The sequence below is a fragment of the Elaeis guineensis genome, chromosome 3 (genome assembly GCF_000442705.2).
Source record: "Elaeis guineensis isolate ETL-2024a chromosome 3, EG11, whole genome shotgun sequence".
Classification (NCBI taxonomy): domain Eukaryota; kingdom Viridiplantae; phylum Streptophyta; class Magnoliopsida; order Arecales; family Arecaceae; genus Elaeis; species Elaeis guineensis.
In genome coordinates, this window is record NC_025995.2 from 55,762,202 (window position 1) to 55,834,290 (window position 72,089).

General features: G+C 37.4%; 1 protein-coding gene across 1 annotated transcript; it reads left to right on the forward strand.

Moving 5' to 3' along the window:
* The first annotated feature begins 15,656 nt into the window (after nt 1–15,656).
* LOC105034704 (aspartyl protease APCB1) lies at nt 15,657–46,387 on the forward strand. The gene is made up of 9 exons (XM_010909958.4): nt 15,657–16,331; nt 16,891–17,008; nt 17,392–17,621; nt 17,727–17,963; nt 44,961–45,114; nt 45,201–45,283; nt 45,586–45,700; nt 45,825–45,897; nt 46,027–46,387. Exons 1-9 carry the CDS (start codon nt 15,784–15,786, stop codon nt 46,140–46,142), a joined length of 1,674 nt encoding a protein of 557 aa, XP_010908260.1. The 5' UTR covers nt 15,657–15,783; the 3' UTR covers nt 46,143–46,387.
* The last annotated feature ends 25,702 nt before the right edge of the window (nt 46,388–72,089 follow it).

Sequence of the window (72,089 nt, forward strand, 5' to 3'; positions counted from 1 at the left end):
GGTACATCATCATTGAACGTGACCAACTCCAAAGCATTTTGCTATCGAGAATGTCTCTGATGGGATATAGGTATAATTATCCCTTAGACCTGAGATTGCCTCAGTGACTTGCAAGCAACTCACTGTGCTTGGGTACTAGACTAACTAAATTTTTAATTCAGTAATGGAAGGTTTCTGGGCATAGTCAAGTACTTGCGAAGTCAGAGTGTGATCGAGATGGGATTGACCACTCCAAGAGTTGGAGAAGAATGAGTCGCTGTATTTCAATTTAGCAAAATTTTGATCAGGATAATCCATCAGATAGATTTGATACTTTAAAATACAATGTAGACAACCTGATCAGAATTGATAGTTGAACTCTGAGGTATCTTATAATCATTTTGATCAAGGGGATGAATTATATAAAAACTATATCCGTATGGGTTCTAAGGTTGTTGTTCTACACATTCGTCCTATCCGACCGTCGGGTACCATTGCTAGAGGTCATTTTGATTGGTATAAAAATTTATTTCTATACTACTAGCTTAGGTTTGAATCTATGAGGTCACACATATCAGAGTTCATGATCTAATCACATGGTTGATCAACGATTAAGAATCATTCTAGGGTTAAATGATCAATACGATTGACATTTAACCTAGTGCAAATGTTGTAGAAGGATCGATTAGCAATTTGATTGCTAATTGACTTAATTTGATTAAGCCAAAGGACTGAGATTAAATCTAATTAAATATGATTTAATTAAATTTAATTTGAGCTTGATTGGATCAAGTCCAATTGGTTTATTGGATAAACCAAGTGCAAGAAAAAATTAGTCCTAGTTCAATTAGAATTTGGATCAACCTAATTTCTAATTTGATTAGAATATTAAAATAGATTTAAATCTAATTTAATCTGATTAAATTAGATTCTTAATTGGGTTAAAATCTAGTTTAATTGAGTTGATCTAATTTTAGTTTGATTTGATTTGAGAAACCAAATTAAAATAAGTCATAAGATAAAATCCTAGTAAGACCAGGATTCTACCTTGCACCACATACGCCCCCCATGCCCTCTCTCTTATTTCACACCAATTTCCTCTTATTTTGTGCAAAAAAAATCCTCTCCTAGGTCTTCACCACAACCAAAAGATTTTCTCTCTTTTTTCTTACATGGAAGATGGTTGTGGATCAAATCAAAGTAGGAATAAGTTTGGATTTCAAATTCTATGAGATAGAGTTTTAGAAATCCAAAACTCTTTCCTTTTTGTCCCAATTTTATCCAAATTTTTTTTGAGATTTTTATGGCTTTTATGGAACTTGATAGGTACCCTTTGCTATTGGTCCATGCAATAAAAGAAGGAGGGGGCATCCAAGAGTTGGGTGCCCCTTGTCTTGCCATGTTTGGATAAACCTTGACTAGGTATTTGACCTAGACAAAGACTCTATCATATCTCTCTGTATAAAATGAATTTCTTTATGAAATTTTCATATAAAATAGATCAAAGAGAGACCTTTGGGGTGTAGAACAATTAGAGAAAAACAAGGTTGGGGCATAGAGATATAATTGACATAAGATAGGATGTCTAGAGAGAGCAAAGAGAAGAAGAAGAGGATCTTCTTCTAGGGTTGTTGTATTCATCTCTTTCCTTCTCCATCTTGAGTTTTCTGAGAGTATCTCAGATTTGAAACTCCTCCTCCTACTTCTCATCTTTGAAAGAGTCCAAATCAAGAAGAAGGAGGTACCTGATTAACCATCGAAGAAGGATCAGCGTAGTACTAGCATACTGTGCTGAGTTCCTGGAGCAGGACTTCTGATCGAGATTCGTGGGCTTGTGTGGATGACTCCTAGAGATCAGATGTATGTGCAGCTCGTAACATCATCCTCAAGCTCAGATCAGTAAGGTTAGAACATCTAACTTGCAAAGTAATAGATCTGATCTATTATTTATTACATACATTAGATGTAGCATAGAAACATGTTGATATGATCAACATGTAGTTCATTCTCTATATATTTTAATTTTTGATTTAATACCATATAATAATCATGTAATAAGATCTTAGATCTAGAGATTTTCTAATTTTATAAAATAAATTTTGATTTATTTTAGTCTTTCGCTGTATGATCTTGAAAAAGTTTCAAGATCTAACCTTGAAACTCTAGATCTGGTCCCTACATCCACAAGTCAAGATTGATGTCTAGCAATGTGTCATGACTATCCGAAAGATTTAAAATTTGATAGAAATATCAAAATTATCCTTTCATGATGAGTTACTATGCAATTCAATCCTTCGATCACACAATATTCCGGAAAGGCCATGGGTATAAAAATATGTCAAACCCAAATATCTATCCATATGTATCTTGATCTGATGATGATGACTCGATTGATGAACCAGTAGAAATCTTTTCTACTATTCATCCCTGCTCTGGTCAGAGACTCTCAGAGTCATCATCTTACATAGGATGTTCTCTCCTCCTACAAGGAGTGACTAATTCCTTGTTGACCACTCACAACCTCCATACACACTTTGCCATACCTAAAATATCCTACACATATCTCAAAGTGATGTGCTAGGGAATAAACTAAAGTAAGAGTCCATATACACAAGATACCATGATGATCTCAGGTCAAAGGATCACATACACCACTCCTACTGAAGAACCATCTGTTGATATGCTGTAAGGCTCCATCAGATATTCTTCCTGCAGGTCAGTTCAGTGAACTCATTCTCTAATGAGCATCTATATTCTTGTATTAGTGTCACCACACAAGTGATTGTGAGATCAACCATCCTCTCCATTGAGCATACATAGGATGTACCAGTTTTACCGGTATCATCGATCCCTAACTCGATGATTCAATGACTGAAAATATTTTAGATTGGAGCTATCAAGATTTTAGGTCTCACTGGCATGATCTCATCATGACCCTAAAATTATTATCCTAATCTATGGGGTTTATCATAATCATAAAAAATATGATACAGCAAATGATAAAATACAATACCTCATAAATAAAAATAATTAATGCCATGCAAATGAGTAGAAAAAGGATAAAGAAAAGTCCCTTCGTATCCCTATGCAATTGGCTTATAGGGCACTATTTTTTCAATCTCCCACTTGCACTAAAGTCAATTGCCGCTGTACTTGATGCCCATGCTATTAGGATGACGATTACACTGCTGCTGTGTAAGGTTTAGGAAACTGGTCCTATTAAACTGTTATTTATATGAACTTATTTTATGATCAAATCATGAATGAGGTGAAAGTGCCTAGGATGTGCGTGGGTACCTAGTGAGATTACACCCAACTCAATGGTGAACCTTTCATCAGGCAACTTTCCTTAGCAATCTTTACTAATAACATTTAACTAAGATAAATACAGTTTACTATTTGAAATTTTTTCAAATCACTGCTCCTCTAGTACTTCTCAAGTACTTTGAGAATGCTTTTCATAGTTTTCAAAAGGTCTTATCACGGATCTGCCTGAAATCAATGATTATGCATAGAACATAATTCATATCAGGCTTGGTACATTAAATTTATGGATAAGTAAACTCCTTTACACCCATTCATGTTGAACCCTTTCAACATAAATTCCATGTACCTAGACTGGGACAAGCCTAACATCCACTTACATCTATCTCTATAGATGCCAAGTATATTGGATGCTTAACCCAAGTCTTTTTCATGAAAATATTTATGATAAGCATGCCATTGATCGAGTGCAATATCGGGACTACCTTTCCAATATGTTGTATGTCACCCACATACATAACCAAGAAGTTAGTGAGACTTCCACCTATCTTCTTGCACACACATATGGTTCATCTATATTTAATAAAATTAAATATTTTGACTATCTTATCAAATATAGAAGTACCTATTCCTCAATACCTGCTTGAATCCATAAATGTATTTGCCCTCCCACTAGAGACAAACTCTTTAGATGGTATGTGGCAATAGCAAAAATCCAAATTGATATTCTTGTTAGCAATATGTTGGGTCATTCCCATAGGTGCTACAATCATAGTCCATACTTGGTTGATGTATAGGGAGTTCATTTCAGATGTCATGGTTTCAAGTCATCTATCAGAGTCTCTACTCATGACAATTTCTGAATAGGTCAAAAAAAATATTATTCACAATAATGTATGGTGTATCGTCATTCTCAATGACAAACCTATATTTGAGTGGTACATTACACACTCAGAATGACCTTCGATGAAGAGGGTGTATCATAGTAGTGCCTCATCAATGAATACATCTAATCGAGAATCAACTTGTGGACACTCCATAGGTTATGATAGGATAGCTCATAGGTCTTAAACTTCTCAAGTTCAATTATCCTCTCACTGTCCCCTTTCTTAGAAAAATTTCTTTTCCTAAAAGATGGCATACCTACTAACAAAATACCTTTTGTCCAGTAAGATGGTAGAAATAGTATCTTATTCTATTCTTTACGACAATCTATATGCTTAAATGAACCTATTTTAGTACAAACTTATGTACATCAACTCTTTTTACATAAGCTGGCAACCTACCTTTTGTCATTTCCATATCTTATATAGAGTGCTTGTTATAGATTTTATTGATATCTAATATATACAGTAATTTTTAGGATATTTACCAAAATGAGATAATAAGATTTGTGAAGTATTTTAGAGAATACATCATATCACATATGAAGTGTCAATCTTTGGGTTGAGATATTATTAGTCTTCGAACGTCCATATATTCAGGACCTAATACCTTGCTTGCTCTGAGATATGTGATCATCATATATTTATTTCTTGTTCTCATCAATATAAAGAACAACATCATTGGGTAATAGAAACGTGAGACCATAGTCTTAAAATTTATCGAAAGGAGAGCAACTTTTACTCTCAACATTAATTTCAAAACTATACTACAATAGCAAAAGATTTGAAATAACGTCTCTAATAAGTTCAGGCACATAACAATGATCTACTAGTTTCTAAACCTTGCTAGAAAATTATATAGGTTTCTATAGTCTCAGCATGAATGAACTATCCATTAGTGCCAAAAGGTAAGTAGTAACCATACTTCAGCTTTATAGGTCCAGCAACACTATGCATAAGTAGAACCTATATAAGGTATCACATACCAAATATTTTAAAACTGAAACACTCAATGATAATTAATTTATATCACATATAAATTATTAGTAAATGCAACTTTTGTATCTTGCTTCTACTTCACATTTGCAAGACAACTCTTGCAATTTAATTCTAATGTTCATTATTGCTGTAATAAAATTAGATATCCTAAGTGAAGACATTCTTCACCTTCATTTCTTCAACCATTGCATGAAATTCGATCAATATTTTTTTTATTTAAAAATATCCTATGCAGTGATAGTGAAGATGCAAATGTGTATATAAGAATATTCAAGGACTACTTATGATGACATGCACAATTTAGATGGAGTTTTTTATCTAATTATATCTCTCACTATTTTAATAAATTTTATAGCCCTCAAAAATAAAATCAAAAAATCTTATCATGAAGTTTTTTAGTAGGGTTGAGATTTTAATTTCTCATAAAAAGTCTTATGGATAGCACAATAAACTCCTATGAGTTCAAGGGTAAGTAACTCTTTACTAATTATATCTTATGCAACTCTCAACATAACTTTTACTTCTAAAATATTTATAGCCTTGCAGATAGTACAACAAACTATAGTATTTTAGTTAAATCATATCCTTCAATCCTATATGGTCATACCTGAATAATACTATCTTTGTGGACAGCACAATAAGGCAGCACTACCAGAATATGCCATAAGTATTACTAAGTCAACATCATACCAATCACTATAGCAAGCCTTGTGGATAGCACAACAAACTCACTATAATTTTTGACATACTCTATTGACCTAGTATGAGCTAAATATAATTAGCTTCATTATGCACCAAGACAGTATCAAATCAATCCCCACAGCAAGTCTTGTAGATAGCATAACAAGCCTACTATGGTTCTTGACATAATACAGGCTTAGCATGAAGGAAGGCATGGGTAGTATTTTTAACACTTCGCCATTATGACTTAATATAATTTATATAAGGGACTTAGGTCTTATGCACATCTTAAACACATACATACATCATATGCAATTTAAATTAACTATAATTATAACTACCAGCATGTAAGAGCATATATAAAGGAAGATAAATAGTTATGGTCTTTTTGAAAAATCATCCGAGCCACAGGATGATCTAAGGGTCTAACCCTAGGTGCATCATAGATTGAACCATCTCATAGTCAATCTTAGTGTGCCTCTGCTCTCCAATTGCCTGGTAGTCTAGTCTTCATCTCTATAAAGTCTACCATGAATGCTTGATCTTTATTTGAAAATAGAAAGAAATAATTTCTATCTATTTTCAAATAATTTTTTTCTATTATTTTACATCAACATGTAAAAAATTTCAATCAACAGTTGGAAATATAGAAAAGAAGGATTCAGTTGATAATACAATACATCAAGGACACCCAGCTCCTATTGTAACTCTTGCAGATGCATTAATATAATTAACTAGCATGAAAGCATTCATGTATACATCCATCACATGGATGTACCATAGTCCATAACTACTCAATATACATTTTATAACAATTGTAAAATATCATAACAAACAACTCATATTTTTTTAATTGTGATATCATTCATACACATGTCAATGGAGATGTTTAAATATATGGGCATAGGATCCATCTAGAGTTTTCGATTCGGATTCAACACTTGACCCAATATTAATTTCAAATCAATCATTTGTCATCCATTTGAGTTAAGTTGACCAATTCTTAGGTTAACCCTAATTCAATTAGATTAACATAGATTCGATCAATCATGTCTCAAATCCTAATCCAATTAGGTAAATGACAATTTGATTACCCCAAATTAAGTATGATTTCTAATCAAAATAGAACTATAAATTTGATTTAATCTATAATCATTAATTTTAAATACTTTAGATTAATGAAATATAGTTAAACAAATCCACCAGCAAAAATCCTAATCTATGTCCGATGCATCCTTTCTATGACCAAAAATTTTTCGACTTCTCACATACCTCGGGCAACAACTAAGATGGTCAACCTACAATGGTAAGTGGGCAATAACTTGGTGGTTGGTGTTTGAATCTTAGATAAGTACATCAAATGCAAAAACTCTAAGTCTTGGCAATGTACATCCATATGTAGCATTCCAAGGTTCCATGCATCACATACACTGGATTTAAATTTCATCGAAAAAATTAGATCATGGGATCTAACTTAAACTTGTCACACAAGTCTAAAAACTATAGAATTTCATATCCAAGGTTTGATCATAGATTGATAACACTTTATCATAAACAAAAATACATCAAGAACATCATTTAAACATCAATAAAAAAATCTGATTTTAACGTAGTTTGAATTGGATCTAGTCCATATCACAAAATAATATGAAATTTGATTGAATCAATCAAGGATGGCTCTAGTACCACTATTGAAATTCGATGACATAGCAAAATATAGATTTTAAAAATTTTTAATATGCATTCAATAATTGAAAATAAAGTTTAACAATTAAACAAGAGCACCAAAACACAAAAGCTCTAGGAACACCTTGATGATTACAATCAAACAATCAAAAATATACATATCAAAAAAAGATCAAAAGTCATATACCAATGAGAAAATCATGATCTGATAATTTTGAGATTCCCATGAGACTCCAAAATAGAAGTCCTCCAACGATGATCCACATGGGATTGATTAGGGCCCTTCTGGATCCTTTCCCATGGCGTCCGGGCAGTGGAAGTTCCTCCTGGTGGCAATTGACTACTTCACCAAATGGGTCGAAGCTGAACCTTTGGTAAAAATCACAGAAGCTAAAGTGCAGGATTTCGTCTGGAAGTCAATCGTTTGTAGGTTCGGCTTACCCAGAACTCTCATTACTGATAATGGGCGATAATTTGCTGGAGCAAGATTTGCTGAATTTTGTGAGGACTTAAACATCTCCTATAACTTCACATCAGTAGCCCATCCGCAGGCAAACGGTGAAGCCGAAGTGACCAACAGGACTCTGTTGCAAGGAATCAAGGCGAGACTTGAAAAAGCAAAGGGAACTTAGGCAGACGAGCATGTGTTATGGGCATACCGAACTACCCAAAGACTGTCCACGGGAGAGACCCCCTTTGCCTTAGCCTTCGAAACAGAAGTCGTTATCCCGATTGAACTCAAGCTTTCGTCAGCGCGAGTCATGGCATTCGACGAGCAGTGCAACTCACAGGATCTCAAGGCCAATCTCGACTTGTTAGAAGAAAAGCGAGAGACTGCTCAAGTTCGGATGACAGCCTACAAGCAGAAAGCAGCCCGCTACTACAACTCCCGGGTCAAGAGCAGAGCCTTCAGAGTGGGAGACTTAGTACTTCGATGAGCCGCTGTTTCACAACCTCAGAACCAAAGAAAATTTGTCCCAAACTGGGAAGGCCCGTATGAGGTCAGGGAGGTCCAGCCCGGAACATACTATCTAAAAGAGCTTGGAGGAGTGGACCTTCCACGATCATGGAATTCGAAAAATTTATGAATGTATTACCGATAATTTTGCTTTAGATAAAAATTTCATATTTACATATCTTTTCTTTTGGCATGAGCTTATAACGATAGGGAGTAGCTCCTTCAGACAATCGAAACTAAGCATGTCAAAAATAAGAGGAGAACCTCATCCCGACACGAACGAAGGTCCGATTATTAAGAGATCGGATTGGGGGAGAGGCCCTCGCAACGGCCCTTATGCACCCCCACAGTCATGTTAGGAACAGGAGGAGAACCTCATCCTAACATGAGCAAAGACGAAGGTCCGATTATTAAGAGACCGGATGGGGGGAGAGGCCCTCGCAACGGCCCTTATGTGCCCCCACAGTCATGTTAGGAACAGGAGGAGAATCTCGTCCTAACATGAGCAAAGTCGAAGGTCCAGTTATTAAGAGACCGGATGGGGGGAGAGGCCCTCGCAACGGCCCTTATGCATCCCCACAGTCATATTAGGAACAGGAGGAGAACCTCATCCTAACATGAGAAAAGTCGAAGGTCCAATTATTAAGAGACCGAATGGAGAGAGAGGCCCTCGCAATGGCCCTTATGCTTCCCCACAGCCATGTTAGGAACATGAGGAGAACCTCATCCTAATATGAGCAAAGTTGAAGATCCGGTTATTAAGAGATCGGATGGGAGGAGAGACCCTCACGACGGCCCTTATGTGCCCATAGAGAGAAAAAGGGAAAGCGACGAGCTACACCAGAGATAAGGAAAAAATGAACTACATCTAAGACACAAGGGACCTCATCTCAACAAGGAAGAAAACTTTTGTCAAAAATCCTCAGTCTCTAAGGGGGGCAACTTCGGCTGTGAAAATTTCTCTGTACTTACTTCATTCGAAATTCGAACTCGAAAGTAGGGGGACTAGTGTTGGGTATAAAATAATTCCAGCCGAAGTTCGTAAGAGGCCAACCCTCCCAGGACTCTTCTGACTTTCGACCTTGTGCGGCGTCTTTCTGAACTCCCCCGGCTGTCCGAGCTTCCACATTACCATCCAGACTCCTCCAGCAGTCGACCTTCCACAGTGTCCTTCAGATTCTTCCAACGAACGAACTCCAATCGTACCCTCTGGACTTCTCCAATAATGAGCTCCTTCAGTCGTCTATCGGACTGCTCCAAATGCTCTTTGGACTTCACTATCAGTCGATTTTCTACAGAAATCGACTACTCTCCGAATCTCTTCCAGACTTCCTCCCGTCACGATCGACTTTACTCTGAGCTTCTTCCGAACTTCGTCAATGTCCGGGCTTCTCTAGCAGCAGGACTTCTACAGTAATCAGACTCCATCCAAGTTTCTACAGTGGTCCACCGCCTTTCGAATTTCATCCGAGCTTCTACAGTAACCGAATTCCGTCCGAACTTCTATTGCAAGCGGACTTCAGTCGAGCTTCTACAATAAGCGATCTCCATCTGGGCTTCCATGGCAACCGATCTCCATCCGAGCTTCTACAGTAAGTGGCCTCCTTCCGGACTTTTGTAAGAACCAGACTCCGTCCGAACTTCTACAGCGGATGGATTTCAGATGAACTTCTACAACCAACAGAGCTCCAGCAGTCGGATTTCTACAGTGACCGACTGTCTCCGATGTCTTTCGTACCTCTTCAGCTATCAACCTTCAACAGCGCCAACCGGACTTCAACAGTGCTAACCAGACCCCTCCAATGAACAAATCCCCTCCGGACCCCTCCAGCGGTCGACCTTCCACAGTGTCCTCCAGACTCCTCTAGCGGATGAACTTCCACAACACCTTCCAAACTCTTCTATCGGTCAACCTTCTATAGCACCTTCTGAATTCCGCTATCGATCGACCTTCTGTCGGATTCCTCATGCAACCGGACCTCTCCAACGGATAGTCTTCAGACAAGCTTCTACATTAGATAAATTTCAGACAGACTTCTCTAGCAATCGGACTTCGATCGGATTTCTCCAACAGAGAGTTTCCGTCCGGGCTTCTATAGCAGATGACTTTCGTCTGCAACATCAACACCTAAAGCACCCAACAACAGTTAACCCGTCAGTAATCTCGAAAACATTCGAGCTTCTCTTAGATTACTGAGACAGAGAGCTATTCCGCTCCACCAAATGTTCCAACCGAGCTTCAGCCGTCCGGTCCGAACTCCCCGACAAGTCGCGACAACGGACACCACTCCACTGTCTGTAACAAACTCCACGTGGCCTCGAACGGCCTACTACCAGACAGTTACGGACATCGCTTTCAATCGGTTACGCTCTCCCATCTATAAAAGAGACCCCCCAGATATGTTCTCCTCTAAGCTCTAAGCACTATCTCTAAACTCTGCTAAAATCCCATTCGAGTGCTCCATTTTTGTTGAAGCAGAGTATTGACTTGAGCGTCGGAGGGTCTTGCTAGAGCACCCCCAACTCTGATTTAGACTTTTCTTGCAGGTCCCGACGGTAGCCGTAATCCCCTCAACTCTAGCTTTTCCGGCATCGATGGAATTCTGCACCAACAGGCATGAAGAAGTGGGACGCCCAAGGGTGGGGTGTGTGGACGTCCAAGGGGAGGAGAAGAGAGGGCGTGGGGGCACTCTAAAAGGGGGCATTGGCTGTTAGTTGTGATGCCTAGGGACTTTAGGGGAGGTCCTTTAAATAGACATAAAGATTGAATCCTATTTAATTTTATAATATAAGTCCTACTTGTATTAGGTTTCCTTATAATTTAAGTTATACAACTTCCTTTAGGAAATTTATTAGGTGCCAACTCTTGGAGCCCTTGCACCCATAAAATCACATCCCAAAATGTATCCAAGAGATGCCCTAATAAGGATCTATAAGCACTCTAAAGGTGGAAAATGCTCAACTTGATCAAATCAAGTGGCACCCCCATCTAAACTATCAAGAAAATAAATTAAGGACTCGCACCCTTAATTCATTTGATCCAAAACCTTAGACACCCAACAATTGAAGTTCAATAAATCTAATTTATTTAGATTATTAGTAATAATTAAATTTGAATTATCTTATCAAATAAAAAATTCAAATATAAAAAAAAAATTGGATCTAACTATGTGCTAGCAAGATTATCTTGAACCCAATTGAATTTTTCTAAATCCAATTGACACTTCATAAGTCCAATTGCTTATTACAGATCTAATTCCTTTATTGTATGACCTCATAGGTTCAATTCTATCTGGTAGTGAGATATACAATGATCTTTATTAAAGTATCATTGAAACTCTTTTCAATGAGTCGAAATAATTTCACTCTAATTTATCAAGGATTGTCGATCCTGAACAATCCTAGTGAGCTCCACAATCCATCAGTGATATCTAGTAGTATGTAGTGACAATCTAGTAGAACTGAAAAGAACCTCTAGATGTAGTTAACGTATGATTCAATCCCTCTATCGTAAGTCCCGACTAGATGGCAGATCATGGATAACTCGTCAAATCTCAACATCAGTCATATGATTGATTTGATCAGCTCAAGTCTAATTGTGATTTCTATAAAAATTTCTTTCCATTAATTACACTGCTATCGCTATAGACTCTCGGACTTAGTCTCTTAAATTTTGTAAGATTACTCCTCTCTATCAAGGTCGATAGATCCCATCTTGATGCGCATCCTACTCTTACAGTGGATCAACTATCGCCAACATCTACTACAAAGACTCATTGAGACTCATGTTTATGTGTCAGTCAAACTCCAAAAGTCTCACTGCGAGCAATAGTACCATCTCAGGTCAAAAGATCATTCACACAACTACAGCATCGAGACAATCACTGATGATCGAATAAAAATCCAAGTGATCTCTCGTATGGTCATACTCAGTACTAGTTATTCTCTAATAACTATCCACACTCGTCGTCCAGTGTCTCTATACTATAGACTAGATACTCATCTATCCCGAAGGAAGGATCTATGCATCGATCTATCTAGATTGATCACCATCCTCATGATGATTCCATGATCGAGAGTATTTAGAAATTAAATACATGTCTCTAATTCTCAACACCTTGAGAATATGTATCAAAAATTAATTCCATAGATGATTCAAGGACACATCACATTTGAATAAAAAATAAACTTGTCCTTTTATTGATCAAATCAATGTATAAAGTATAAAATTGTGTCCTAAATTTATTACAATGTGTCAGCCATATTGACTTTTAGGACATACATCTAACACTTACGGTGCAAATTGGCTACAGTAAGTTCATTGTAGGAGTAGGATTTGCATCTATATGAGATTTATCGATCTTGATAGAAAAGGAGAAGTCCTATATGATTTATGAGACTGAGTTCAAAAGACTTTGACTAGGACAGAGTGAATAATGAAAAAGTATTTCTATAGTTTTCATATAAGAACTTAAGTTGAACAAATCTTATATATGACAGATGATAGGATTTGACAAGTTTTTCATAACCTCCATCTTGTCGGAATTCACGATAGAAAAACTGAATCACATGATAACTACACCTAGACGTTTATTCCTTCTATTTTACTGAATTACCACTACATACTGCTAGGTATCACTGATGGATTGTAAGATTAAAAAAAATTATTTTGATAGTCAATAATTCTCAATTGGTAAGTTGAAATTATTCCAATCCATTAGAAAAAGTTTCAATGATATTTTGATGGAGATCAAAATATATCTCACTACCAGACAGAATAGAATCTATGAGGTCACACACAAAAGAGATCCTGATTGATCGGATTGTTGAGTCATGATTTTGAATCACAAAATGATTCAATTATTAATTTGATTGATGATTAGACTAATATATAAAAGTTACATAGAGAACTTGCTAAGAGTTAGTAAGTTAGAGGAGGACTTAATTATAATTATTGCTAGATTATTTGATTTGATCATATAATGGAGTTGAGTCTTAATCAAATTAAAAATAGATTTAATTTGATTGGACTTGATTTGAGTTTGAATCGGATCGGGTTTCATTGATTTGAAGGGTTTAGACTAGATCAATTATTAACTTTTATGAAACCTAAATCAATTTGGATTTGGATCCAAACCCAAGTGGACTTGGATCAAGTGTTTGACTTGATCCAAAGGAGATCACGCCTCAAGAAAAATCAGATTTAATCTTATTTAATTTGGTTTATTAGGTTTCTTAGTCTAAATAGAATTTGGAGACTTAATTTCTAATTGGGTTTGACTCAAATTATATTCAAATTGGATTTGAATTAGATTAGAATTAAGTTAGGATCCAAAGTTCCATTAGACTAGGCTTCTCTTTCCTTATCCACACCCCAAGGGATCTCACGCCCCATAAATCATCACGCCAAAAAGGTTTTGTGCGTGGAGAAAGAATGGTGTGCAAAAGAGGAGGGGCGGCAGCACATTATCTCTAAGAGTTCTTTTTTTGGACTCTGACTAACCCTAACAAACCCTAACTAGGAGTTAGTTTAAAAAGGGGATAAGACATGGGGTGGCATGGCTGGTTGTTAGCATGGAATAGAGAGGAAAAGAAGAGCATGTGTGAGATGAGAGGAAGCGCACAAAAGGAAGCCTCATCCTTTTTTCTATATTTTCTCTTCCTCGCGTCCATGGGATGGATGCCTCTTTCTCTTTTTCTCTTGGTCCAAGAGTTGAACAAGTCATCTCTCTTCTTCTCCTTTAGATTCAGTCCAAGAGTTGGACGAAATGAAAAGAAGAGATATTTAATCTTTTATCTTCCTCCCTCTCCAGATCTTCTTCTATTTCTCTTAAGAAGAGAGAAAAAAAAAGAAATTAGATTAGATCTGATTTCTTATTCCTCCTACAGATTTCTTTGGTTTCCTTAAGAAGAGAATCAAAAGAAAGAAAAGATTCGACAATCCAAGAAGCGATTTCTGCAAGAGAGCTAGCATCCCGATGAGATCAGGATCTCTTGATCAGATTAGTCTCGAGTGGATACCTGTAGAGGTCGAGCACTTATGTGGCTTCAACGGATCTTGAAGATATCTATAAATCATCGGATCGCAGTTTCAACAGACTTTGAAGATATCCACGGATCATCGAATCGTGGTAAAGATCTACCAACATAAAGATAAAAATTTGATTTTTATTTTTATATAGATCTTAATCTTATACATATGATGATACATGGATTTTATGTTGAGATATGATCTCTATGCATACTAGATTAGATTAAATCTAATTAAAGATTAATTTTAATATCGTTTTGACATAAGATTATCCTAGCATAACGTTAAAATATTATGTTGAATGGTTGTTTTAGAACAATGTTGAAAGTTTTAAAAATAGTTTTGAATTTTTTTTTCGCTGCATGTTTTAAATTTTTTAAAATTTCTACATGCAATTGAAAATCCATGTGATGGATTTCCTCCACTCCAATAGTACATGTGGCAAGCCACCGAGCCATGCTCTTTCCGACCTCCACTTTGATCGCCGTATTCGGAAAGGTTGACAGAAAATCCTAATACAATCTCATCAAATCATGTCACTGCTGGGAGCTGCTGGTTATCGATCAGTTACAACCGCTCAATATCGAGAAATCAAGTCAAAGTTCTTGGGATAGCACATTCAAAGGAGTCATAATAGTCTTCAATTCTTCCATCTCACTATAAATAAAGGTAACTAGGGAACTCCGAAGATATGCAACTATTTCGTACGCTCCTTTCCATCTATTCTAAATTTTTAATTTGAGTATTGGAAGGTCCCAGCGATATGCAACTCTCTCATACGCTTCTTCTCATCTGTTTCAGATTTTTGACTCGAGCGTCGAAGAGTTTCCACCGGAGCCACCTGCAGTTAGAGATTTATTTTGCAGGTTCTGTCGGGTGTCGCTTCACTCTAACAACTTCAACTCGAGCTGAAAATCTGTCGTAATAGATCTTATTAGGATGTCTTAAAAAATTTCTAGACGTGTTCAAAATAATTATTATTTATATACTTAAAATTTATGATAACCATTATATATACACATAATTTTTAAGATTTTAAAATTTTGGATAGCCGAAGGAGCACGAAAGCGGCCGTTATTTAAGCGGTCGTTGTGCAGGCGTTTAGTTTTATTGTCCAGTCAAAAATTAATCAGACCAAATCCGCTGGCCAAGTACTTCGAACCTTCCATCCACCTCTTTTGAGAGTCAAAAAACCGAACCAATCAAATGTTCGCTGTTAGCCACTTCTCCGTTCTCATCAACGACCGCACGTCTGACTTCCTTCACTGAGAAAGGGGAGGAAGAGGAAGAGGGCCGGAGCGATGGAGAGGGAGAGAGAGCCGGCGTCTCACCCTCGGCCTCAGCTGCAGGGCGTGGTCATAATCTCCCTTCCTCCTCCCGACGACCCCTCCAAAGGCAAAACAATCACCGCCTTCACCCTATCCGACTCCACTCTCCCCCAATCCCATCCCCCTCCCCATCCCCAACCCCAACGACGAGACTCTCTCCCCTCCCGATCTCCCACGCCGATCTCCCGCCGCTACCTCCTCTCTCCCAAGAAGGTCCTGGCCACCTTCCTCGGCGCCTCCCTCCTCGCCTTCTCCCTCTGGGCCTGCCTCTTCGCCGAGGAGCCCCTCCAGCTCCTCGGAGAGAACGAAGAGGATGGCCGCCGCCGCAACGAGTCCCGATCCTTGCTGTTCCCACTCTACTCCAAGCCCCGAGGTCGGGTTCTTCGGGAGGTCGGGGAGGTTAAGCTCGCTTCTCTCAGGATCCAAGATGGGGCGGAGGTGCAGCGGGCAAAACGGAGCAGCAAGCTGGTGGCATCTTCTTCCGCCCGGTTTCCTGTCGGAGGCAATGTTTTCCCAGATGGGTAGGTTGTCGGATTTGTTCATTTGTTGAATTTTTTGCACAGAAATTGCACTAGTTTTGTGTGATTTAAATCTAATTATGGTATTTGGACCCGTATTTATGGACTAGAAGTTCAACCATGTGGAGCGAGCTTCTTCCGGGGATAGTCGAGATATTATTTTCACTACAACGCTATGCCCTCTATAAGATCTGAAACCGGGGGATTAAAATCTATAGAAGAAAGGGCACTCGTTTTAGAGCAATGTAGATGGTGATCTGCTGCGGCATTTCTAACGAACTAAGTCATGAATTTTCTTTTTGTCTTACTGGGAAGTTTAAGACCTACGGATCATGTCTCCTCCTGTAAGAAATAGTGGTAGAAGAACATGGTCTCCAAATTTTACTAACAAAATTGAGAAACGTGAAGGATAATATTGTTCCAAGGCATGAATTCGTAACATTTTGGGAGTAATCTTACCATTTCAGGACTGTTGAATAAGATAACCAAATTGTTTTGTTTTAGCTTTTGGATATGTAACATCATCCAAGTTCTGCATATGCTGAATATTGGCTGTTTGCAGACAATATTATACTTCTATCCTTGTTGGAAATCCACCTAGACCTTACTTTCTTGATGTGGATACCGGGAGTGACTTGACATGGATTCAATGTGATGCTCCATGCTCCAGCTGTGCCCAGGTACATATTACTTCATATTCCAATATGATGACAGAATTGTCTCTACTGACATTCTGTAGCATTTTTCCAATGAAAAAGAAATCCTTCATAATCGTTGTTTTCTTACTATTGCGAAACTTGTCTTCTTGCCTCTCTTAGGACTTCTTAACATTTGCCAACAAATTTCTTAATTTATGTTTTATTCCAATTATTTATTCAATGAGTTTAGTCACACACACACACACACACACACACACAGATATATATATATATATATATATATATATATATATATATATATATATATATATATATATATATATATATATATATATATATATATATATATGTAGAGTATGTATGTATGTTAACGTTATCATGCTCTGACGAGGATGTTTGATTAGGGACCCCATCCACTGTACAAACCTTCTAAAGGAAAAATAGTCCCACCTGGAGATTCTCTGTGCCTGGAAGTGCAGAGTAATCAGAACCATGGACATTGTGAGTCTTGCCACCAATGTGACTATGAGATAGAATATGCAGATCATAGCTCCTCCATGGGTGTTCTTGCAAGGGATGAAATGTATCTCACTGTTGCAAATGGTGACAAAATAAAATTGGATTTTGTCTTCGGGTATGACATGGTTTCCTTTATTGATTTGGAGTTCTATAATTCGAGTACCACTAAATTTGTTTCCTTCTTTTTTTTTGATGTATTTATTTCTACTGTTATATTTAGGTGTGCATATGATCAACAAGGTCAACTTTTAGCCTCTCCTGCAAAAACAGATGGAATCCTTGGACTTGGCAGTGCGAAAATTAGTCTTCCTTCTCAGTTAGCTAATCAAGGGATCATCTCTAATGTCGTGGGTCATTGTTTTAGAAGTGAAGCTGATGGAGGTGGGTATATGTTCTTCGGTGATGACTTTGTACCTTGGTGGGGTATGACATGGGTTCCCATACTTGATGGTCTCACGTAAGTAGCCATCTCTTCCAATTATCTTATAATATTTGTTTAGAAGTTTTGTAATAACAAAAATGTGTTTATACCGGTAACCATTGCATGTTGTCCTTCTCAAATTTGATGTTTCTTTATATTAAACTTTGAAAACATAATTTTTTCTAAAAGCATCAATGTTGCAAGATTGCTTCTTCGATTGCATCTGAGTGTGGAAAGTGAAATGGTATATTTTAAGATTTTGGTTTTCAACAAAATCTAAAAATAATCACTCTTGACATTTACATGCATAGAGAATAAAACCATAAATCTTACTTCAAGAAAATCCAAAATATTATTGTTTATTTTAGGTTTTAAATTTTTTTGTTTATTGATCTTACATGAATTACGAAGTGGGCATGATGATTTTTACACTTATTTCCTATGTTGTTAAGACTTATTTTTTTAATTAGAGCTGAGGTATCACATGTGCTTATTGGTTGGTCTTGTCATCACATTTGAACCATGTAGCACTGAGTCAGCACTTGATATGACTGTTACAACAACTATGCAAATGGATTCATTTATGCTCCAAGGATATATGCAATGACATGCTAGAAAAACTTACAAATATTATTCTTTTTCTTAGTACCATATTTGGATAGTTTTCAATACTCTATAGTAACTGTTGTATTGGCTCTTTTTGTTATATCAGTCTGTGTAGGGTGTTAAGCAATGCATACATTTTAAAAAGAAGTTGATGTTCAGAAATTACTGGTTGATCATATTGGCAATAATAATATTCCTATATTTAAAAATATTGATATTATTATCCTCAGCTAGAGCGTAGACTCGTAGTCTCGGTTACCTCCGATCTTCTCTTCTAGGTAGATGGTATTACAGTAGTGAAAGTCAAAGCACTAAGATCCACGCTACTATTCTCTCTACGATATCTTCTTTCTGGGTATTTGATGCTGGTGGTATGCCCACATACATGCAGGAATTCAACACCTTTTTTCGTCTGGTGGGACATTGTTGTGTAGCTATTATCATGCTACCAAGAAAAAGATGGATGCTCAAGCATCTGGACTACTAAGGAGTCCATTGCACTATGCTGAGGAGCCACGAAGTTCATAGGCTAGGCCATTTGGACTACTTCCTTTGGTCCTGCATGAATTGTGATCTTTGATAACTAGACTGATTCTATTCCTCCTAAGGAACCTGGTTTTGAAAGCCTATAGGTGGAGATAGCCTATCACCTAGCTAGTCCTCTACATGATTTGGCCATGTAGTTCAAATCCTACATGGAAGATAGCAAGCATGGCCTATAGAAGCACTCATGAGTCAAGTGGCTATAGTGCTTAAGTGACTTATGGAACGGCATAGAATAGCTTGAGATTCGGTGATAAGCGAAGTTGACGGACTTGTTTTTGTTTTTAAAAGCCAACATAGTACATCTTAACATGCTTTAACACATAATATGGCGAACTTGGCTGATCACACCTTTAGAGAAAAGGTTAGCCGAATCGGTACTAGGATCCATACTGGTTGGCAACTAGTTCAGTACGGTACTGAACTAGTTTGGTACTATAATGTCACACAATATGGCTAGGCATGCTAGTTCCAAATTGGCATACAAATTTCTTTTTTTTAGTTTTTTCATTTTTTTTGGTTTTTAAGATATTTAATCAATTTTTCAAGATTTCTTGAATGATTTTAAATCAAAATTGATATTTGTTGATGTTATTTGATGTTTATATCACTCTAGTACACTTTTAATCACATGTGATACAGATCTAAATTTGGCGTGACATTGTGTCAAAGGGGGGACAGTGTTACAAGTTACAAGTAGCAGCCTAAGGATAGCCTTTAAGGACTAGATATTATTGAATCCTAGAATACTCAAATTAATTAAAAAATATAAAGTATAAAATGATACAGTCTATATGTATTTTATCAATATATATCAAAATTTAGAATCTCATCGACCATCGATGTCACTCATAAATATCTGGATCATTTGAATAATCAAGAGAAACATCAATCCATTCTTCTAACTATGCAGCATCATAGTCCTCTATGCTCATCTTATAAGGTATGCTTGTTGAATTGTTATTAGTTTCAGATCTCTCATTGAAGCTTTATATTTAAGAAGTATTCTCAACCGATAGTACAGTTATGGAGGGGTTCATCTCGTGGTTGCATCTTATAAACAGTGATCTCTTATCCTCTGCTCCTCTGACCATCAGATCCATGACCATCAGAACTATCATCATCATTCTGTCTAGTCTATGAATCTGAGTTATATGAATCTGAGTTAATTGACTGTTATTCCATCCTCTCCATCGAGATTGCAACTATCTTTCCTTTTCCTTTATCTCTGCAATGAGCAATTACCTACCTCCCATCATGCCCTACTCTGGCTGCCTATGTTATGAGGATGGATGTTATGGTCGATCAGCTATAAGCCTGCACGAAATATTGCTGCTTGTCCGTTGCTCAGCATCCATCCCAGCCTTGCTAATCATGAAATTGGCTAGTCAGTGGAGACGATTTTAGCTCATCAAGCTTTAGCATCTGCTGTTGGCCCATAAGCCATATGATCATTAGATCTTCATCATTATCAGTAAAGTCAGTCGCAGTCGGATTAAGGTATTTCAACTCAACTTCTTCCTAAATGTATTGAGCCTTAACTTGAGATTATAGTGAATATATCCCAGATTGTGTTGAGAAATTTATGTGTTCGATTATTCCTCTACTTGCTGTAGATAAGGACAAAGGTCGACCAATTGCTATCACAACCATTCGAGGAGACTGTCTGGGATAGGATTTGGATGGCAACTTGCTTTATATTTCTTATCATTAAACTACAACAAATCCACCATTTTGTTGCAAAAGCATTGAGCAAAGTTAAAAATAAGATTGTACTATATTAATAGCTATATAATATCAAGAGTTGTCATCATTGATATCTAATCTATCTGGATTTATCTTTGCTTTACTCATGAAAGATGCACTTTCTCTGAAGCTTTTAGTGCCCTCCCTAAACATGTTCTTCTATGAAAATTATACTTGTTATAATATGTTATTAGTTGAAGAGATAGCTAAGTTAACAAAAACCATTTAGCCTAACTTCTTCTAGCCAAATAGCTATGATTTCTGGATTAGGCTCTCATTCATATCTATCCCAAGTATGGTATACTGAATCGCAGGTTCAGATAGTAAGCTGTAAATAAATTTCATAATTGCTTAAGTATACTTGTACAAATACAAGAGTAGTCAAATTTTCAGAGCATTTTTCATTAGCTGCAGGACCTTTTGTAGGCATTTCGACACAGCTATATCGGGGTAATCACCAACTAATTGCTGTTTCAACCTAGTTATCCCTTCTCTCTTGAACTTTGTATCGCATCAGTTGCATTTCCAATGGTGTTGAGCTGAGAGTATCTACCCATGGCCCCAATTAATTTTACGCTTTAGTTCTTTCTTCTTCTTCAATAGATCCATTCCTACAGGTTGAACAAGTATGTCAGTTTAGTGATTATGTAAAAATGATAAAATTTCATTATCCTAATATTTTATATTTTTTTGAATTAATTATATATATTTTTAAATTAAAAATTATTTTATAATTCAAAATTGAAAAATTAATTTGACCTTAGATCCAATCATATATCTACATATATTTTTCTAAATCTATGGGCATGCATGAAATGCCTACTTATTTTTCAATTTTGTTCAAATTTAGGCCTAAGCTATTGTGCACATGATGGTCAAAACTTTGATAAACTGACATCAAATTTACATTGAGAATAGCTTGTAAGTCTCTAAATAATATTTTAATTTATAGTTATCCTATGAATTTTATTTTTTAATAATTTTTTAATTTAAAAATATATTTTATTTTTAAAAATTATATTCTTAGCAAAAATTAATGATTGCAGTGCCATTAGGTAGATCATCCATAAATCTACAATATATAATAAAATCATGCTAAAGTCAAAAATTTTGACATGATGTCCCTCTTGTTTTTCTAATTTCTATGAATTTTCAAGCTTTCACAAAAAAAAAAGAGAGGTAAGGGAGCAAGGGATGTAGGGGAGAAGCTTCCGTACCTTGAGTTGTTGATTTCTTTTTATTTTGAGATTTTTTTTTGTTGTGGAGGAGGGGGAAGAATTTGTTTATGAACGAGAAATGAGCAAGGGAAGGCTCAGAGAAATGAGCTACTTTTTCCCGAACCGCCTGACTTAGGTCAGTTTGGGCCCCAGTGGTTCGGGCTGAATTGGGTTGAATTGAACTGATTCCACGCCAATTTGGCTTGGTATAGGCCGAACTGGGCGATTGGGTCTGGTTCAGCAAGCTTGGAGAAAATGAATCGGCCCAACAATCTTTGCATTAGAAATGTTGGAGTCTTTACAAAACTTGACTTTGGGATTTTGGCCTCTTAGGAAGAGGAAGCTAAAGACTATCTTATGCTATACTCAGACTTGGTAGGCTGAGCAAGGAGGAGACTCTACCAATGTTTCGATCAATGCTAGAATGATGTTTGAGCTTGAAACTCATCATGTTAATTTGCAAAAGGCTATTGTTAACAAGGTCCATGGGACTACACTGACAAAAACCTCTGATGGTGGAATTGGTTACTTAGCAGATTGGGCCAGTGTTATGACCTCATAGTATTAGCCGTCCTCATTACGAGGGTTGGGATACAAGCCTACTACCTACTAGGTTTTTTCTAGCTGACATGTTTACTAAGTTCATATTACAGGAGCAATGTCACAATGGTTTTTTTCGGATAAAGCTCAATTTAGTTTGGGACTTAGTTGTTCAATTCGTAGAAAGATCCACACATTGATTATGGATGGAAGGGGCTTTGGCATTTGCTAAATACTAGTGGAAAGGATGGGAATGGAATTTACGAACTTAATCCAAAAGTGGGGTTATGAATAAAGTGATACTGTAAGTATTAATAAATCGGCCAATAGTGGTTGGATCAAAGGGACTAATTCACTGCTTTCAACCCAAAAGGTCGATACATTGTTTACTTAGTCAAAGTTAATATGTAAAAGTGGGTTTACAATTTCTAGCTATGTTCTTGATGTGCTCCCATTCATGTTGTAACTGTTCGGCCAGCTCATCAACCTCACCAATTTTAGCGAGAAGATTAGGAGGCCAGGATATGCAGAGTCTTGGAGCTAGGCCCATGCTTTGGCCATAGCCTGAAATTTTGCCTCATGCTCTTTCCTCTTCAGCTAAGTTCACCCCTAGTGCCTTTGGTTTGACACAAGCCTGAATCAGCCAGGTCACTAGGGAGGTAGATGCTCGATCAACCTGTTATTGTCTTGAAGACTGTGATAGGAGCTCTTGCGGGTTTTAAGTTTGTCTTCTAGGATAGCTACTTTGAGCTCAAATTTCTCTTTTTGGGAGGTCCCTCAGTGACCTCCTCAGTCACTAAGGTTATATAGCTTGATGCATCCAAGTGATGCTAGAGAGCCTGGTCCTCAAAACGGTCAAGTTTGCTGCTTGACTGATAGGCAAATTAGAAACCTGTAGCAAAGTATTGACCACACTCTGAACCTCTACTATCCTTCAAGGACTAGTGAGGTCATCGAGATGCAGGTCGATGGCACTTCGAATAGCTCCCCTAGTCTTCAAGACTTCAACTGAAGGGCTCTATGGGGTGGAGACACTAACCAAGGAAGGAATGGCTGAGTGTGCAGCCACCCTAGCTTTCACTTGGGCCGGTGAGCTAAGGATAGAGTGGCCACGGCAACTACTAGTTTGCAAGTGGGATAACTTGTTAGGTTGAGATCAAGTAAGAGGATAGATTTGATTATTTACCTTGGCCTCTTGGCTAGCAGTTGAGGAGCTTGAAAACGACAATATGTATAGGTTGGCATCATTTCTATGATGTTGGTTTGGCCACCTTCAATCGTGATGCCCTAGCTTTGCAAGGTTCATTGAGGCTGTAGTTGGGACTCTTGTGATGACTTAGTTTGCATTGGCTAGTTGGATAGGCATATAGGGTCCTACATTGGTTGGTCAAGCCAATCGGCAAGAACTTCAGGGAGCTCTGCCAACTCCTAAAGTCATTTCTCAAGGGACTCGGCCAATAGGGAGGAGGTAATGTCAATGGGGTCATTGGCCGAAGGAGACTTCTTTCACCCTTCATTGTCCTCTTAGATCGCTAAGGGCTTGTTTGATTGACGATAATAGGAGGGGGTTGGGGGAGTGTGGTCAACAGGAAAATGAAGAAACCCCTTTTGTTTGGTTGGAGTTTTCAAAGGAGATAGATTGGAAAGTGGCATTCCTATAGGAATAAACTTCCCATTTTTCATGAGAAAGAAAAATCCATATGGGACATGAGTTTTTGGCTTTCGCCATGGGAAGGGAATTGAGATCTTTTTTTTTTTTTCCAAAAGTGCCTTTAAAATCATGAATAAAATGGGGTAAGGTGTTTTCCTTTATTAAGGATATAATAGATATTTTAAACAGCTTTTCGAGGAAAGCTCAATCAAACAAAAGGATTCTGGAATGTGTCACTTTTCCATGGTCTAAATATGCTAAAACCACTTTCTCAGGTATCATATTCTCAAGAAAAATTTTTTTAGAAAAAATATGTTAGAAAACAGACTGATTCGCATGTATAGATCGATATGATTACGCTAATCAGAGCGAAAGCGGGTTTTAAAAATTTTAATCTAATCTAAGCATGCTGATTCTAAATCATAATCAAGTCTAGAATCGTCTAACATGCATAAATAAATTTATAAATATAGATCTAAAATCATAAACAGCAAGAAGAAGGTATACCTGATCGCTTTTCCCTCTTCCTTTATCGGATCGAATCCTACGGATGGTTGAGGTTGCTGTCGTAGCCGCATAAGCGCCTGGTCTCTGTTGGTATCCGCACAGAGATGTCTCGATTAGAACTCCGAAATCCCCGGAGTGCTACCTCCCTTGCAGGCTTCGTTCTTCAACTTAGATCAGGGCCCTTTATTTGAATCTACTTGATACAGCCCTGCATAGGATCTTGGGGATTGATCCTAGCCACCAAAACAAAATCAAGAAATCTTTTCTTGATTTTTTTCTCTCTCAAAGGCTCTCTCAAATCTCTATTTGATGTGGAATAGGGGCGTGGAAGAAAAGGGATGAGAGGTGGTTGGCGTGGAGAAAGAAGGGGACAAGGTGGTTAGTGCACAAAACAATTGGTAATTTTTTTCACACCAAAACCCACCCCCTTTAATAATTTTGTCACACAAAATTATCTTGTTTTCCATGCCAACATCTGATAAGAATCAATTTGAATTAGTTAGGTTTTATCCCTATCCAAATAGGTGTCCTAACTAATCAAAAAACATCAAGAAAACACCTCTCCATACCCCTTCACGTGTGCACACACAAAAGCAGCGAGAAAAACCACTGTCCACTCCTCTTTTTTGGTCGGCCAAATGTAGAGAGAAGCTCAGAAAACCTGGGCTTTAAGGGTTAGGGTCAATTTGGTTTAAGTTGGGTCCCAATCGGATTAAAATTTAGCCCGAATCGAATCAAATTCGAAAGGCTGTCAAATCTGATCCAATCATGCTTGAAATCTAAATCTGATTTGGATAATTGAATCCAATTAGTATTAAATTAAATCAAGTCCAATTAAATTAAATCTGATTTAAATTAATTAGGACTTGATTCATAATTTAATCAGTCTCAATTAAATCATAGCATTTGCAATTAAGTCTCTGTGCTAATAATTAGCAGATACTGAATCTGTAACACTTACAAATTAGAAGTTTTTAAATTTAAATCATCAATCAAATTGATAATTCGAATTTGATTCAAGCTGTTGATCGGATCAAACTCCTCTTGTGTGTGATCCCTCAGGGTCTGTTTTGTCTGGTAGTGAGACATACCGTGATCTCTATCACAGTATCATCAAAATTTTTTTCGATAGACCAGAACAATTCTAGCTCATCCCAACAAGGATCGTTGATCTGAAAATAATTCTAGTGAGTTCTCATAATCCACCAATGATGTCTAGCTGTATATAATGGCAATTCAACAGAACAGAAAAATAGGAACCCCTAAGTGCAGTTACTGTGTGATTCAGTCTTTCGATCGTGAGTTTCGTTTAACGGAGATCATGAAAAATTCCTCAAATTCCATCGTCAGTCATATGTCAAATTGGCTCAACTCGAATTCATCTGTAAATCTCGTAGAAACTCTTTTTCAGTATTCACACTTGCTTCAACCGAAGACTTTCTGAACTCAATCTTGTGAATTGCATAGGACGACTCCTCTACTAAGATCAATATATTCCATCTATGTGCATCCTACTTTAACAGTGAACCTGAATCTATTGTAGCCAACATGCACAGCAAGGATTTGAATGGCTAGGGATCAAGAGAACGTGCAGTCAAACTCAGTAGCTTCGTTGCGAATGGCCAACACACTGCAGGTCAAAGGATCACTCATACCACTATAACATCAAGAAGACCACTGACGAGTGAGTAGACATCTAAGTGATTTTTCGTGTTGGTCATGCTCAATGCAAGTTCTCTAACAACCATTTGCACTCTCACTCCAGTGTCATCACATTGGAGACTCAAGACTCATTTGTCCGTAAGGGAGGTGATCCGTGCATCGATTTTGTTGGTGCAGAATTCCGTCGAAGTCGGAGTTGCTGGAGTCGAGATGACCGCGGCCGCCGTCGGGACCTGCAAGGGAAGTCTAAACCGGAGTTGGGGGTGCTCCGGCAAGACCCTCCGACGCTCAAGTCAGTACTCTGCTTCAACAGAAATGGAGTGCTCGAGTGGGAATTTTAGCAGAGTTTTGAGATAGAGTTTTGAGCTTAGAGAAGAACGTATCTGGGGGTCCCTTTTTATAGACGGAGTGCGTAACTAATTGACAGTGACGTTTGTAACCGCCTGGTAGTGGGCTGTTCAGAGCCATCCGGAGTTTGTTACGGAGAGTAGTGGTGTCAGGGGTCGTTCAGGGCCATGTGGAATTTGTTGCGAAGAGTAGAGTGGTGTCCGTTGTCGCGACTTGCCAGAGTAGTGGAGCCACACGGAATCCGTTGCAGAGAGTGGAGTGGGTAGTGGCCGTTGTCGTGACTTGCCAGAGAGTAGTGGAGCCACGCGGAATCCGTTGCAGAGAGTGGAGCAGGGTAGTGGCTGTTGTCATGACTTGCCAGAGAGTTCGGATCTGTCGGCTGGAGCTCGGCTGGGACATCTGATGGAGCGGAATGGCTCTCTATCCCGTCGATCTGGGAGAAGCTCGGATGTCTCCGAAGCTGCCGATGAGTCTACTGTTGTCGGATACCTTAGGCGCTGATACTACAGATGGGAGTTATCTACGGTAGAAGCTCGGATGGAGACTTTCCGTTGGTGAAGTCCGGTAGGAGTCCGATTGCTAGAGAAGTCCATCTGGGATTCGCCTGATGTGGAAGCTCGTCTGAAGATGATCCGTCGGAGAAGTTTGGTTTCATGAGGAATCTGGCAGAGGGTCGGCTGGTGGTGGACCTCGGTTGGCGTTGGGGAGGTTCAGCAGACACCGGAGGCGATTGGCCATTGTAGAAATCCAGTTGCTGGAGTCCGTCCGTTGTAGAAGTTCGTCCGATATCCGTCCGCTATGGAAGTTCGGACGGAGTCTGGTTCTTGTAGAAGGCTGAAAGGAGGCCGCTTATTGTAGAAGCTCGATCGAAGGTCGGCTGTCGTGGGAGCTCGGAGTAGCGATCTGGTCGGTGGGTCCTGTCCCATTGTAGAAGCTCGTCTGGGATCCGGCTACGAAGAAGCTCGGCTGAAGTCTACCTGTAATGGAAGTTCGGAAGAGACGTGTTTACAGTAGGGGCTCGAATGAAATTTGCTTACAGTAGAGATCCGAAGTAGATCGCCCGCTGTAGGAGTTCGGAGTAGACCGCTCGTAGTAGGGGTTCAGAGCGGACCGCTCGCTGTAGGAGTTCGGCTCTCACAGGAGCCCGGTTAGAATCCTAAAGACGGTCAACCGTCGTAGAAACTCAGATGGAGTCCGATTACTGTAGAAACCTCGTTGTTGAAGAAGCTCGGATATTGATGAAGTCCGGAAGGAGTTCGGAGAATAGTTGATCACCGTAGAAGGTCGGCTGACAGTGAGGCCTAGAGAGCTTTTGGAGTGGCACGGTAGATGGATGGAGAAACTCATTGTCGGAGAAGTTCGGAAGCTCGGACGGTCGGGGGGGGTTCAGAGAGACGCCACACAAGGTCGGAGGCTGGAGAAGCTCTGGAAGGGTCGGTCTTTTACAAACTTCGGCCGGGGGGTATTTTATACCCAACACCAGTCCCCCTACTTCAGAGTTTGGGTTCCGAATGAAGGAAGTACAGAGAAATTCTCACGGCCGAAGTTGCCCCCCTTGATTGTCGCACTCGGAGGTTGTCAGATATTTTGGTGTTCGGCATGCTGGTACTAGAGCTTTTTCAAAAAAGATTTCTTCTTTTTGGAATTTCCGCCGGAGCGCTGCCCCAAGTACGACGCAATAATGGTTTTACTAATTGTCGGCCACCTTTAGCCGCTTGCCACGGTGAGTGGGCCACGCGGCGGTCATGGACTGGCCAGAGGAGTCCTGCAGTCATTATTGCTCCGGACCCCGTCGCCTATTTAAACCCGTCTCCCCCTTTCGGGGATTTCACTTTGCATGAGAGTTTCTTTGGTCCTTCCCTCTTGGCCTTGGGCGTCCTTCGAGTCGTCCTCATCTCTGCATCCTTGCATCCCTCATACCAGTCTAGGTTAGCTCCAGAACCTTCTCCGCTTCTACGGCCCCGTTCATAGACTGTGCCGATCGTCCTTCGTTGCAAATATGGGCACGGACGCGGCTCGGATTTTAGCCCAGAGTCTCAAAGCCCACGAGCGGGAAGGCGTTGCAACTTCCGGGTCAGCGAAGAAGGCGAGGATAGAAGAGACAGATCCGGTCGTATTTCGCCTTGATCGTCCAGAGCCCGCGCTTAGGCACATCTTCGGCCGCGAGTGCTTCCCGGTGTGTGTCATTGTGCGGGAAAATCTGACCTCAGAAAGAAGGTCATGCCCACCGTCACTGTGAGGGGGAACCTGACCTCAGAAAGAAGGTCATGCCCGCCGTCATTGTAAGGCAGTGGGAACCATGGCGCGGAAAAGATGGCGTCTATGTGTACTTTGAAGATAATGCTGGAGTAATTGCCGAAAAGGGGACTGGAAAAAGAAGTTAGGTACTTAAAGTAATCCTCGACGATGGTCGGAACCGAGAGTTCAAAGTCTAATGAAGCCGAGCTTCCTTAGAATTTTTCTCCTCTCTTTCTTCTTTTTTTTTTTCTGGTCATTTCTCTTTTTGTTTTTGGCCTTCAAGGCTTTGTAATGTGTACTTTACCAATGAAATGAAAATGAACTTGTCTATTACTTTGTCCATTCTGATATTAAATGGTTGTTTACCGAACTTCCTTTGTCTTCCACCTCATTTGGCATCGGCGTAATTTGTAATTCCTCGTCTGTTCTTGTTCGAGTCGTCATTTACCGAACCCCTTTTGTCTTCCGTCTTGCTCGATGTCGGCGTTGTTTGAAGGTTCCCGATCGTCGCTGTGCTGATTCGCCCTTAGAGACTGGAGATTTTTGACAAGGGTTTTCTTCCTCGTTGAGACGAGGTCCCTTGTGCCTTTGATGTAGTTCGTTTTCACTTATCACTGGCGTAGTTCGTCGCTTTCTCTTTTCGTCTCCCCTTTCCTTCTGTGTTCGAGTGAGGGTTTTCTCTCTGCTCTTGGCGGGGTCGTGAGAGTGTAGAGGGACCGTTGAGGAGGCTTTCCTCCTTGTCCGGTCTTGATTGATCGAGCCTTTATTTGTGTCAGGACGAGGTTCTCCTCTTTTCCCGACAGTCAGTTTCAGCTCATGTTAGGACGAGGTTCTCCTTCTGTTCCTAACAGGGTTGTGGGGGCACGCAAGGGCTGCTATAAGGGCCTCTCCTCCCATTCGGTCTTTAAGTAATCGAGCCTTCGACTTTGCTCATGTTAGGATGAGGTTCTCCTCTTGTTCCTAACAAGGCTGTGGGGGCACATAAGGGCCGTTGCAAGGGCCTCTCCTCCTATCCGGTCTTTAAGTAACCGGGCCTTCGACTTTGCTCATGTTAGGACGAGGTTCTCCTCCTGTTCCTAACAAGGCTGTGGGGGCACATAAGAGCCGTTGCAAGGGCCTCTCCCCCCATCCGGTCTTTAAGAAATCGGGCCTTCGTCTTTGCTCATGTTAGGACGAGGTTCTCCTCCTGTTCCTAACAAGGCTGTGGGGGCACATAAGGGCCGTTACAAGGGCCTCTCCCCCCATCCGGTCTTTAAGAAATCGGGTCTTCGTCTTTGTTCATGTTAGGACGAGGTTCTCCTCCTGTTCCTAACAAGGCTGTGGGGGCACATAAGGGCCGTTGCAAGGGCCTCTCCTCCCATCCGGTCTTTAAGAAATTGGGCCTTCATCTTTGCTCATGTTAGGACGAGGTTCTCCTCCTGTTCCTAACAAGTTTAATTTCGTTTGTATGGGGGAGTTACTTCCTGTCGTTATAAGCTTATGCCAAAAGAAAAAATACGCGAATATGAAAGAAATTTTCATTTAGGACAGTTATTGGTAATATATTCGTAGATTTTTCGAACCCTACAGCCGCGGAAGGTCTGCTCTCCGTCGGGGTCCTCTTGAGATGGAGTTGATAATCCCAATTGGAGGCTGATCTTCAGGATGCTCCTCCCTCCTTGGCGGCTTCGACTGCGGCAGGGCCCTAGGCCGGTCTTCCCTACCTTCAGGTCGGCGTCAAATGAATCTGTCGAGCCGACCTCGCCTGATGAGCTCCTCGATTTCGTCTCGGAGCTGAATGCATTCTTCCGTGTCATGGCCATGGTCACGGTGATAGAGGCAGAATTTGTTCAAGTTGTGCTTTTCGGGGTGCGAGCGCATCCTTTCCGGCCTTGGCAGCTGCTTCCTAACCTCCATCAGCACTTGAGTTTTCGATGCGTTGAGAGGGGCGTAACTATGGAATCTTCCGAAGGGAGAGCTCCGTCGAACTCTGTGGTCCAGGCTTCTCTGCTTACGAGCTCGGGGAAGAGTCCGAACACGCCTGTGTCCGGGAAAAGTTCGAGAACGCGGTCGAGCTTCACTCGGCCCTTTTTCAACTGCGGGCTTGCTTGAGTCTCCCGCCTGCCGCTCCTTCGCGGTCTTCTCGTCCTTCATCTTGAAGGCTTCTTCTGCTCGGGCATATCCTTCGGCTCGAGCTAGTAAATCAGCAAAGTCCCTGGGATACTTCTTTTCCAGGGAAAACAAAAGATCGTTCTTCTGAAGACCGCCCTTCAGGGCGGCCATCGCGACCGATTGGTCCAAGTTCCAGACCTCCAACGCGGCGACGTTGAAACGGTTGACGTAAGCTCGGATGGATTCCCCCTCCCTCTGCTTGATGTTGATGAGGGACTCCGAGCCTCTCCAGGGACGCCAGCTGCTAACAAAATGAGCTGCAAACTGGTGGCTCATCTGGTCAAAGGAGAAGATGGTACCCGGCTTCAACACTGAGTACCAGTTCCTCGCTGCTCCCTTCAGAGTGGATGGGAAAGCTCGGCACAGGATGGTGTCTGGCGCGCTATGGAGCAGCATCATCGTCCGGAAGGCCTCCAGGTGGTCAATCGGATCCGAGGTCCCGTCGTAGCTTTCGATTTGAGGGAGCTTGAAGTTTGGCGGGATCGGTTCCTGCATGATCATTTGAGAGAAAGGAGGATCAGTGCAGATGTCCTCACCATGAGTAAGGAGAGCGTGGCGGAGCTCTTCGATCCGCCGGTTCATCTCCTGGAGCCTTCGATCCAGGAGGTCCTCTCGACTGCGAGTCTCGAGGGTCTTCTGGTAGAGTGGAGGTAGGGATCCTCCGGGAGTGGAATCGTGATCAGATCGGGGGCTCTCCACCCTCGGATTCCTCTTGCCGGGGAAGACAGGACGACTGGCCCAAGTGGCCCGCCCTACTGCCGGACCTTGGAGCTCCGGCGACGCTCTTTCCAACCGCACTGACACCTGCGGCGTTGCTGCTGCTGCTGCATGGCCTGCACTGCTTCAGTGAGGCCTCTGACCTGCTGAACCAGTAGGTCGAACTGCTCCATACCGACCGCCGTTGCCGGAGGAGCCTGGGAAACTGGAGGCGAGGCCGGAGCCTGAGATCTGGCCGTGGAGGCTGTGGATCGTCTGGTGGATGCCTTTCGGGGAGGCATCAGGTGGAGATCTAATAGGAGAAGGAGAGGAGGACCTCGGAGGAGATGACTGGAGGCAGTCCCGTTGAGCACTCCTTCAAGAACAAGGGTATTGCGAAGACACAGGGCCCTTCCTCTAGCGTCAATTCTGTTGGTGCAGAATTCCACCGAAGCCGGAGTTGCAGGAGTCGAGATGACCGCGGCTGCCGCCGGGACCTGCAAGGGAAGTCTAAACCGGAGTTGGGGGTGTTCCGGCAAGACCCTCCGACGCTCAAGTTAGTACTCTGCTTCAACAGAAATGGAGTGCTCGAGTGGGAATTTTAGCAAAGTTTTGAGATAGAATTTTGAGCTTAGAGAAGAACGTATCTGGGGATCCCTTTTTATAGACGGAGTGCGTATCTAATTGACAGTGACGTCTGTAACCGCCTGGTAGTGGGCTGTTCAGAGCCGTCCGGAGTTTGTTACGGAGAGTAGTGGCGTCAGGGGTCATTCAGGGCCACGTGGAATTTGTTACGGAGAGTAGAGTGGTGTCTATTGTCGCGACTTGTCAAAGAGTAGTGGAGCCATGCGGAATCCGTTGCAGAGAGTGGAGCAGGGTAGTGGCCGTTGTCGTGACTTGCCAGAGAGTAGTGGAGCCACGCAGAATCCATTGCAAAGAGTGGAGCAGGGTAGTGGCTGTTGTCGTGACTTGCCAGAGAGTTCGGATCTGTCGGCTGGAGCTCGGCTGGGACATCTGATGGAGCGGAATGGCTCTCTATCCCGTCGATTTGAGAGAAGCTCGGATGTCTCCGAAGCTGCCGACGAGTCTACTGTTGTCGGATACCTTAGGCGCTGATACTACAGGTGGGAGTTATCTGCGGTAGAAGCTCGGATGGAGACTCTCCATTGGTGAAGTCCGGTAGGAGTCCGATTGCTAGAGAAGTCCATCTGGGATTCGCCTGATGTGGAAGCTCGTCTGAAGATGATCCGTCGGAGAAGTTCGGTTTCATGAGGAATCTGGCGGAGGGTCGGCCGGCAGTGGACCTCGGTTGGCGTTGGGGAGGTTCGGCAGACACCAGAGGTGATTGGCCGTTGTAGAAATCCAGCTGCTGGAGTCCGTCCGTTGTAGAAGTTCGTCCGATATCCGTCCGTTATGGAAGTTCGGATGGAGTCTGGTCCTTGTAGAAGGCTGAAAGGAGGCCGTTTATTGTAGAAGCTCGGTCGAAGGTCGGCTGTCGTGGGAGCTCGGAGTAGCGATCTAGCCGGTGGGTCCTGTCCCATTGTAGAAGCTCGTCTGGGATCCGGCTACGAAGAAGCTCGGCTGAAGTCTACCTGTAATGAAAGTTCGGAAGAGACGTGTTTACAGTAGGGGCTCGAATGGAATTTGCTTATAGTAGAGATCCGGAGTAGACCGCCCGCTGTAGGAGCTCGGAGTAGACTGCTCGTAGTAGGAGTTCGGAGCGGACCGCTCGCTGTAGGAGTTCGGCTCTCACAGGAGTCCGGTTAGAATCCTGAAGGCGGTCGACCGTTGTAGAAACTCAGATGGAGTCCGATTACTGTAGAAACCTCGTTGTCGAAGAAGCTCGGATATTGACGAAGTCCGGAAGGAGTTCGGAGAATAGTTGATCACCGTAGAAGGTCGGTTGACAATGAGGCCTAGAGAGCCTTTGGAGCGGCACGGTAGATGGATGGAGAAGCTCATTGTCGGAGAAGTCCAGAACCTCAGACGGTCGGGGGGGGTTCAGAGAGATACCACACAAGGTCGGAGGTCGGAGAAGCTCTGGAAGGTCTTTTACAAACTTCGGCCGGGGGGTATTTTATACCCAACAGATTTTAACTGGATTGGTCACTATCTTTCGTAACGATCCTACAATCAGAAGCATTTAAAAACTAACCATTAATAATATATGTCTCAAATTCTTAACATCTTGAGAATATACAATATCATTTTTGTTAATTTTTAGGATAAATCATGGACACACAAGCATGATTGAAAATGAAAATATCCTTTTATTAATAATAAAGTTTTATAAGTATAAGAATAGGTCCTGAAAATACATAATGTGTCTGCCAACAATTGGTTTTTAGGGCACACATCTAACAAACTCCCACTTGACCTATAGCTAATTGACCATTTACCTAAGATCCATCTTCTCAAGGTGAGTTTCGATCTTCTGTTGGCTGAGAAGCTTGGTCAACGGGTCTGTCATGTTTTGCATGAAGTCGACTCTTTGCACTTCGACGAACTCTTCGAGGTAGTCATGTATGGTATGGAACCGTCACTCTATATATTTGAACTTCTGGTGAGATCTAGGCTCCTTAGCGAGAACTATGGTGCCGTTGTTGTTACGGTGCAGTGTAATGGCATCCGATGGCATCACATCCAGCTCCATAATGAACTTCTTGTACCATTAGGCTTCCTTAGCAGCTTCAGATACAGCGATGTATTCAGCTTCCATGGTCAAATCTGCAATAACCGGCTATTATCGATCCACTATTACATAGAAAAATACATCTTGATGTAGATTTTCTATCATCGACATCAGACATGAAGTTAGAATCATTGCATTCTTCTTTTTTCAGCTCCGAACCTCCATCAAAGATCAAGAACAAATCCTTAGTCCTTCTCAAGTACTTAAAGATGTTCTTTACTGCAATACAGTGTTCCTCACTTGGATTCGACTGATATTTGCTCGTGACACTTACGGTAAGTATTATATCAGATCGAATACACAGCATGGTATACATGAGGCTCCTTATGGCTGAAGCATAAGGAATCTTGCTTTTGTGTTGGATCTCCTCAGGTGTGTCAAGACACATCTTCTTAGAGAGGTAGACGCCATGTTTAAGGGGCAAAAGATCCTTTTTAGAATTTTCTATGCTGAACTTCTTCAGCACCTCCTCTATGTACATTTTATAAAAAATTCTATCACGCTTAGATCTATCCTTATAGACCTTTATGTCAAGAATGTAGAAAGCTTCTCCTAAATTTTTCATGAAGAATTCCTTCGACAACCATATCTTGACCGAAGTCAGCATGGGAATATCATTTTCAATTAGGAGGATGTCGTCCACGTACAATACAAAGAACGTGACAGTATTCTCACTGACCTTTTTGTACACACAAGGTTTCTCGTTTCTGATGAAATCAAACGATTTGATCACATCATTAAAGCGAGTGTTGCAGCTCCGAGAAGCTTGCTTGAGTCTATAAATGGATCTTTGCAGCTTGCAGATTTTATGATCATTATCACTGGATGTGAAATCCATAAGCTGCTCCATATGGATATATTCTTCAAGATATTCATTTAGGAAGATAGTTTTCACATCCATCTGTTAGATTTTGTAATTGTAGTAAGCTACAACAGCAAGAAGAGTCTGGATGGATTTCAGTATGGCTACTGGCGAAAATATTTTCTGATAGTCAATGCCTTCGCGTTGACTATAACCTTTTGCTATCAGTCTTGTCTTATAGGTCTTTACCTGACCATGCGATCCAATTTTCGTTTGGAGATCCATTTACATCCAATAGGTACAATATCCTCAGGTAGATCTACTAAAGTCCAAACCTGATTGGAATGTATGGAGTCAATTTCTGACTTCATTGCTTCCATCAATTTTTCGGAGTCTATATCTAACATCGCTTCATCATAGATCTTGGGATTATTTCTAATGTCCCTATCTTCCACAAGGAATGCTTTCTCTAAATCCTCTGTAAGAATATTTAAGTACCTTTCAGGAGGATGGGAGATCCTACTAGATCTACGAGGTGGAGTTACCACATCAACTGGCTTACTGATGGGTTCAGGCTCTTGGACTCGATGTTCTTCAAAAATCTTTTCTTCGAGCTCAATCTTCGTCCCACTACCTCTGTCTTGGATAAACTTCTTTTCTAAGAAGACGGCATGATGGCTCATAATCACATTATGATCCTTTGGAAGATAGAAATAGTATCCCATGGATTCTTTGGGATACTCTATAAAACGAGTTCTAAGTGACCTAGTCTCCAACTTGTCCTCCTGCTATCGCTTGAAATGAGCCGGACATCTTCAAATCGTAAGGTAACCAAGACTCGGTTTCTTACCATGCCATAACTCATATGGTATGGTAGGAATGGATTTAGAGGAAATCCTATTTAAAAGGTGAATAGCAGACAGTAATGCATGTCTCCAGAGAAAAATTGGAAGATCTGTGAAGCTCATCATGGATCGGACCATATCTAATAGGATCCGATTTTTCTTTTTGGATATCTCGTTGAGCTTAGACGTCCCTGGAGATATCCACTGTAAGACTATACCATTATCCTTAAAATTGGTCCGAAATTCTCCACTCAGATATTCGTCTCCTCAATCTGATCGAAGAATCTTTGTGGATTTATCGGTTTGTTTCTTTACTTCATGTCTGAACTCTTTGAATTTTTCAAAAGTCTCAGATTTATGATGCATCAAATACACAAACCCATACCATGAGTAGTCATTAGTAAAGGTTATGAAGTAGATATAGCTATCCTTGGCCTGTACATCAAATAGACCCACACGTTAGTGTGCACCAGGGATAATATGTCAGTGGCCCTTTTCTCTTATTCTACAAAGGACAGCTTAGCCATCTTTTTTTGAAGATAGGACTCACAAATTGGATAAGATGCGAAAGTTAATGGCCCGATAAGACCATCTTTTTTCAATTTGTTAAGTTTGTCCTCTCCAATATGACCTAGTCTAAGGTGCTATTAATATTTTTGGCTAATCCTATCTCTAAGTCTCTTAGATCCTACGGCACTCACAATTTACTCGTTAACGTTTACACTTGCATCCATATGCAAATGATAAAGACCGTCTATCAAATAAGCACGTGCAATAATTTTATTTTCAAAATAAATTAAACACAGATCTTTATTAAAATAAAAATTAAAATTATCTCTGTGCCAGCACAGAAATGAAAATCAAATTTCTACTGACAAAAGGTACCAAATAATAATTTTTTAAAAGCAAACTAAATCTTAGCGGTAGCTTCAAGGAATAGGTCCTGACGGTCACAACAGTAATTTTTGCCTCATTGCTGACTCGGAGAGTGATCTCGCCTTCTTTTAGTCTTCTAACTTCCTCTAGATCTTGCATAGAAGTGCACAAATAAGCACTCGAATCAGAATCTAAAATCCAACTAGAAGAAGAGGATATCGTTAGATTAGTTTTAATAACGAACAATTCAGACGTACCTTCAGAAAGTGCATCCTTCTTATTCTTCACTATGGCCAGGTATGCAGGATAATTTCTTCTTTAGTGGTTTTCGACATTGCAGTGGAAACATTTTTTTTTGTCATTGGCTTTCTTTGGAGCTTTCTTCTTCTTTCCGCTTTCGGTCTTTTGCTTCTCCACAGGCTTTTTGTTCTTTTTTTTTTCAGTAGACTTTCTCTTGGAAGAAGCCTGCTCCATAGTAAGAATCGTTCTCCTTGAATTTTTTAAGGTGCCCTCAGTTATCACTAACATATTCAACAACTCAGGCAAAGTGCTATCAATCTTATTCATATGGTAGTTCATGATGAGCTATCCATACGAATCAGGAAGGGACTGCATGATCAGATCCACTTGCGGTTCCTTGTTCATATTCATTCCGAGCTTCTGAAGCTCTTCAATATCTTTGATCATTGTCAGATAATGATCGTGCACGGACTGCCTATCACGCATTTCACTCTAAAAAGTCTATCGGAGACTTCAAAATGAGTCATGCGACTCTGCTCACCATACAACTCTTGCAGGTGAGTCAAAATCTGTCTGACAGTCCTCATGTCTTTATATTAATGCTGAAGATCATTGGACATGGACTCAAGAATATAGGATCTAGACCTGTTGTCTTCGTCCATCCACTTATCAAGTGTAGCTCGTTGATCAGGGGATGGACGAGCTGGCAACACAGATATCTCTTGGTCTAGGACATGGGTCAATTTCTCATAGTTGAGATGATTCTCAAGTTCCGGAGTCAGTTTTTGTAGTTCAATTTGATCAACCTATTGGTGTCAAAGATTTGGGCCAGAGAGTTTGAACTTGATATGGTTAATTAACTGCAAAGAGAAACAATTTTTAATTAGATATTTGTACTTGTAAATGTTTGTTATAGGGACTTTAATTAACAAACAAGGTTCCTACTATTTTTATGAATCTTTCACACTCGGATGGAGAAACGAAAACATATACGCAATCAATTTCTAGTGGGTACTGCACTCTCACTGATTCGTGTGCATCTCACCTAACAGTTATTGGTGACACATGAACCAATGAGTGGACTATCTTGTCCATTTTTTTATCAAGCAAGATGCAGCAGGTTCGATCTCTAAGTCCTGTGGTCTTACCTAACAGTTATTGGCATATTTCTTAGTTAAGTCAGACTCACCGTACACCAGCGGATGCAAAGCTGTCATTAGGTCCCTCAATAGTTATTGGATCCAACCTCATCTCTACCTCGGGGCATCCAATGCCATAGAGTGGTTGTGCCTTCTCGATGCAATCGAACCACTATGACCAGTCAAGAACGATCAACGTCAGGAAGGCACCTGCATCTCTACAACGGTGAAAGATTGCTAGACTTAATATTTGATTGAGGAGATTCAGGTTCAGGTCTCATCTTTAATTAGTCATAACGATTATGACTAACCTAGTGACATGGACTAGCTCGAGTCAACAAGTAACCTAATGCAAAATATAATCTTTCAAAATGGTCAGATAAGTTAAGATGTGTGGGGGTCCCCCTACCAACGAATTGGTCAGGTTAGATAACAGAACCAATTAAATAACCACCATCTATGTATGTACCTTAGACATCAAATTAGTTGATTAGAATCGATCAGATTAGTCAATTGATTCGGACTCGAGTCATTGAGCCAAATTAAGTCTTAAGTTGATCGATAATATGTAGCTACTAATCGATCTAACCAAACTACAACTAATTGTGTTGGTCATGAGCACACTTTGATCTAATCCTAATCAACATTTGATTTGGTTTGATCAACCGCTCAAATTAGATCTAATTGAGCTATCCATACCCTTAATCTCATATTTTATGGAATTGAAATTTGGATATTAAATTCATAATTTTAGATCTTTTAATTTCAAATCTTAATTTTCAATTAACTGTATTATGATATGGGTTTAGTTTAGATATCAAATCAATTTCTAATCTAAACTAATTTGGATTGCATTACATGCAACTTTATTGTCTACAGACTCAAGTTGACTCGCCCTGGAATTCGGGTCGACTCGTTTGTGATGAACAGAAACTGTAAGCTCATGTCTGCACAACTGAGTTGGCTCAGTAGCAAACTAAACCAACTAACCAAGACTTTGAGTCGACTCAAACAAGGATTGAGTTGAGTCGACTTAGCAGGCGTGTCAGCCATAGTTTTAGGGTTTCATACAAACAGATCCTAAGATTTCAGATCTAAGGTCTTGTGGAAATTAAATTTCAGATCATGTGTGAACAAATTACATATCTCATATATAATTTTATGATTTAAAATTAATCAAAAACATATATCTAATATATACATAGAAACAAAAGTAGATCTAAAATATGTATCATATACATCTAGGATCTTCAGGCTATTAGAAATTTAATCTAACATATCAAAATATATAATCTATTAAATTTCAGATCAGATTATCTTTCATATATCAAATATATCAACAATAAATCAGATTATAGCGTGAGATATATATCACATATATGAACATTAGGTTCTAAACGTAGAAATTTTCAAATCTACTAAACTACGATGTTTTACATCATTCTAGGACAATCTTTCAGCATAACCAAGTTATGCCTGGGTAACCTTATTTCAGAATGATATCAAACTCATGAAAATAACTTAGATCTGATTTTTGCAAATCAGATTTCAGATCTAAAATTTATTTAAAATATGCTAGAACGACATGGCTCTGATACCACTGTTAGAAAATAGACTGATTCGCATGCATAGATCAGTACAGTTATGCTAATCAGAGCGGAAGCAAATTTTAAAAATTTTAATCTAATCTAAGCATGCTGATTTTAAATCATAATCAAGCCTAGAATCATCTAACATGCATAAATAAATTTATGAACACAGATCTGAAATCATAAACAACAAGAAGGTCTACCTGATCGCTTTTTCCTCCTTTATCGGATCGGATCTTGTGGATGTCTGGGGTTGCTGTCGTAGCTGTGTAAGTGCCCGACCTCTGCAAGTATCTATACAAAGATGTTCCGATCAGAACTTCAAAACCCCCGATATCCTAGCTTCTTTGTAGGCTTCGTTCTTCGGCTTAGATCAGGGCTCTTTACTTGAATCTACTTGATACAGCCCTGTATAGGATCTTGGAGATTGATCCTAACCATTAAAAAAATTTAAGGAATTTTTTTTGATTTTCTTTCTCTCTCTCAAAGGCTCTCTCTCAGATCTCTATTTGATATGGAATCGGGATGTGGAAGAGAAGGGATAAGAGGTGGTTGGTGTGGAGAAAGAAGGGGACAAGGTGGTTAGCGCACAAAACAACTGATAATTTTTTTCACGCCAAAACCCACCCCCTTTAATAATTTTGTCGCACAAAATTACCTTGTTTCCTATGCCAACATTTGATAAGAATCAGTTTGAATTGGTTAGGCTTCATCTCTATCCAAATAGGTATCCCAACTAATCAAGAAACATCAAAAAAATATCTCTCCATACCCCTTCATGCATGCACACACAAAAGCAGCGAGAAAAACCACCGCTCACTCCTCTTTCTGGTTAGCCAAATGGAGAGAGAAGCCTAGGGAACCTGGGCTCTAAGGGTTAGAGTCAATTTGGTTCAAGTTGGATCTTAATCGGGTTCAAATTGAGTCCGAATCGAATCAAATTCGAAAGACTATCAAACCTAATCCAATCTGACTTGAAATCCAAATCTGATTTGGATAATTGATCCTAATTAGCATTAAATTAAATCAAGTCCAATTAAATTAAATCTGATTTAAATTAATTAGGACTTGATCCATAATTTAGTCAGTCCTAATTAAATCACAATATTTGCAGTTAAGTTCTTGTACTGACAATTAGCAGTTACTGAATCTGTAACACTTACAAATTATTAATTTTTAAATTCAAACCATCAATCAAATTGATAATACGAATTTGATCCAAGCTGTTGATCGGGTCAACAAACTCCTTTTGTGTGTGACTCCTCTGGATCTATTCTGTCTGGTAGTGAGATATATCGTGATCTCCATCACAGTATCATCAAATTTTTTTTTGATGGATCAGAACAATTCTAGCTCATCCCAACAAGGATCGTTGATCTGAAAATAATCTTAGTGAGTTTTTTACAATTCACCAGTGATGCCTAGTAGCATGTAGTGGCAACCCAACAAAATAAATAAGTATGAATCCCTAAGTGCAGTTACTGTGTGATTCAGTCCTTATATCATGAGTCCCGACTTGATGGAGGTCATAGAAAACTCGTCAAACTTCATCATTAGTCATATGCCAGATTGGTGCAACTCGAGTTTATCTGTGAATTCCGTGAAAATTCTTTTTCAGTATTCACATTTGCTTTGGTCGAAGACTTCCTAAATTCAGTCTTGCAAATCATACATGACTACTCCTTTTCTACCATGGTTGATAGATTCCATCTCGGTGCATCCTACTCTAACAGCGAATCTGAAACTACTGTAGCCAACATACACAGCAGATCCGAATAACTAGGGGCCAAGGGAACATGCAGTCAAACCTAGTAGCCTCGCGCGAATAGACAACACATCACAGATGAAAGAATCACTCACACTACTGCAGCATCGAGAAGACTACGACGAGTGAGTAGACATTCAAGTGGTTTCTCGTGTTGATCATGCTCAGTGCAAGTAGTTTTCTATCAACCATCTGCACTCTCACCCCAGTATCATCACACCGCAGACTCAAGACTTATTTGCCTATAAGGGAGGTGATCCGTGCACTGATCTTAAATGGATTGATCATTGTCTTCCATGACGATCCTACAATCAGAAGTATCTAGAAACTAACCACTAATAATGTATGTCTCAAATTCTCAACACCTTGAGAATATACAATATTATCTTTGTTAATTTCTAGGACAAATCATGGATACACAAACATGATTAGAAATGAAAATATTCTTTTATTAATAATAAAGTTTTACAAGTATAAGAATAGATCCTGAAAATACATAATGTGTCTGCCAACAATTGACTTCTAGGACAAGCATCTAGCAAAACATTCCAATGAGGGCATTAATCAAATGAGCTCTAAGGGGTTAGGTGTGTTGCCACTTGGGCTGCTGTTTTGTCTCTCTTTAGATGGAGTTGATGAAGTGGTCAGCTTAGGCTTGCGGCCACAACTTTCTTCCATTTTGTGCTGACAATTTGGCCTTAAGCTGCATAATTGAAGTGCTAGTGCCACCAAAGGAGATGAGGAACAAAGTAAAAAGTTTAAGTTGGTGAAGAAATGACATAAAGTAAATCACTATGAACTAAACCTTGTAGTTGGGATCTACAGACACTGCTCTCCGGAAAGACCACCTTGGTAGTCCGAACAATAGTACTTGGTTAGGTTGATCAAGCCATCTGTAGTGCTCAACAGGAGCTACCAAGACGGCAAGCTCAAATTTGCCCATTGGTCTCTCAGGCTGATGTCTAGCCAACCATGCATAGAACTATCTGCCACAGGCTGATGATCAATATGCCCCTCCGACCATCTTTTTCTTGGCCATGTATTTAGCCTCAAACTCCACCCTTTGTTGAAGTTCAATCTTTCTTCTCTCTTCATTAACGTATCTCAGAGATCCAATGTCCTTAGTCCTGTAAAACTTGTAGTTCTCTCATGAATCTCGTAGAACCAAATATTAAACACTTTCAGTTCTCTCAAAACTTGTAAACTGCCAGTTCAACCTTCAATAAAAATTAAAATGCTTCTTGAATCTCAACTATACCCAGAAATAACAAACAATAGAACAATTTTCTCAAATATATGTTATATATGGCCTTATATTTCATCTGCAAAGATTATTTTTGGGGTTTACTTTTAATAAAAACCATAACATCTGGGACATTCAGAGGTCTAACCAAAACTTGTTACCATTGAATGAGTCTCTTTAGTTTGATGGCCAGAAAAAATTGAAGAGATACTGTAGTTATATTCAACACTACAATCCATCTTATAGAGAAATTCAAATTGGTTGTATTCATATGTTTTCATTACACCTGTTCATGTAAGTTTAGAGTGAAGAAACCTAGGTGGTTTCAGTGCATGTCCTGAGCAAACAAAACGGACAAGATGAAATGTATCTGATGTTAAAGATCTCTTCACTGAAAACTTCAAAAGTTACAATTGAGTCAATGTTTGTTGCTTCCTGATAACATACAACACATATCAGTAAAAATCAATATGGAAAAAGAAGTAAAAATCATTGTATATACAATTCCTAGAAAGGCATTAGTGGATGGCGTAATAGAAAGTAGATTTAAAAGAGCCCTCCAGAGAATTGCTTAACATGCTTAATACAGCTAGATCTGGTAAGAACTTTGTTAGAGCATCCACACATTCTTGTTTTTTTCCCTCTTCCCTTGCTCTGCATTTCTTGATGCTAGTAGTAGTAGTTTAGGTGCTAGATCTGAATAATGATTTTTCTTTGTGGTTATAATCACTTTATTTTTGCTTTCATGCTGGAGATGTGTAAGAGTCGAAATTTCTCAAGAAAATTGTTAACGATGTTATGAAGGTAGAAGCTGATTATGTTTATTCTTTGGATTAAGATGTCTATATGACACTTTTTCAAAATGGGAGATAAAGCTGCAAAACTGCTTTTGCTTATTAAGTGAATTAGCTCAGGCCAAACACTCAGTGAGTATGATTTTAAAGACTACCATTTGCCTTGGTTATTGAAAGTGACGCTCTCCTAACATATAGAACAACACATGATGAACATGCTGATCAACAAAGGAAAGTAGCATCCCATTAAATCACCTTTATTCGCATCAAAGGATAATTATCCAGTCACAACCGCATGCATCTGATCATCAAAAGAAAATAAACATTCACATGCAAGTGATATGTTGTTGAACATGGCCATGAAAAACAAACATAAAATTTAATTATCTTGCTTGTATGGTCTTCGTGAGGTGATCTTGAACTCTCAGTGATTACTCCATCAGTCACAATCATGATGTTGTCCAGTATGCACATGCTCTGCTCCTGGTCTTTATAATGATGAATAAGGTACTTCAGATAGAAGCCTTAGTTTAGTGTAAATCAAAAGAAACGAGGAAAAAAGCATGACCATGTTAGTATATCTTGCTCTTACATGATTGTCATATTGCATCCAGTAGGTTCTCATACATCATATTGCATGCCAAACAAAATGATGGTAGGCCATCACGTGAGAAAGAGGGATCAATACAGTATGTTGGGCCCAGCCAAAAGGGGCAGCATTTAGAAGCTAATAGGTCATGAAATAAAAAATTCATGCATGGAAAGTCTAATGGACAAAGTAATATTTTAGATTTGGTTCTACGCCTTCATTTAAATAAGCATCTAGCCTTATTTTTAATTCATACCTCTATAATAATTCTAGTAGGTGCTGACTTGTAGAAATTGAAAAGTTAAACATTCATTTAACTAGTCTGCTATGAAACGCTAGCCTGAACTGGGCTATCTTCAAAAAGGTTTTCGTACCAGTAAGTATACATTTAATGGATCTGAATAATGGCTTTTTTTTCTTAGTTATTCAACTGGCCAAACTTCTAACTTTTATTAATTCCTGTATCTCACTCTTTTTTTTTCTACATTTATCTTCTCTCTTTGAATGTTCCTTAAAGGGTCATAATATGAAACAAATATTTCTTACATTTTCAGAAATTATTACCGTACTGGAGTTCGGAAAATAAGTTATGGAGACCAGCAACTCAATGTGGGGAGGAAGAGGGGCGATGTGATCCAAGTAGTATTTGATAGTGGCAGCTCTTATACTTACTTCCCAAATGAAGCATATGCCAGCCTGGTTGCTTCTGTATGTATTTGATTGTAGTCATTTTGAAGTGGTGAGATCAGTTATTTCCATGTACACTTTCAAATTTAATTTCATAAACTTGGCAGATTAAATTTGATTCCCATGGTCTTGTCCGCGATGACTCCGACCCCTTACTGCCAATATGCTGGCGGGCCAATTTTCCTGTCAGGTAATGTCCCAAACAGTAAATGGCAGTCATTAATTTTGCTGATATCTCAAAACTTTTGCAATCTCATCTAGCAATCTATGGAATTAGTTCTAGAATAACTCCATTCCAAGTGAAAATGAGTGACATCATTCCCTTCGGAGAAATGTCCTTGACTGTCTCTATTGCTTCTGTAATATTTTCTTGGGAAAGAAACACAATCAGAATGACATGGTTGACCTTGGTTGCTTAAACTATATGGTCCTTTCTATTTTCTACTAAAGCCCAAGAAGATGGAGTTTCTTTGAAGATTCATGATATTGCAGGTCTTTAAAAGACGTGAAGCACTTCTTTGAGCCTGTGACCTTACAATTTGAGAAAAAATGGTGGGTCATGTCCAGAACATTAACTATTCCTCCCGAAGGTTACTTATTAATAAATGTAAGATTCTTTGATCCATAAGGCTCTTGTATAGTGAATTCCTTTGCCAAGATCTTTAGCACCATTTCCAGTTAAAAATCTCTCATTAACATAATTGTGGGCCTGCCTAACAAATTTCATGCAGGATCAAGGCAAAGTATGCTTTGGTATTCTTAATGGAACTGAAGTGCATGATGGAATGACAATTATATTAGGAGGTATGAGTAGCTTCCTCTATGTTGAAAGAGTTGACTATGTTCCATCAGCAATGCTAATTATGATCAGTAACTTTTATCAAGCTGCATGGTTTCATTACTCACTCGCACAGCATCAATTAAAATTTGCAGATATATCTTTGCGTGGGAAGTTGGTTGTGTATGATAACATGCAGCAAAAAGTTGGATGGGTTCAGTCAGACTGCATTAAACCACAAAGACCGAGGGGATTTCCTTTCTTTATCTGAGATGCATTGAATTGGCAGAGAGAAAGGTATTTGAGATGGTACCAGTCACTTGATATCAACTAGAATGCAGTTATATGAAGATACATGTTTGTGGGTCTTCTTGGTTATGTACACATAAATAATACTGGTTTGATTCCAGCTGACGGTCTCTGCATTGTCATACTTAAAGATAAAGCTAGTTTCTGGACAGAAAATTAGAACAAAACCTCATTTATTTTATGAATCTTTGTGTTCTTGTTGATGTATGTTCAAGTGTAGCTGTAACCTTAGTTCTTTTCTTTGCACGATAAGCACGGAGGTAGACATTTGAGCGCAATAAGCTGACAATCAACCTATTCTGATTTTATGGTATACTTTTAGGTTGTTACCGTAGCGACCTCCTGTATAATTCTTTATAATCCAAACTTATATTAAAGAATCCTTGATCAATCTGTGTTGAGTAACCACTTGAAGCTAAAAGCTTAATACATCCCTTACATGCAGCACAGACTATGTTAGCTAAACCTCCTGAACTCATATGCATAGAGTTTTAGGAAATCATTCACCATTATCATGCTATTCTTGAAAATTACAAACTTGTGAAAAAATTCTTGATTAATTTGTGGCAACTAGCCACTTGAACCCAGAATCTTAAATGCATCCCTCGCATGCAGGCTGGAGCATTTTAGTTAAATCACTTGAACTCAAAAGCTTGAGTTCTTAGGATAATGATTCAGCAATGTATATTAGGCTTAGCAATTTGCATTTTTGAAGATGTTTTGGCTAGGTATAGGTACCAGCTATAAAATTCTAAGAATCAAAAATATCTCATATTGTAACCTAGTTCAAAGGAATACAAGGCAGCTAAAGTGGTACCTGTGAAATAAATTTGATAGTGTTGAAGTGGTGATACTGAATACAAGGTCACCGTACGCTAGTGTTGCTATTATGTTCATGATTCACGGTTAGTTTAGACTTTTCCGGTTGCAATGGCTGTAACAAATCTTTAGGTTAAAGTTCTTGATTCCTAGACAGACATGGCAGTACATTACATCTTCCCGAAAAAAGATGCTCCTAAAAAAGTTCCTAGGAAGACATGTCATGCGCCAATAGTGCACACGAAGAATTTCTCAAGCTCACCTACTCTTGTCATTCCATGTGGAAGAGGAACTTTTTCATTAGCACCGGATACACACGAGCAAAAATTATATGGGGTGGGCACCATGAAAGGGAATATAGAGTGCTTTCAACTTTGCCACATTTTCTTTAATATTCATCTTAAAAGAAAAAAAATTTAAAAATCAAAATATTTTTTTCTATTAATGCAGTCATCAATCTCATGATTAAAATATATATATATAAATTAAAAAAAAATACAGTATTCTCTTTTTTTTTTATTTTTTAAAATATATTTTTATCGATATATATTACATGACTAAGTGATATGTATCAAGTAAATTAATTATCAAGCAAGTCAATATATATCTATAGGTAAATGATATATAGTTTGCAATATATGAAATTCATTGATGCACAGTATATGACCAAATAATATATACTTAACAAATTAGTTATCTAATAACTTAATACATACCTTCATATAAATTGATACACAGTTTTTAGAATATTATATTTATAAATACATACTATATGGCTAGATGATATTATTAAATGTATACTTTAGAAGCCAATCAGACCGACACACATATTTATTCTAGGATCTAGTTTTGTATTTGACTTTTTTGTTATTAATGAAATTGAATTTTTTAATTTCATTTATATTGTATATGTATCTGTGAATTATCCAAAGAATTATTAAGATGATGGCATATATTCTCAAAAGTTGAGAATTTGAGATACGTGTTGTTGGTGATTAATTTCTAAATACTTCTGATTAATAGATCATCATGAATAGGGGTGAGCATGGTCCAGTTTGGATCGGTTTCATGCTCAAACCTAAGTCGAATCAGTCTTAAATAGTTTGGTATTTTTAGAAATCAAATCGGACCAATAGAAGATTGAAACCAAACTAAATCAATATGACTTAAACGATCTGGTTTGATTTGATTTATCGATTTACATTATTATTATTATTATTATTATTTTATGATTCATGAAGACTTATTTTCTTTTTACATAAGAATACCACCAAGAGAATTTATCACGTAAAATAATTTAAATTGACATAAGATATTGTCATTCAACAAAATAAAATTCTTATATAAAGACCATCATTAAATATTAAGATAAAGATCTCCAACATATTACAAAAAAAAATAAACAATCCAGTAAGTAAGTCACTTAGGGTTTAAGGCTAATAAATACAAAATCAAATTGATAAATAACACTATAAATTTAGAACTATTTTCTAATACATCAATATTCCAACATAAATAACACCGTAATTAAAATGATGTCATTTTATTAAAACTGATTCGATTCAATTTAAAAATAATTTTATTTACTAATAAATCTAAACTAATCCAAATCTATTTTTTATATGTCAAAAATCAACAAAATCAGACCGAATAAAATTTCAAACCAAACCAAACCTGCGGTTTGGTTTGGTGTTACCGATTTGATTGGTTCAGATTCAATTTTTGCTCACCCCTACTCATGGGGGCGGTGATTGATCTGATGAGATAGGTGTACGTGTCACTTTCTTTTTAAGAGTAAACGAGTCTCGAATCTATAGTATGGGGATATTGAAGTGAAAATATAGGTGGCTGTTAGTAAACAAGGATACTGAACGTGACCAATATGAAAAGTTACTTGGATTTCTACTCACTCATCAGTGATTTACTTGATATTGCAGTAGTGTGATTAATCTTTTGACCTGCTGATAAGTATAATAAATATCCCAATAAAAACATAAAATATATACTAATTGATCTTTATTTCTTAAAGATTGATGCTTTTACTTGTATTTTACAGGAAAGATGTTTGTCAATGCAAAGAGCTCGATTTATAGATTAAAAGAAAGAAAATTGAGAGTAATTCGGGCTTAAAATGGACTTTGAGGCAGCTCAAATTCAAAAGAAGAAGAAAAAAAAAAAGTCCAAAATTAACCCAAAAATCAAAAAAGCCCAGCCCAATTAACTGCTCGGCCCACGGCGGTTCATAGAAAAAAATTTGCACTTCGATCCACGATGGTCTATAGGTACAGTGCGCTGGTTCACAGCCGGCCATAGATCGGTGTGCGGTCCACCGGCATAGTGCCGGTGGTCTTTTATCGCGGTGCATAGGGGGTGTTCGGGCGTGGTGTTCGCGGGCGCGTCTGCAGCGGGTTAGCAGGTCCGTGGAAGGCATTTTTTGCACTGCTTTGAAGCGGGCTGGTGGGCGCAGTTCAACCCAGTTTTCGAGCACACGAAGCAGGTTCGATCAGGATGGTCTGCGGCACTGTTTCACAGGTTTTAAGAGAGTTTTAAGCCATTTAAAACACTAGATCTGAGAAGGATTCAAACTTCTTAATCCACTGGAATTGTCCCTCTTCAAAGCCACACGCCATCTTACTATTCCTTTTAGTCCCATATCGCCAGAACAGCCATCCTCCTCTCCTCCAAAGGCCTATAAAAATGGCCCTATATCCTCACATCTCTAGACATGAAGCCAAAGACGTCTCCCCTCTCCTCTAAATTCCCAATGCCCCGCAGACCCTCATCTCCACACCTCATCCTTTTTCATCTCTCTTCTTTCTTTACCCTTTCATCCAAAGAGTTTGGAGTTTTAGAAGGTGAATGTCACACTCCAAATCCAAGACATAACACAACTATGCTATCGAGGGATGGGACCTAATCCAACACATAACTATGCTATTGAGGGATCTATCGACGGATGGGACTTACGATAACATGAAGTCAGTCAATCATAATCAGTTAAAATCTATCAAATAAAAGATTCAATTTCATTATTCATCAAATAATTAAATCAATATTGGTTCGAAGCATTTAAATCCATAATCAGCTAAAATCTATCAAATAAAAGATTCAATTTCATTATTCATCAAATAATTAAATCAATATTGGTTCGGAGCATTTAAATCCAAAAGCAAGTACTAACCCAAATCTCATCATTCATAAATAAATAACTACAAATCTATGATCATAAAATAAACTAAATTTTCACTACCAAATTTTTAAGCTTGCTACATAGATTCTCAAGTTTAAATCCTTCATCAGTCCTACCTTTTTTCCTTTGTAAAAGAAAAAAAAATAAAAAGAATATGAGCTACACTAGTCCAGTAAGTAGAACTTGTGCTTTCTTATCGGATCAAGCATAAATTTTATTTTTCATGATAATGTAATATTTAAAAAGTAACAGATATTACAAAAATGAATATTTCATAGAGCATCTAATAAAACAAGTTATAAATCAAATTATGCTTGCATAAATCATAATTATTTTATAAACATGAATCATAAATTATTTTTGTTAGATATTCGTATCATGTTTCAAAATATTACTCAGATATTCTTACTAAAGTCATTATTATACCCATGATAGGACTATATTTCTTAATCGACAGAGTTCTTGTTTCATGTGCCAACTTTATATCCATTGGTGGGGTCATGTTTCGTGAGGATGCTAGCTTCGGATGTCGATCTTTCTGAAGTGATTCATTCATAGCTATTTGAGAGTCTTTAAAATCTTTACATCTTTTCTTAAAATATATATATACATAGATGAAAAAATAATAAAATTCATACCTCATAATCATACTATTTTCATAAAACATATTCATGGAATCAATGCTCATAATAAAATATACTTTTTCATATCACATATGCTGATCCTTATATTTTATAAAAAATATGATTTCATCAATAATAATTCTTTGCATAAAAAATATAATTTTTTTAAAAATAAATAAAAAGCGTAAGATCTATTTACCTCGTTCGTCTTAGATCTTCAGAATTCATTAGAAGAATCAGCTAATCCTATTTAAAATATCAAATCATTATCAATTTCTATTCGATGAATATAATAAGATGAAATCATAAGAAAAGAGTACTGTTGACCAGACGTGTCGGACCATCCAGACACCAGGACAATTCAAGGTCTCTGAGCTAAAGGTCAGATTTAAGTGACTTGATCAAGAAATCATGAAGCACAGATCGGATCAAGGTCAAGATCAATCAATAGGATTTATTAATAATGAATTTGAAAGATACTTGATATAGCCAAATGAGGTTGACATACAGCATAGATATCAAAGCGGCTTTGGGTCATCTTATTGGAGTCAATATAAGTCCCTAAAAGATGAAGGCATGACTCAGTACAGGATTCATAAATCTTCTTAAAGAGAGAAAGTCAATTATGAGAGAGAAAGTAGAGAGAGAAAGTGAAGAGAAAATCTTCGTATCCTTCAAAAGAGGCAATCATGATTGAGATCATCAGAGATCATATCAAGATGACTTAATATGGATTAACTATGATCAGATGCTATAAATTTTAAATAAGGGCCAGGTTGGGATCCAACCTACTGTATGAATTTCAAAGTAATTTCAAGTCATCTTATTTTCATCTCAAATTTGTCCTAAGGTCTATGATGCAGTTAGAGAGAGAAAGAGAGAGAGTAGAAAGATCCTAAAGAGAGAAGGAGAGAGAGAAAATCTATTTCTCTCTCTTTTTTTTTTCTTGTCTTTTTCTTTTCTTCTTCTTCTTTCTTTTCTTTTCTTCTTTCTTTTCTTGGCCGAACAGAGGAGGGACACGAGGGGGGAGGGGCTTGGTGGCTCGTGCTCCAACGAGGTATGGTGGCACAATCGAAGGTTTGACAGTGGCGACCGACAGCGGTGGAGTCAGAGATGGCTGGTGGCGAGGTTTGGTTGGCAAAAAATTAGAAAATAATCGAAAAAATAGGGGACCACCCCCTATCTTTGATTTTTTCGATAACCGACCGATCATCGATGGCCAAACCTTCAGAGAAGGAAGCTAGGGAGGTGGAGGTCATGACCCATGAGTACGGCACTATGGGCGGCGGCGCTGGTGGCTGGAAAAGGGAGGGAGATGGCTTGGCCGAACAGAGAAAAGTAGGATTTGCTTTTTTATGGATTTTTTGATGAACCTGATAGTCAGTGAGGGTGCGCCATGCCATGGGAAGGAGGGGAAGGAAGAGAGGAAGGAGGGTTAGGGCTTACCTCCGACTCCGATTAGGTCTCCGATGAGAATTTGAGGCAAAAATGAAGAGGGCATCGACGGCTTCAATAGGAGAATCCGAGAGAAAGAAGAAGGAGAAATTGGTGCTCATTATGGTAGGCCATAGAGGAGGAAAGAGGGGTTTTATAGGGCTCTTCCTAATATTTTTATTTGCCCTAGGAAATCCTATACTAATCGGGCATGGGGAAGAAGTAGACTCCCGTTGGGAGTCTTCGTTCCAATTTTTTTTTTTTTTTTCATGTGGGCTTGGTGGGCCAAAATCAGATGGGTTGGTTTATTAGAATAGGATATTACATTCTATCCCCTTAAAAAAAAGTTTCATCTTCGAAAATTAATGTACCTTCATTATCAAATAAGTGAGGATATCTTCAAGCTCCCAAGTAGCCTCTCTCTCTTCATGATTGCTCCAATAGACCTTCACATATGGAATTATGCGTTGGCTTAGGATTTGCTCTTTTCGATCAATAATTTGGAGGAAAAACTCTTCATAGGTTTAGTCTTCATGAACTTGCAATGGCTCATATTTTACCATATTAAAATTAAAACTTGATCTACTTTCTATATTTGAAATCATTACATAAGCTTTCACCACTCATCTGGAATTCAGTATATCTAAAATTAATTTGAAGTAAGTTAACCTTTCTTTACAAAATGATTAACCTAAATCTCCAACAAATTAGAAGGTTTCAAGTCAATACCATTGTAAGTAAAATCGATTTTGGTTATCTCTTATGGATAGCTTCTTTCATCATGACTCTTATATTAATAAATAAATTGATATGAAATCTTATCACTTATTTATTAAAAACTCATATAAGTCTTTCAAAAATTTGATAATAGCAAGATACCTTAGATCAGATCCAAAATCTGAACTTTGATTTGAAATAATTAATGTACTCTATTATCTTTAACAGACTTAAGAAAGATCAAGTAATCTAATATAAAAGATGGCAATACAAATTATTAAAGATTTTACTAATATGTGCATGTCTTCAATCCATAAATAAACTAATATATATATATATATATATATATATATATATATATATATATATATATATATATTTTATTTACTTACAAATTTTATACATGATCCCTTTATAGGTTCAATGCTTAAAAAATATTTGCTTTTTGTATGATGTAATTCTTTCTTAAGTCATATCCTAAACAAATTAATTCTAATAAATCCAAAATTATAATGACTAAATAATTAACATCAAAATTTGAAAAGCCATCATGATCTTCATCCATATCAAGTTTAGAACTCCAAAATCATCTAAATAACAATTAAACAAGTACACTCAATATAACATATCAATATATCCTATTTTATTCCAGAGTCAATATCTCTCATACTTAAGTCAAGCCTTATTTATTGAAATTCAAGATATAATTCATCCAATTCTCTAATACACATCATGTACCATTTTTTGTAAAAAATTTTATTATAATGCCTATTGATCTAAAATCCAGACTTTGAATTCTTTCTATTACTTCTATCATATTTCTTGTGATCATAACTTTTATACTTAAATCTCACTTAAGTCATAGTCCCTATTGATCATAATCTAAGCTCTGATATTACTTATATCATGTCTTAGTCACTTAATCCACAGTCCCAAGTAATCATAACCTATGCTCTGATACCATAAAACATCACACTCCAAATTTGAGACATAACACGACCATGCTATCAAGGGATAGGACCTACGATAACACGAAGCCAATCAATCATAATCAGCTAAAATTTATTAAATAAAAAATTTAATTTTATTATTCATCAAATAATTAAATCAATATTAGTTCAGAGCATCTAAATTCAAAAGTAAGTACCAACCCAAAACTCATCATTCATAAATAAATAACTACAAATCTATTATCATAAAATAAATGAAACTTCTACTATCAAATTTCAAGCTTACTATGCAGATTTTCAAGTTTAAATCCTTCATCGGTGTTTATCTTTTTTTTTTTCTATAAAAAAAAAATAAAAAGAATATGAGCTACACAGCCCAGTAAGTAGAACTTGCACTTCCTTATTAGATCAAGCATAAGTTTTATTTTTTTATGATAATACAATATTTAAAATATTACAGATATTACATAAATAAATATTTCATATAGCATATAATAAAATAAATTATAAACCAAATCATGCTTGCATAAATCATGATTATTTTATAAACATGAATCATAAATTATTTTTGTCAGATATTCGTATCATATTTTAAAATATTGCTCACAAATATTTGTGCTAAGGTTACTATTATACCCGTGACAGGGTTATGTTTCTTAATTGATAGAGTTCTTGTTTCGTGCGCCAACTTTATACCTGTTGGTGAGGCCTTATTTAATCGAGATGTCAGCTCCGAATGTCGATCTTTCTGAAAAAAATTATTCATAGCTATCTGAAAGTCTTTAAAATCTTTATATCTTTTTTTAAAATATACATATACATAGATGAAAAAATAATAAAATTCATGCCTCATAATCATGCTATTTTCATAAAATACATTCATGAAATCAATACTCATAATAAAATATACTTTTTTATATCACATATGCTGATCTTTATTTTATGAAAAATATGATTTCATCAATAATAATTTTTTGCATGAAACATATGATTTTTTTAAAAATAAGAAGCATAAGATCTACTTATCTCATTCGTCTTAGATCTTCAAACTTTGTTAGAAGAATCAGCTAATCCTGTATAAACACTCATTGATCCACTCAAAAGGGTAAAGCCCATAAGGTGTAAGTGGATCTTCAATAGGATTAGAGGGAGCAGACGAGAAGGTGAAGACCTACAAAGCCCATCAGGTTGCCTAAGGATATTGTCAACATGATGATATTGATCATAACGAGATATTTTATCCTAAAGCAATGCTAAATATTTTAGAGTTGGAACATGCATTTTGATAAGTGATCAAAAGCATGGCTTCATTGAGAATGAAGATAAACTCTGCAAATACAAATGGGTTAATAGTTTTATGAGTATATTTCTTATTTTGTATGTGAATGAAATTCTCTAAATCAAAAATGATATTCTTTACATTACAGAAAATAAAGATTTTCCTGTTATCATTGTTCTCTATAAAAGACTTGAGAAAGGCATCTTTCATCCTAGGGATAAAGATCTATAGAGATAGATCTAAGAAGCTGCTTGGGTTATTCCAGTCCATGTACATAGAGTGTTTATGAGTAGAATTTGTTCTATCATATACACTATATACGAGATAAGATATGGTATACTCACTAAGGTAGTGAGTAGATACCTATAAGATCTGGATGAAAATCATTGGAAGGTCATCTTTAAGTATTTGAGAAATACTAAGGATCAGTGACTCGATCATTGAGAATCCGACTTAAAACTTGTAAAGTATGACTCTAATTTTTAGTTGGATATAATAATAGCAAGAACGTATTGGAACACATCTTTACTCTAAATAATGAAGCAATTTGCTGGAAAAGTTCTAAGCAAAAAATTATAGCCAAAATTCGAAACAAGAGGCAAAATGCATTGCAGCATCCGATACTTGTAAGGAAGCTATGTAATTGTAGAAGTTCATTGTTAAGCTATGAGTGGCATCCTCCAATGATGATCTTGTTATACAGCATCGGAGCCATAGCTCATGCCAAGGAGCTAAAGTCCCATTAGCTTACTAAGCATTTCGCATCACGATCATCTTATTCAGAAATCATGGATAGAGGTGACGTCGAACTTTAGAAGATCGACGAAAAAGAGAATCTAACCAAACCATTTAGTAAAACCTCGATATCTAGGAGTTCTGAGATGATAAATATAAGATGGATATATGATACTATACTGATTGGCTTTAGTCTAAATGAGAGTTGTTAGAAAATATGTCTTAAAGTCAATCGTTTGATGATTGTACTAATTATAAATGTATATGAATTGATCAATAATAAAAGTTATTTGATCTTTTTGATCACAAGGTTACATCTTCTAAAGAACTTCTGTGCTATGATGAAGTTCTTAGGATTACTTTGATCGATAAAAGAGGATATATTGTATAATTTTTAAACTGATTCACGACCAAATGATACGTTATTATCAGGATGATAGCGATATCAAGTGTAGGTCATTGTGTGTCATATGTGTTAGTTGTCCTTATAACCAAATAGTACGGAGATATTGGTATGGCATGCAGGTGAGATGTAAAAGTAAATCGTCACTGAATGTGACCAACTGTGGAGCACTCTATTGTCAAGAGTGGCTCACGAAGGGTATGGATATAAGTGTCTCTCCAACCTGAGATCACCACGGTGACTTACAAACAACTCACTGTACTTTGATATCAGACTATTTGAATTTCTAATTCAGTGATGAAAGATTTTTGAGTGCAGTCAAGTACTTATCAAATCAGTATGTGAGTCAAGATGGGATTGATCACTCTAAATTAGTAGGAGTTAATGTATCAATATATTTCAATTTAACAAAATCTGAGCTCGGATAATCTATGTGATAGATTTGAAAGATTGAAATATAATGTGGATGACTTATCTAGGATTGATAGATAAACCCTAGGTCATCCTTGAGCATTAGGATTAAAGAGATGAATTATACGGTAACCATACGCTAGTAGATTCTTAAATGTTGCTTCGCCATCATTCGATCTATCCAGACGTCAGATCCCATTGCTAGATGGTTACATTGATTGGTTTAAAAATTTATTCCTGTGCTATCGATTTAGGTTCGAACCTATAGGATCACAATCAAAAAAAATTTCTGACTGACCATATGGCTAATCAATGATTGAGAATCATTCAAGGATTTAATCATCAATTCAATTAATGGTTAACCTTATGCAAAAGTTATAATGAATTTATTCTCTGAGTGTTAGTGAATTAATAAAAAATTAATTAACAATCAAATTACTGATTAGCTCAATTTGATTGAGTAAAGAGGATTAAATCAAATTTAATTGAATTAGATTCAATTAGGTTTGATGCGATTAGGTTATGAGATGACCTAATCGCTAAGAGAGAATTATCCCTGATTTGATCAAAATTTTAGTTCAATCAATTCTTAATTTGATTAGAATTTGATTAAAAAATTATAAATCTAATTAGATTGAATTTTATTTATTTATTTGGGCTTAACCAAATGAGATTTATTTTGGAGTCAAATAAGGAAACCAAGAGTCCATGAAGTATTGGACTCCTCCCCATGCGCCACCAAATTTAGATGCTATTCTTCCTCATGCCAAAAGTTTTTTGCATGAGATTTCTCCATGCTAAAAGGCCCTCTGTCCTCCCTTTCTCATGTCCAAATATAGGTAAGATCTGGTGCCTTATGGTATGTTCAAATCTGATTTAAATTAGTTACCATATTAGATAAGGTTTGACCTTATCTATAAACCTTGCCATCCACTTTCTTTTATTTCTTTATTTTGTGTGATATTTTGAGGAAGTTTTCAATGTGAAAAATCACATAGAAATCTGATTTACCATGAAAAATATTGGGTTGGGGCGTTCCATATTTTATTTTGCGTGAAATTGAAAGTAGGGGCGACAACTCATAAAAAGTCCACAATCTCTTGGACTCTTTTAACCCACCTCCTTACGTGCTAAAATAAAAGGGATTTTTATTCTCTTTTGTGCATATAAGAAAGAAGAAAAAGGGGTCTTCACGTGAAAGGAGTTTGGGCATGGGTTCATGGTGTGAAAGAGAGAGGAGAGTCCTCTCCTCTTTGGGTGAGAGAAAAACCTAGATTTCTGAGGTTTTATTCCTAAAGGTTTGGAAAGAGAGAAAAAGAAGAGAGTCTCCTCTCCATATTTCTTCTTCATCCTCATTTTCTTCAGATGTCCTTCTTCAACCTTTGAAAAAGTTTGAGAGATTTGAAGAAAGGATCCAGATCAGTCAATGAGATAGTCTTTCATGAGCTAGCACTCTCGAGAAGATCGATTAGATTGAGGCTTCGAGTGGACTTTCCATAGAGGTCAGACACATGTGCGGCTGCAAGCAATCAGTGAGGATCTTCTTTACCATATCTCTCAGCAGTGACAATCATCGATCTATGCTCAGGTATCGAGTTTTAAACTTAGATATAGATTTGATCTATTACTTACATTCATGCATGCAGATTTTATTTTTTCAGATTTTATATACAACATATCATGTCATAGATCCTAGAGTAGGTTGATTTGATGATTAGATCATATATATATGAGGTTAATATGATTAACTTAGATGCTTTTCATTATATTTTATTTCAAAAATTTTTGAAATACATGCATGAAATCGCTTATATTTTCCAACACAGGCTCCTTAGGTGCCGGATCTGTAAGAACGTACAAGATCCGCTCGTGCTCCAGGATGACTTTTAGTTTTCGATACTAGTTATTGAAGTTGGGTCCCATCAATTTCTCACTGTCCAACAGTGATTGGAGCGACAAATTTGAGGCCACAACTACATAAAAGAAAAACTAAAATCTAATCAGTATGTGAATTAACTAAGCCTAAAGATATGGACTTTAGTCTAAAGGTTCTTCTATTATTTTATACAAATTGGTAGCCTCTATCTTCAATTTGAGAAATTATTTTAATTCTTTAGTGGGTACTAGAATCTATACAGACTATACATGAGCCTGATTTGGCCGGCTCACCCATGTGCATTCATGGGTAGGTTCTTTAATCAATTATTTTACCAAATAATTTTTAGTAATTGGTTTAGCCTCAGATAACTTTTCAGTTGACTTTGGTCTTCTCTGCAAGCCCTGGTTAGATCCAACCATTAACATGATTATACTTAGAAATCTAACTACCAAATGATCAGGCTTGAATTTGGCCGGCTAACCTGACTACTTGCTAGAGAGATTCGACTGAGTCATCATATTATGAATGATAATCTCAATAACAGATGAGCACAAGGCCTTTGGGCCTCCAATGATCATCATACTATTGGACCCATTATCATCCAACTTAATAGGAGGCTATGATTTAGTTATCACCATAACTATTTCATTTTAGGGATCTAATAATTTAGAAGATTTAATTTATGAATTAAGAGAAGAGAAGATATCAATCAGTAAACCATAATTTTTTCACTGACTTCACCAAGTCATTGAATTAGATTAAGGTCATGCTGGTTGAACTGGTACTTAGATCAGTTACACTGATCAACCTTAATGGCATGGATTGACTCAAATCACTTAGCGATTTAATCAAAATATAATTTAATAAATTAGTCAGGTAAGTGAGATCGGTGGAAGAGTATGCTAAGCTTGCCTTAGACACTATCAAAATGGTCAGGTAAGCCGCTCCCAATTAAAAACGATCGGTTGAAATGCCAAATTTATCTTAGACACTAATTGATTAATTAGTTTCAATTTGACCAGCCTAATAACTCGAGTTCAGCCACTAAGCCTTAATCAAGATCCATTTGGTCTAATCAAGGACATAAATTTGACCATCAACAACTATTATATTAGAGAAATTCTGATTTAATCTAATTCAATATTTGGTTAGATTTAATCAATTTCTCTACATGATCTATTAACTCTTTGATTTTAACCTTAGGTCTAACTCAATTAAGAGGATCTGATTTAAGCTAACCCATACCCCATGTTTTATGTAATGTCACTAGATCTTAAAATCACAATTCTAGATCTAATCGATTCTACACTTAATTCTCAATTACGTTTAGCATCAACATGGGTTTAGGTTAAGTTTTTGAAATCTTTTCTCATGTAAATATTTTTACATTAAACCATTAAATTTTTTAGATCACATCTAAATTTTTGTGATTTCAAATTAAAATAATTTTAATTATTAAGATTAGATATTATTACTTTTCTTTACAACTTGTATCACATACAACAAATTTTAAAGTTTCAAGATCTAAGATCTTGCCGAAAAGTAAGTTCTTTTTTTTATTTTCTTCTTCATGGGACCTCACAATGGCACCCCTACATATCATAAGAGCACCCCATTGAATGGAAGGAGAGGGTCATGTAATCTTACTTGCTCCTATGACCGAACAGTCTGCTAATTACCCAACCTGAGTACTTTGCTACTCAGATCATCTAATCTAACATATACAGAACTGATCAAATATCAGATCTAAAAATAAAATATATTTAGATCTAATCTAAATAACATAAAATCAGATCTAAAAATATATGAAATCATATCATAAGGAATAAGGCTCTGATACCAATTGAAAAAAAAGTAAGACAGTTCTATGCATGCAATATAAAACTTTTATAGCAGATCTATTAGATTAAATAATTTAACCTAAATTATATATATAAGATCTAATCTAAACTATCATGTCAAGATCTATGATATGATTTAATATGACATAAAAATTAAAAAATAAAAATCAGCATCGATCATATCGATGCTCTACATTAGATCTAACCCTTAGATATAAAGAAACCTAATCTAACAAGTTCAGAAACTATTATCGAAGTATAGTTTGCTGATCTCTGCTAGTCTATCATGTGGATAGATGCTCCTTCAGGTTGCTCGCAGTCATACAAAGTGTTAGATGTATACCTTAAAAATCAATCTTGACTGACACATATCTTTCTTTAGGATATATTTTATACTTAATGGGCAGTCTTTATAACCAAGCATGTCATATGTGTCCATGATTTATCTTAAAAATTAACAAAGATGATTTTGTATATTCTCAAGATGTTGAAAATTTAAGACATGCATCATTAGTGGTTAATTTCTAAATACTCTCGATCGAAGGATTGTCACGAAAGACAGTGATCAATCTATTCAAGATCGATGCACAAATCACCTCCCTTTATGGCAGATGAGTCTTGAGTCTGTGGTGTAGAGATACTTATTGAAAAATATATCCTAAAGCCTATCATCTAAGTGGTAGATGATTGAAATTAGTATATGAATTATCTAATAATAATAGTTATTTGACAGGTTCATCATAAAAGTTATATCTTCCTTAAATGAACTCTTAAATTATGATAAAGTCCTTAGAACCACAATCAATCAATAAAGATGATTTATCGAATGGTTCTTAAATTGTTCACGATCAAATGATAAGTTATTAACAAGGACGATAACTTATCAAGTGTAGGTCGCTGTATGCCATATGCGTTGGTTATCCTCGTAACCAAGTGGTGTGGAGACACTGGTATGGCATCCAGGTGAGATGTAGGATTACATCTGCATTGAACGTGACTAATATAACATTCTACTGTCAAAAGTAGTTAGCTAAGGCCAATGGATATAAGTGTCCCTCCGACCTGAGATCACTACGATGACTTGCAAGCAACTCACTGTGCTTTGGTGCCGGACTGCCTGTATTTTTAATATAGATTTGAAAGATTTTTGAGTACAGTCAAGTACTTGTGAAGTCAGTGTGTGAGTCAAGATGGGATTGACCACTCCTGATTAACTTCAGGAAGAGAATGTCTCACTATGTTTTAATTTAACAAAACCTAGGCCTGGGTAATCCTCGTGAGGAATCACAGGATTTGTAAAATTTTGAGACACAATAGAGATAACTTATATAAGTGTTGACAGCATACTCAAAGTCATCTTAAGCATTATTGGTCAAAAAGATAAATTATACGGTAACCATGGGTCAGGGTTCTTAGAATGTTGCTTTGCATACATTCGACCTATCTGGACGTCGGAAATCATTGCTAGATGATTACTTCGATTGGTATAGGAATTAGTTCCTGTGCTATCGACTTAGATTCAAACTTATAGGGTCACACACATAAGAGGTTATAACCTAATCAAATGGTTAATCGATGATTGAGAATCATTCTTAGGTTAAACGATCAATATGATTGATGTTTGACCTAATGCAAGTGTTGCAGGAGGATAGATTAGCAATTGGATTGCTAATTGGCTCAATCTGATTGAGCAATTAGGCTAAGATCAAGTCTAATTGAATTTGATTCAATTAGAATTAGTTTGGATTTAATTGGATTAAGTCTAATTGGTTTATTAGATAAGTCAATTGCAAGGGAGAACAAGTCCCTGTTCGACTAGGACTTGTATGTACCTAATTTCTAATTAAGTTAGGATTTAAATCAGAATTAAATATAGTTTAATCTAATATAATTGGACTTCTAGTTGGACTAAGATCATCATTAATTAGGTTACAATTAATTTAGATTGAGTTCAAAGTGTTTGACCTAATCTACATAAGAATCCTAGTTAGATTAGGATTCCATATCATCTCTTGCGCCACCTAAGAAATCTCAAGCCCACGCCCACTAATTAATTTTTAGATATTTTTTTATGATATCCACATCCAAGGAATGTTATCTCACACCACTTATTCTAGAGATTTGAATCAGATTTGATTTGGTTTAATGTGGAAAGTGATTTGGTTAATTATGGAAAGTGGTTTAGGCTTATTCTTTTTTTGAAAGAGTCCCTCTTCACAAGGACTCTTCCCTCCTCTCTTGCGCCAACTTTCTCCAAGCCTATCCTATCATTTTGTCACCCCTTTTAAGCATCTTATCTTGATCTCCACAAAATTAATAAGGGAGGGGGCATCCAAGAGTTGGACGCCCCATGGACTCCTTGTTGATTAGGTCTTTTGACCTAATCTGCCATATAAAAAGTTACCGCCCCATATGCTATCAAATAAGAGTCAAAAATTCATAGTTTTTAGATAGAAAAAGTAGCAGAGAAAGAGGATGGCATGGGTGGTTTGAGGTGCCAAGATCCTTGGAGGAGAGTCTTCTATCAAGAGATCAAAAGTTAATGTCTTGTAGAGAAAAAAGGTAAGAGAAAAGATTATCTTCTCTCATTATTTTCTTTCATATTATTTTCTCTTTGTTTTTATATTTTTATGTGATAAAAATCTGAGAGAAAAAGAGGGATGGCATGGTGGATCCATGCTCAAATTAGTTGGGGCATGGTGATCTAATTTTGGACATGATCTGATCATGTTCTGATAAGAGAAGAAGAAGAAAAGAAGGTCTTCTCTTAAGGTTTCTTTTAGAACCCTTCTTCTCCATAAATCATGAGATTTTTCTATGAAAAAAATCAGATATCATAAGATCTGAAAGTTTGGGAAACATCTAGAGGAGAAGGTCTCCTCATGTCTTAGCATAGAGATGTTCTCAGGATATCAATCATTGATGTACTGAAAGAGAAGATCTGTCTTCTCTTAGGACCTTTTTCTATCACATATTATTTCTGATTTTAGGGAGGTCAAAGGGTTTGACTTCTTTCTCATTCCTCTTCATATTCTTTATCTCTTGAAATATTAAAGAGATCCGAAGAATATTTTTTAGATTAACCATCCAGAGGGATCTGCAAGAAGCTAGCACTTCGAGCGGATCTTCGTTCGATGAACCTCCGATTTTGTTGCAGCCTCATGTGGATCACCTGTAGAGGTCGAACGCATGTGCGGCTCCAAAAATAATAAAAAAAATCAATTACAAAGTTCTCAACCTGCACCAAGATAAGAGATCTGATCTCTTCTCTTATGTAGATGTGATCTAGTTTTTAGATCTAAAATCGTTTCAGATCTAGGGTATTGATTTGATCAATACCAAAGCTTTTATTTTTTTATTTATAAATATAATATGACATGTTATAGGTCTTAATTGTAGGGTTTAGTAATTTGATTACATGCATTTATAGATTAAATTATTTAATTTATATATTTCGTTGCTTTATATTTTAAAAATATTTTGAAATTTATGCATGAAACCCTGTACCTTTTCCAACAGTGGTATCAGAGCATCTAGGTTCTTTTATAATATATTCATAATTATATTAAAATAAATCTAAAAAAATAAAATTATGATCGCACGGACTGTAGGTTGTCCTGCTGTAAGGTTTATCCCTGACAGTGCAAAGGTTGTTCTGGTACGTTGCGATCTAGAAAATTTAAAAGAGTTTAAATAAATATTATCATGAATATTTTAGATTAGGTCTATTTCATTCCATGAAATTTTATGTATTGTACATAGATTAAAATCAGCCAAGAACAGGATCTTGCGAAGGTTTTGTTTGCTTATCGAGCCAGCTCGACCAGCAATCCAGCTTGACTGAAAAGTTGGCTCAATTATTTTTCTCACTGATTTTAATTATTAGTATTTGTTAGTGAAATAAGCCGACCGATTTTTAAAATGAGTCGACCTATTTAGTGAAACAACACTAAATTGTATTAAATCTTTCAAAAGTTGAAAATGATTTTCAAAATGCTGAACCCCAACCCTCAGCCATGAACTTAACTAAAAGAATTAAGTGATTGTTTAGGATCTAGGTTTGTGATTTAAAGATCCTAAGACAATTCCATAAAATATGGGTTAAAGGGTAATGGGTTAGCTTTGATCAGGTCATTAACCAGGTTAGACCTAGGGTTAGATTAAATATCGACTAAGTTAAGAAATTGATCAAACCTAGTTAAAAGTTAATTAGGATTAGATCATTTCTATAGATCACTTCAATAGTTGTAGTTGATCAAAATCCATATACCTAACAAATGGATGCTGATCGTGGCTCAACAGTTGAGCTCGAGTCTTTAGGCAGCCCAAATCAAAACTGATAAACTAGTTGGTGTCTAAGGTAAACCTGATCGATAGTTTTTAATTGAGAGCCCGCTTACCTGGCCATTTCTTATGGTGTCTAAGGCAAGCTTTGGTAGACCCTCCCACCGATCAGACTTACCTGACCAATGTGGTTAATCAGGTCTTGATTAGGTTGCTCATTGATTCGTGCTAACCCATGTCACATAGAAAATCAGTGAGTCTGATTTCATTCAGTGAGACAGATCTAGGTGCCATGGACCAAATTTGATCCTAGTCCTTGTTAATGACTTGAGAAGTCAGTGGGAGGACTTGACTTGGTGAAGTTAGTGGGAGAAAATTGGTCCATGTCCTTTCTATCCTTAAATCACTAATAATTTTAAATCTTCTAAAATTATTAGGTCCTTAAAATGATAAAGTTATGAAGATAACTGAGTCATAGCCTCCCATTAAGGTGTTTGATAATGAGTCCATTAACTCAATAATCATTACAGACCCAAAGGCCTGGTATTTATTGACTAATGAAATTATCACTCATCATATGACGACTTAGAAGTGTCTCTCTAATGGTGGTTAGGTTAGCCAACCAAAGTTGGGCTTAATCATTCGTTGGTTAGATGTACCAAGTATGGTCATGTTAATGGTTGGACCTAATCGGATCCTTACAGTAGAGGCCAAAGCCTACTGACTAGGTTTCTGGTGCAAAATTAAATTATTAGAAGTTGTTTGGAGAAATAATTGGTTAATGAACCTACCCGTAGATGCAGATGGGTTGGCTGACCAAAGTCGGGCTTGTGTGTAATTTGCGTGGATTCTAGTACCTACTAGGAAATTAAAGTAATTTTTGAATTGGAGGTAGAGGCTACCATTTGAATAAAATTGTGAGAGAACCTTGAGACTAAAGTCCAAGTCTCTAGGCTTAAAATAATTAATATACATTAGGTCATTGTTCTCTTTTCTCAAAATAAGGTTAAACCTTAATTGCTCCAATCGCTGTTAGACAGTGATGACTTATGGGACCCAACTTCGTTAATTAGTATTGAAAGTTGAATTTGGTTCAGTAGTATGAATGGGTTCGTATTGGGGCTTCTTAGTCCAGTCAAAACAGTTAGTCCAAAATTGATCCAAATCAGGCATGTTGCTTCTACTAGAAGCAGAGTCATAGGAAGAAGAATTGTCTTGCTTCCCTTGACCATAATAGGCTGAATAAGAGAAAGGAGCAAGAGTTGCTCATCAAGGATGTTATATAATAACACCTTAAAGTTTTTCTATGTAATTCCACTACCTAGGTATTAGATACCTTGATCTTATGCAATTTATTGCTAGGACTACAAGTAAGTGGAATGTTTGAAAATCATGAAAAATTCTTGAATGTTAGGGATGGAAGTCTTATTCCCATCCTAACTTTAAGAATTGTAGAACTTATTTTCAAATATTGTCATTTAAAGTAATTGTTACTATTGTCCATTGTTTATAATGAATGTAATCTTTGTTGGCCTTTTGGCCAAAGATGATCATCATTCATTAATAAAGGAAGATTATTGTGATATTATTATGAATAATGTTACAATAACACATGGATAATAAGGAAATGATATTTAATATTTACACAGCCTATTAAGTGTAATGTACACACCCAAGTTAGATAATATCATGGAAGTCTATCTTTGGCTTAGTCACCTTAACAAGAACAGGATAAACAGATTAGCTTGAGAGGGAAACCTCAACATCAATGATTGTGAATCATTAATAACCTGTGAGTCTTGTCTTCTTGGAAAGATGACAAAGTCATCTTTTAATGGAAAAGGTGAAGGAGCTGATAAAGTTCTAAGTCTCATACATAGTGATATATGTGGACCTGTAAACTTTAGTGCCAGAGGAAGATATTAATATTTCATTACAGACGATCTATCCGGGTATGGGTGCGTCTGGGCTAAATCATTTGAAATGTTCAAATGATTCAATAATGAAAGATTGAAACAAACTGGATAAGGTGTTAGAACTCTTCGATCAGATCGAGGAGGCGAATACTTATCCAGTGAGTTTGTGACATATCTAGGAGAGAATTGGATTCTCTCTCAGTGGATTCTTTTTTGGAACAAAATGTATCTGAAAGGAGAAGTTGAACTTTGTTAGATATGGTTCAATCCACAATAGGGTTCACTTCTCTGCTTGTTTCACGATTGTGCTCTTGTGTGATTACCTGTTTTACTCTAAAAATATACTGAGTAAGTATGTTGTGCAGATTCTATATGAGATATGGAACGGGCATAGATCTAGACTCTCTCACCTTTGGGTTTGGAGTTGATCGGCCTATGTCAAAGGTTTGCATACAGATAAACTTGGTTCTTGGTCCAATAGGTGTTTAAGGGTTACTAATTCTATCATGCTGAAGAACATAAGATGCTCATCAGTAGTAGGGCATTCCTTTTAGAAAGAAATTCTTTAGAGAAGGAACTGATGCCTATCAAGTTGAACTTGAAAGTTTGACTGGTAGAAAATGAACTGATATAATCTAGTAAACCTACAGAATCAGATTTGATTAGATCAAACTCGTAGCCTATTAAAGTAACACCTTTAAGGAGATCTGGTAGAGTACCGTGTTAGTCGGACAAATAATTCAGTGTCTAGATCTGGAATGGCGATCCTATTGAGCTCGATGAGATTAACAAGGATTCGATCACCTATAGGGATGCAATGCAGTGGTCTAACTCTGAGAAGTGGCTTGAAGCCATTAAATCCAAAATAAAATCTATGGAAATCAATAGTGTATGGACACTGGATGATACACCTGAAGGGATAAAACCCATTGGGTGTGAATAAATTTTTCAAAAAGATCATAGTAGCGCAGACGGGAAGGTGGAGACCTATAAAGCCTGTTTTCGCTATTATCCCAGAGTTGGAACATATGTTTTGAACATATGTCTTTGTTATGAACAAAGAGGAACCCTGTATTTATAAGTGGGCAAAATGTTCTGTAGTGTTATTCTTTGTGTTGTCTGTGGATGAAATTCTCTTAATCAGGAATGGCATTCCAACATTGCAAAGAATAAAAGTTTGGGTGTCATCTAACTTCTCCATGTTCAAGACCAGATATGGTATACTCACTAATGGTAGTGAGCAGATACCAGTCTGATCTAAGTAAGAACTACTGAAAGATTGGATGGATAATCCTTAAGTATTTGAGAAATACTAAAGTCCAGTGACTCAAATATGAAAATATTGACTTTAAACATATGGATGTTTTGATTTCAGTTAGATCAAGATGACAACAAGAAAGTATCGGATCATACCCTAATTGTAGGAGCAATTTGCTGGAAAGATTTCAATCAGGATACTTTAGTCTACTCAGTTAGTGATGTAGAGTACATCGTAGCATATGATGTTGCCATGTAAGCTGTGTAGTTGCCGAGCTTCATTAGCAGGTTGGGAGTGGCACCCTCCACTGATGATCCAATCCTATCGTAGCACTGGAGCCATAAATCTGGCTAAAGAACTGAAGGACCAGCATATTCTGTATTGCTATCACTTTTGGTTTTAGATCAGGATGACATCGATCTTTGGAAGACACGTCCCCTTTTATTTTCATGTGCGTGAAGGGGAGGGGCGCTAATAGTTGGCACCCCACTCCATCTAAGATATTCTTTCTTGCTGATTTAGTTTTTTTATTTGAATTTGATTTAAATAGGATCAAATCTTTATCAGATGTTGCATGGGAGTTGATTTTTTGTATGACAAAAAAATTAGAGAAAAGAGACGCATGTTTGTGTACGGGAAAGAAATAGGGCACCCCTCCTCTATATGCATCTTTCCTTATTTTGTTCTCCCTTTCTATTTAAATTTGATTCAAACTAAGAAGGAGATAATGTTTAAAAAGAAAGGTTTTTGGACTTTAATTTTGTGCAACAAAATTTTGGAAAAAGAAGGGGCATGCGCTATTTTAGTTGGGAGTCTCCTTACTTGCCGCACAACCTAATCTTAACGCATCTAATCCCTCCCTTTGGATTTGAACACCTAAGATCAAATGAGATTTGATCTATTAAGGCATTAGAAAGAGGTTGGGCATGAGATTACAAGTTTTTGTGTGACAAAAATAAAGGGGTGTGAGGTTTTGCATGAGGGAAGTGAACGGCTTCTTTAGGACACAAAAAACATCTCAACGCCTCTTGTTCTTTCTTCCTTACATCTCCACGTCCAAGACCTGATAGAGATCAGATCTAAGAGAGAGAAGAAGAGAAAAAGAAAAGTTCTTCTTCTCTTCTTAATGATCTGGTTCAGATCCCGTCGGATCTGCACGAAGGAGTTCGTGCAGCAATCTTCTTCTTTGAGATCTAAAAGAAGAGATGCAGATCCAAGGCTGAAGAGCAAGATCTGCAAGATGCTAGCACACCAGTGATCTTGATGCTCTGATTAGACATCTTCGTGTGGATACCAGCAGAGGTCGGGTGCGTGTGCGGCTACGTTTGGAACTCTGGACATCCACAAGATCCGAAGGTATGGAGATCTAATCTCTGATTTTATTTCACTGATATTTGATTTTCTTTTTAGATTTCAGATCAAGATAACATGTTCATGTCAAGATCTTAAGTATGGTTTTCAGATCAGATCTAGTATATATTTTAAATTAAAAATATTTTAATTTATTTTTATTGCATAAATTTTTAAAAAATTTTTAAAGAACATGTACAAAACTATAGTATTTTCTAACAGTGGTATCAGAGTATAGATTTGGATACGAATATGAAAATCTCTTATATCTGAAATCTAATTTATAGAAATCAGATCTGAAGGTTAGTTAGATGACCAATATTATTCTGAAATAAGATGATCCTGGCATAATCTTGTTATGCTGAATGGTTATCCTAGAATGATGTAAAACATTAGTTAATGTTAGACTGAATTTTCTATATGTTGTAATGAGATTACAGGATTATTTCAGATCTAAAATTATTTCAGATCTGAAATAAATCATGAGTTATTCAGATCTAAAATTAGTTTTAGATCTGAATATATTAATTAAGATTTAATTTGGATCTAATATGATTGCTAAAAATTTTTCTTACATGCATAGTTCAAAATTATTGTTTATATGTTTGACATATGAAAGATAATTAGATCTAATTTTTAATTGGTTACATATGTGATATGTTAGTAATCAAATTGGGATAATCACCATGGCCATCCGGTCATAAGAAGATGAAGGGATTAAAATCCTTCGCTTGCCCATTCGATGAATTTTCTCTTTTGACGTGTAGGGGTGCCGATCGTGATGTTTTCTATGAAGATGAACAGTGAATAAAAAATTATGTATGTTATATATTTTAGATTTAAATCATATTATGCATACATTTTTATGTATTTTAGATCACTAAATATTATATGTGATATATTATTTTGACACATGATCTAAAATTTAATTTCTGTAAAACCCTAGATCCAAAACCCTAGATTTTATTTGCATGAAATCATGAAACTGTGACTTGCATACCTATGGAGTTGACTTGATTCTTAATTAGATTGACTCAAGTGCTTGGTGAGTTGACTTATTTTGTTGGAGTCAACTCGAGACCCTGGTAGGTCGGCTCATTTGCTGATGAGCCGACTCAATTATGCAGGTTAGGTCTATAGATTTTTATTTATCTCAGTGTTGTGCTGACTCACTGTGACAAGTCTATTCGTGTATCAGAGTGAGTCTACTCGATTTTGTAGACAACAAAATTGTATAAGATACAATATATAAATTATTTAGATCAAAAATTATTTCAAGATCTAAATTTAAATCCATGTACATAATGTACTTAATTGAGAATTAAGATTCAAAATTATGAGATCTAAAGTTATAAATTTAAGATCTAAATTTTAATGCATAAAATATAGAATTCAAGATTGAACAAATTAGGTTTAGAGACTAAACTACAACTAGGGTCATTGATTAGATCAAGTTAGAGCCCTTTCCAATTTTGAGCAGTTGATCAAACCTAATCAAGAGTTGGTTGGGATTATGTCAAAGGGGCTCAAAATTAAATTTAGTTGTAGTTGGTCAAATTGATTCACATGTGATGTGAATTGATTAAATCAAAATCAAATTTGGCTTAGCGGTTCGAACCCGAGTTTATAGGTTAACCTAATTGATTCTAATCAACCAATTTGGTGTCTAAGAAAAATCTTAGATGGTGGTTCTTTAATTGGTTCTGTTGTCTGACTTGACCAATTCATTGGTGTCTAAGAAAAGCAATGGAGAGACCTCCACTCATCTTCATTTATCTGGTCATTTTGGAAGATTATGTTTTGTATTAGGTTACTTGTTGATCTGAGTTCACCTATATCGACTAGGTTGGTCAGATATGAAATGTGCTGATCCAAATCAGATTAGTCATTATATTAGATGTGTTGGAGCATGATCCTGGCTCCTCCCACAGACTTTTGGTGCAGCGGAACCAGCAACGAATAGATCTGGAGACTTCTGGACACGATCCAAGGCCCTTGACGAAATCAGCCTGGTTGCTGTCTTCTTCGTTAGCCTTTCGTTTCAGATGAAGAACGCCTTTGAAACCACCTCTAAAAAATCCAAGATCTAGTACCCAACTAGATTAGACCTGGATCGAGGTCTTCTAATTCATAGATCTTGAATCGGGGTGTTTTAGATGGGGAAGAAGATAGATGGAGGCAGACCTCGCAGATCTATCCTGCTGCAGCCTTTTTGTAGATCTGTTGATGGAGATCTCACCCGTATCTCAAACAACCTCAGATCAACTCCAGATCTAAGAAGAACTTGTACCAACCTCTTCTCAAGAAATTCTAGGTCCTGAACCTGGTGTTTGGGTGCCTGCAAGAGAGGGGAGAGAAGAAATGGCTGGTGGCTGCAAAGGGGGGAAGGGGCTAGCGCCTCCCTTCCTTTCTTTCCTTTTATAGACTGGCGGCAAGAAACCCTAGGGTTTCTTGCTCCTGGTGCGTGGAAGATTACTGGAGAGAGAGGGAGAAGAGAGAGAGAGACTTGGAAGAAAGAGTTGTCTATTTTCTTGGCTTGATCAAAACTATACAAGTACATGTATATATAAACACCGGGTCAAGTGACCCAAACCCAAAACTCCCTTGACCAACTCTATGGGAGATTAGGTTAACCCAAGCCCATGTACACCCATAACTCGACCTAATCTCACCTATCCTGGGCCCAGACCTGGCCCATAAAGAGTTGGTCCCTTGAGGCCCACATAACCTAGACCTCAAGAATCCGAAAGGCCCACAGCCTTTCAACCTAGGGCCCAACTAGCCCTAGAGCCTCCATGAAGCCCTCATGAATGATGGACC

Bases quoted from the DNA above. Each gene is read 5' to 3' on its own strand.
- LOC105034704 (XM_010909958.4), top strand. From the start codon at position 15,784: ATGGAGAGGGAGAGAGAGCCGGCGTCTCACCCTCGGCCTCAGCTGCAG. The intron at 17,964-44,960 runs GTAAGTAGCCAT...TTACATTTTCAG, and splicing joins CCCATACTTGATGGTCTCAC to AAATTATTACCGTACTGGAG. The intron at 45,701-45,824 runs GTAAGATTCTTT...AATTTCATGCAG, and splicing joins AAGGTTACTTATTAATAAAT to GATCAAGGCAAAGTATGCTT.